Below are 65,562 nucleotides of genomic sequence, written 5' to 3'. Positions count from 1 at the left end.
CCCGGGGGTCAAGGCCCAAGCCCCTCTACACTGAGGCTGAAAGGCCCTTCCAGTTGTGTGTGTCGCTCACGAACGCTCAGGGGGGCGCATGCATTTTAGCCCAAAGGGAGGGGAGAGATGGGTCTCCCCGAAGGACAGCCATCTGCAGGGGGTCGTCCGAGAGAGGTGGCCTTCCCTCCGTCGGAAGCCAGAATTCAGGTGAGCCCGGCCGGCGCGGCTCAGTGGTTGAGCATCTACCTCTGAACCAGGAGGTCATGGTTCGATTCCTGGTCAGGGCACATGCAACCCGGGCATGTGCCCTTGGTCGGAATCGAACCTGCGACCCTTCAGTGAATGTGGGTGCAACTATTTCAAGAGTCGGAAAGCTAGGCGTCTCATGTGGAGTTGGATGATTTTAAAATGTAGGCTCCGTTTTTAAAAACGTTGTGCAAGGTAATAAAATCCAGTGGCAAGTCAGCCACCTGGTCCCCTGTGGGTGTCAGGAGGGCAGAGCCGGGAGTCCACCAGCCCCACCCACCCAGCAAGTCCTGGCTTTCCTGAAACCCCCCCTCCCCACTGCCCCCCCCTCCACCTCACAGGCACCCCCCTGCCCCCGGGGGGAGGTCAGCATTCTGGGGTCTCCCTGTGGACTCCTGGTCCCTCACTGTCTCCCCTCACGGGAGCCCTGGCTGCGGCCTCCACCTTCCCAAGGCGCCAAGGTTGCTTCTGGGGAGGGAAGAGGCTAGAAAGAAACAAGCCGTTGACTGCTGTCACCTCGGCAGCAGACACACATTAAGAGGCGACAGGCCACCGTCCTTTGCTGGCGTGCGGAGCGTTAATAATGTCATAACAGCCTTTGCTGACACCGCACACAGATCACCCGCGGGCAACCAGCGGCCCCCCACGGAGCTGCGGCGGCAGCCATGCGGGGAGCCCCAGGGGCGCGCTCTGGCCAAGGCACACCTCACGCTCTCCGTCTCACAGCGTTAGGCTAATCCTCCCCTTGGAAAGCAGCTCGGGCGTTTGTGTTATTTACGCCTGAAGGCCGTCCGCTGCACAGCGTGTGGGCGCCGGGAACGCGGCCACTGCACTTTCCTGTGCTGCAGGCCGTCAGCTGCTGTGCGTGCGTGTGTGCACGCGTGTGCATGTGTGCGTGTGTGCGGGGGTTCATGGGGTGGCCAGGGAAGCCAGGACAGACGGACGGGGGTCCCTCCCAGTGGACCCCATCCCGGCACCAGAGACACAGGCCAGCTCTTCCTTTAACAAGACCCTGAGGCGCCATTTATTGCGCACCTACTCCGGGCCAGGAAATGAGCCGGGGACTCCATGCTGCAATGTTTGCTACTTCATCAATGTGCTTTAGCAGGGCGACATTTTTTCTTTTTTTCCTCACCCGAGGATTTTTTTTCCATTGGTTTTTAGAGAGAGTGGAAAGGAGAGAGAGAAACAGAGAGAAACACCGATGTGAGAGACACATCAATTGGTGGCCTCCCGCATGCCTCTGACCAGGGCCAGGAGCCTGCAACCGAGGTACGTGCCCTTGACTAGAATCGAACCCAGGACCCTTCAGTCCGCAGGCGTCATGACGCTCTATCCACTGAGCCAAACCAGCTAGGGTGCAACTTTTTAAAAAAATGTTTGTATTGATTTAAGAGAGTAAGGGAGGGAGGGAGGGAGGGAGGGAGGGAGGGAGGGAGGGAGGGAGGGAGGGAGAGAGAGAGAGAGAGAGAGAGAGAGAGAGAGAGAGAGAGAAACATCAATGATGAGAGAGAATCATGGATCAGCTGCCTCCTGCACACCCCGCACTGGGGATGGAGCCCACAACCTGGGCATGTGCCCTTGACCGGGAATCGAACTGTGACCTCCTGGTTCATAGGTCAACGCTCAACCACTGAGCCCCGCTGGCTGGCTGACCGCATTCCTATGAAATGTCCAGGATGGGCAGTTCCATACAGACAGGAAGTGGGCTGGCGGCTGCCAGGGGCTGGGAGTGGAGTGGGAGTGGCAGCTCTCGGGGATGGGGCTTCTTTCCGGGCTGATGAAAATGTCTAGGACGGGATAATGGGGATGTTTGCACAATCCTATGAATATTCTAAAAACCGCTGGATTGGCCCTAGCCGTTTTGGCTCAGTGGATAGAGCATCAGCCTGCAGACTGAAGGGTCCCTGGTTCAAGTCCGGCCAAGGGCACATGCCGGGGTTGCGGCCTTGATCCCCCCCAGTAGGGGGCGTGCAGGAGGCAGCCAATCCATGATTCTCTCTCATCATTGATGTTTCTATCTCTCTCCCTTCCTCTCTGAAATCAATAAAAAATATTTAAAAAACAATAACAAAAAACTCGCTGGATTATACACCGGAAAGGGGCAAACTTTATCTGAATTCCGTCTCAACAATGAAGACGCTTGCCCACGGGTACTTGTCAGTACAGAGGAGAACGGGTTTGAACCCAGACCCTGCCTGCGAGCATGCCCCACCCCCTCTCCCCCCAGCGACCTCCCCCACCCGCCACCGCCGCCCTGTTGCTCTGGCTCTTACGGATTTGCACATGCAGCACGCAGGGCGCCCGTGGACCAGGCGCTGAGTAAGCGCTGCTTTGCTGACTGGCAGAGGCTTAGAGGAGAGACAGCGCTTAAGGGGCAGAGGATGGGGCACCTTATTCCAGCCTGTGGCCCGCTGCGCCCCCTGCAGGCCTCTAGCATGTCATTTCGGGCATTTAACACACACACACACACACACCCGAAGCTCGGCCAGCGTGGCTCAGTGGATGATCACCCACCTCTGCACCAGGAGGTCACTATTCGATTCCCAGTTGGGGCACAGGCCCAGATTGTGGGCTCGATCCCCAGTGTGGGGCGAGCAGGAGACAGCCGATCCATGATTCCCTCTCATCACTGATGTTTCTCCCTCTCCCTTCCATTTGAAGTCAATAAGAACACATTTAAAAAATAAAAAGTAAAACTTCTCCGCTAGGGCAGGTGCAGGCCAGAAGGGGACAGTGTGGGGAAAGGGGGATGGATGCAATACTTTCAACAATAAAGATTAAAAAAAAAACCTTCCCCATAGAACACAGTCACCAGCCCTTTCTCTCCCCATCTTCTCTCCTCCGACTGAGAAGGAGGAATCTTAAAGTGGCCCTGGCTGCTGGTCTAATTTGATAAATACACAATTGGAGCTGCTAATAAAGCCATCCGTCATCTCGGGTCTCGGCAGTGCTGAGCTGAGGCCTCTCTTTTTAAATCAATTTTTAGGAGGATAATGAATTGGGTCTCGTTCGGGAATATCAGCAAAAGCAGCGGCTCGGTGAGGTGCCACCGAGGGAAAGGGGACGCCTCCAGGGACGTGTCACCTCTGCACGAACTCTCCTACAGGAACCCGCAGGAGGTGTTGTGTGTAACTGTCCAGGAACCCAGTGGGAAGCCGGGAGAATCCTGGCCTGCTCCTCGGGCCCTGGCACCTGCAGTCTCCCCGCCATGGGCGCTGGGTGGGCCTCCCAGGGCTGCCGAGCAAAGCCCCGTGGGCTGGCGGCGCTGGAGCCGCAGAAACCCGCTTTCTCGGCCCAGAGACTGGAAGTCCGAGGCCCAGATGTGGGCAGGGCCGGTGCCTTCTGAGGCCTCGCCCCTCGGCGGGTGGGGCCTTCCCATCGCGTGGTCGTCCTCAGCGTCTGCCGGGGTCCTGGTTCCCTCCTCCTACAGGTTCACCTGGCACGGTTCGCTGGGCCGGGCCCTCCCCCGCCCCCACCCCGATGACCTGGTATCAGCGTACTTACCTCTGCAAAGACCTGTCCCCCAACGGTCACATCCGGAGTGAGGGTCGGGGGCGAAGGCTTCAACCTGTGAACCTGGGAGGCGGCACAATTCAGCCCAAACAGGTGCGCACTCAGAACTGCCCTCGAGGCCCTGGCCGGCTGCTCGGCGGTTAGAGCGTTGCCGGGATATGCCAAGGTTGCAGGTTCGGTCCCCGTCAGGGCGCATACCAGGACCAACCCACGGCCCTGACCAGTTTGGATCCCTGGTTAGAGTGTCGGCCACAGACTGAAGGGTCTCAGGTTCAATTCCCGGCCAAGATCATGAACTTCAGCCCGGCCAGCGTGGCTCCGCGGTGGAGCGTCCGCCTATGAACAGGAGGTCACGGTTTGATTCCCCGTCAGGGCACAGGCCCGGGGTGCGGGCTCGGTCCCCAGTGTGGGGTGTGCAGGAGGCAGCCGATCAGTGATTCTCCCTCATCGCTGATGTTTCTATCTTCCTCTCCCTTCCTCTCTTGACATCAATAAAATTACATTAAAAAAAAGAAAAGATCCCCTACCTCCTACCTCAGTTGCAGGGTCAATCCAGGGTCAATCTGCAGCCCCAGTCAGGGCGCACGGGGCGGGGGGGGGGGGGCAGCCAGTCCATGTCTCTCTCACATCCATGTTTCCTCCCCTCCTCCCTCCCTTCCACTCTCTCTAAAGATCGATGGAAAAAATATCCTTGGGTGAGGATTTAAAAAAGAAACAAAGGAATGCATAAATAAGTGGAACAACAAACTGATCTCTTTTTCCCTCTCATCAATCAAAAAAAATTTTTTTACAAGAAAGAAAACCTCACCCCAGCAGCAGAGAGCGAGTTAGAAGCCAGGGAGGGGGGAGTGTGTGTCTGCATTAAGCTGATTAGGGGGAAGGCCTGCTGGGGCCTCAGCTATAATTAGGGAAGCTGAAGTCGGGCTGGGAGAGGTGCTCCTGCCTGGTAATTGGGGGCTGTGCTCTGCGGGCAGGGACCTGCTCCTGCTCAGTGATGGGGGGTGGGGGGGATCTGAGGGCAAGAGAGGCTCCAGGTGGTCAGCTCCCTACAGCTGGCATCTACCTCGGCCAGGACCAGCTGCGATGGCTAAGGAGCCCGGGCCTGCCACTGACCACTCAGTGAGACGAATCCGAATCCGTGGGCCCTGAAAGCACACACCTGGAGGGCTGATGAATATTCTGCAGGAACCCTCCCCTTTCGTCTTTTGTATGTTAATCCTCACCTGAGGATATTTTTCCCATTGCTTTCCAGGGAGAGTGGACAGGAGGGAGAGGGTTGGAGGGATGGAAGGGAGGGTGCTCTAATCACTGAGCAAACCAGCCAGCACCCCTCCCATTTTTCTTTTTAATATATTTTATTGATTTTTTACAGAGAGGAAGGGAGAGGGATAGAGTTAGAAACATCGATGAGAGAGAAACATTGATCAGCTGCCTCCACACTCCCCACCGGGGACATGCCCGCAACCAAGGCACATGCCTCCGAACGGAATCGAACCTGGGACCCCTGAGTTTGCAGGCTGATGCTCTATCCACTGAGCCAAACCGGTCAGGGCCCCCCATTTTTCTTTGCATAAAATGAAATTCACTCTGCAGGCCCCGAGGTCATTTTCGTCTCTTCACCCCCGGGACACAGGCCCTTCTGCGGCAGCTCTATCCTTTCCCATTCCCTAGCTAAGGTTCCTATTTGCAGGCTCCACTGGGTTTAAATTGGCTTTACTGCGGACACCTTGCAGCTTCCAATAGCAGAGAGACAAGTGGTAAAAAAAAAAAAAAAATCTGCACAGAAGAGCGTAATTCTGGAGAGAGGGACGAAGGATGCTGAGTCAGCAGACGCGGGCCTGTGGCCACCTTGCCCGGCGCTGGGCTCCGCCCCCGGCTAAGCCCAGCAGCACTGGCCACGCCCACAGTGGCCTCCCTCCTGGATGCTTCCGAATCGCCCTCACCTGCCCCTCTTGGCTGATGAACATCCCGAAGTCTACCGGCCGGCCCTTCGGCCAAACCTCACCATGGGGAGACGCTCCCCCCGGGTGTGCCCGGCACTCACTTCTCCTGGGCCAGATCCCAGGGAAAGACTCCACGGGCTCTCCATGCGACGCCTAAAATCCTACCCAGCCCAAGAATCGAGTGAGCACCGGGGACAAGGCCGTGGCCAGACACCCGGGCCCCGTGCGTGTGGGGAAGGCTGTTCTGAGCTGGCGGAGCCGCCTCCCATTTCTCTGCTCCCGTCCTGAGCCTTAGGTGGGTGCTAATCGCTCCCCTAACTTCTGTGCTCTCTTGGGAGGCCCGAGTGAAATGCACCCGCCAGGGCTCTGCGAAGTCGGGTTATACGACCCGACCCGAGGCCTTGTCCTAGGTCGGGAGGCCTTGTCCTCTGACCCCGGAACCAGGAGGGGGCTCGCCCCAAGCTCAGTTCGCCGCCGGAGGCCTTGCTGCAGTTTCCCACCTGCTCCCAACTTGGGTGACGGTCTGTGTCTTCCCGCGGCGGCTGCTGGGTGAGGTTAGAGCGCTGCCCCGTGTGCGTCCCTCCCCTCTCCTGCCCGGACCCCAGTCTTGCTCATCTTGTCGTGTGGGTGTGAGCCCTCCTCTCTCTTTCCCCTTTTTTTTAAGTATATATATTTTTATTTATTTCAGAGAGGGAGAGGGAGAGAGAAACATCAATGACGACAGAGAATCATCGATGGGCTGCCTCCTGCACACCCCCCACGGGGGATTGAGCCCACAACCTGGGCATGGGCCCTTGATCTGAATCGAACTGGGGATCCTTCAGGCCGCCGGCCGAGGCTCTATCCACTGAGCCAAATTGGCCAGGGCCCCTCCGCTCTCTTCATCCCAACATCCATGCATCATGAGTCAGCGCTGACGCCCACAGTTCCCCAGGTTATTCTGGGTTTGGCTCGGGAATCGCTGCCTGTTTACAAGTCTGGGATTAACCTGCCAGAGAGCAGAGCAGCCCGCAGCTGTCCTCAGGGCTGGGGAGAGCGCGATAGTGAAACCAGGCCCATCTGCGTTCACAGATAAGTACTTAAGGGCCCAGCACGGAAGTCCATCAATTCCATGGACAGATGCAGTGTGTCCTCACTCCCCTCCACGGGGAATCCTCCTGGGGCCCCAAGTTCCACTGCCTGTAACATCCTAACAAACAGGGCAGAGAAGTACTTGTTTAGGACAATCTATCGGAGGCAGTCATGAAAGTATCTCTAATACAGCTCCTCCTTTTTAAAATTTTTAAGCTGATTTTGAGAGAGAGAGGAAAGGGAGAGAAACATTGATGTAAGAGCCTAACATGGATTGGCTGCCTCCTGCATGCCCCCTACCTGGCATCAAGCCCCCAGCAACCCAGGAATCGAGCCTACAGCTTTGGTGGAGCGTCCATCTATAAACCAGGAGGTCACGGTTCAATTCCTGGTCAGGGCACATGGCCGGGTTACGGGCTGCAGAAGGCAGCTGATCAATGATTCTCTCACCACTGTTTCTCTCTCCTTCTCCGAAATAAATAAACACATACATATTTTTTAAAAGGGTCGGCTGCTGCCAAGGCAATGACATCCTGTCCCAAGCAAGGGCTGGACCCAAAGCAGATGTGTCCCGCAGGCCGGCTTACAGGGAGCTGTGGGCCCGGCCGCCCCGCGGCTCCCCCACAGCATCATCCTGGCAGACGACTGACCCGCCCCCACGGGGAGCCTGTGCTCCTCACTTATTGCAATGCCTGTGAGCACACAGGAGAGAGAGACACACCTGCCTTTCCCTCTGTGCCCAGGGCTTTGCTTTCCCTTCCTGTGACAATGATCCCCAAGATCCTCTTAGAATGTAAAATGGAGAGCAATAAACCAATTAAAACATAAAGTCAAGCAGGCTTAGAATATAATAAGGAAGACTGATGAATCCACACTGAAACAATTTCAGGAAGGGAAGGGAAAAGGAGGATTATGAATTGAAGTTAAAAAAAATGCTCAAATGAGCCTTTTTTTGGATCTGAAGTCTCTGAAACTGATCAGCTTTTTCTTTCTCTTTCTTGGTTCACACAGAATTGGGGCCGTTAAAGACCAAAATTCAACCGAGTAAATTGGGAGATCTGATTGGTTTTAAGCGATTCATGCACCGGGCAGCATCATATCAGCTAAGGGGTCGAGGGGTCGAACAAATGGAAGGTCTTTATAGACAGAGGGTGGGGCAGGGGAGTAACTAGCAAAAGGAAAGAATCCTTAGAACAGGGCATCTTTGGGGGCTGCGGGGATGGCAACATGTTTGTCATGCAGCTTGCCTCTTGCCGATGGGGGTGCAGAGAGGGCCCACACGACTATCTCATTGGTGCTGAGCGGACACTCCCAGGCCATGAGATCAGCAGTGGGGCAGGTATTAAATCCAGGCTTGGGGTCACAGGCTGTTAGCTGGAGTGACCCCATTTGGGGTCTGGGGGTTTTCTCTTGAACAACGTCTCCCTTGTGGTCCTACTCTCAGCTTAACTGGGAGATGTGATCGAGCATCAGGGACCAGCGTCGCCCTCAGCTCCGTCGGCGGCTGTGGGGGCAGCGCTGCGGACCCTCGGTTTTGCTGGGTCCCTGTGCCCTTCACAGGTCACAGCTCCAGGTTCCTAATCCCCACGGCCCGTCCCGCTCCTTCCCGGTGGGGCTTCCCGGTCTCAGGAGGAGCCTCTGCGTGGCTGTCAGCAGGTGCAGACACGGACATAAGCTTTCGAGCGAATCCGGCGCCGGGGATGTTATGACGACGTGGACGGAAGGCACGTCTGACCTGCAGGGAATTTCTGAGCGTTTGGAACCAAAGTGACGACGACTGCCAGGCAGCAAAAGCTCAGCAGACGGAGCCAATGCTCCGGTCGGCAGCGCCGCGGCCTCCTTCAGACAGGGCAGTGCAGCAGCCTCCTTCAGACAGGGCAGTGCAGCAGCCTCCTTCAGACAGGGCAGTGCAGCAGCCTCCTTCAGACAGGGCAGCGCTGCGGCCTCCTTCAGACAGGGCAGTGCAGCAGCCTCCTTCAGACAGGGCAGCGCCGCGGCCTCCTTCAGACAGGGCAGCGCCGCGGCCTCCTTCAGACAGGGCAGAGCAGCGGCCTCCTTCAGACAGGGCAGCGCCGTGGCCTCCTTCAGACGGGGCAGCGCAGCGGCCTCCTTCAGACAGGGCAGTGCAGCAGCCTCCTTCAGACGGGGCAGCGCCGCGGCCTCCTTCAGACAGGGCAGCGCCGCGGCCTCCTTCAGACGGGGCAGCGCCGCGGCCTCCTTCAGACGGGGCAGTGTAGCGGCCTCCTTCAGACGGGGCAGAGCAGCGGCCTCCTTCAGACGGGGCAGCGCCGCGGCCTCCTTCAGACGGGGCAGCGCCGCGGCCTCCTTCAGACGGGGCAGAGCAGCGGCCTCCTTCAGACGGGGCAGAGCAGCGGCCTCCTTCAGACGGGGCAGAGCAGCGGCCTCCTTCAGACGGGGCAGAGCAGCGGCCTCCTTCAGACGGGGCAGTGTAGCGGCCTCCTTCAGACGGGGCAGAGCAGCGGCCTCCTTCAGACGGGGCAGCGCCGCGGCCTCCTTCAGACGGGGCAGCGCCGCGGCCTCCTTCAGACGGGGCAGCGCCGCGGCCTCCTTCAGACGGGGCAGAGCAGCGGCCTCCTTCAGACGGGGCAGAGCAGCGGCCTCCTTCAGACGGGGCAGCGCCGCGGCCTCCTTCAGACGGGGCAGCGCCGCGGCCTCCTTCAGACGGGGCAGCGCCGCGGCCTCCTTCAGACGGAGACTCAGAGGAGGGCAACACTTTAAACAATGAAGCATTTAAGTTAAGAAAGAAGCAGAGGAGGAGACATGCAATCCACTGGTGGCAGATTAAGGGGTGAGAGAGCAAAGCGGGGAAACTCTGACTTGGATAAAGAGTGAAAGGGAGCCGAAACCGGTTTGGCTCAGTGGATAGAGCGTCGGCCTGCGGACTGAAAGGTCCCAGGTTCGATTCTGGTCAAGGGCATGTACCTGGGTTTCGGGCACATCCCCAGTAGGAGATGTGCAGGAGGCGGCTGATCGATGTTTCTCTCTCATCGATGTTTCTAACTCTCTATCCCTCTCCCTTCCTCTCTGTAAAAAATCAATAAAATATATTTAAAAAAAAAAAAAAAAAGAGTGAAAGGGAGACACGTACTTCCGCCCATCGGGGCTGCGGGCGGGGAGCGCGAACACTCACGCGCACGGGACGGGCTGTGGGGTAAAGGCAGGGACATGGTGCCGGGCTCTGGTGCGGAGGGAGGCGTGCCTTCCAGGGTCTGGAAACAGAGATCACGCCTGTCACTCCCAAGGTATGTGGTCCCAGATGCCAAAGGCAACAGTTTCAAAGGTCAAGGTTGACCTTCGTCAAGGATGCTGCCGGCCGGGATGTGGTCAGGAATGTTTACGTCTCTGAGTGTGAAGGCCGCCACGCGGGCCTCCCCAGCTCTGGCCCTTTCTCATCCGCACTGATAATCCCGATGTCTGAGTGCACGTGGGAGCCACAGTCCCCGAGGCCCAACTCGGTCAGACAGACCCCGTGGGAAGAGTTGGCCTTTGAGCCCCACGGCTCCCTTCCTCGGGGCCTTCCACCCCCCAGGGTGTGGCTCCAGGCACAGCAGGCAGCGTGGCCATGGCTGCAGACACCTCCTTGCTGGGCTACAGGACAATCCAGGGCAGCCGAGGTCTCCGAGAGCTAAGGAGAGGCTCTTCCCGTGTCCAGTCACTCCTCACAGGGGAGCGGGGCCCCGCCAACGCCCACAAACCCTGAATCCTGGGAAGCCCCCCACTAGGGCTTTTCTAGAACAGCCAGGGGCACAGTTCACCTACGAGGCACCGCCCAGTGGGCGCCAGCCACCAGGCAGTCCTCGCTATCAACTGCGAGGTACGAAAACGTATCCAACAAAACGTTTAAAGAGGAAGGAAGTGCAAAATCCTTTCAAAGATGAGATCCCATTTCGGCATCTTGCCATTTATTACAATGTCGTCCCAGACACACATGGGGGGCAGCATACGCTCCCCATCACTACACAGAGGCACATCCCCCAGGCCCAGCGAGTCTCCACGTGACATGTGGCCTAGTGCTTTGCATCGAGGCAAGATCATTCCAGGAAACAGGAAGGAGAGGAAAACATGGACATTTGGTAACATGATTATAAAGAACTTGCGGTAGACGGATTGAAAAACAACATCTTTAAACAACCATCATCGACAGAACAAGCTTCCCTTATTCCGCTCGCGTTGGAGAGTGAATGTCTGTGCCCTCGGACTCCGGCACTGGCAGGCCGGGCAGGCCGGGCAGGCCCGCGTCTCTCACTTCCCCACACTGAGCACCGCCCCCGTGGGAGTGAGGGTGGCCCTGCCGCACGCTGTCCTTCGGCTGTGCCGGCTGCTGCGGAGGCTCGACCTCCCCCCTCGCACAGCCTCCCCCCCGCACGGCCTCCCCCCTCGCACGGCCTCCCCCCTCGCACGGCCTCCCGGGATCAGATACTTCGGTAGTCAGAGCCCCGGGCCACGATGGCGGCGGCTTCCCACTCCACCGCGAAGAAGGACACGGTTCCGAAAAACCCGAAGACCACCATGAGCAGGAGTTGCCAGTGGAGGAGAAGGTAGTTACTGTAGAAAAACGCCACGGCTGCACAGATGGACTAGGAAGAAGGGAGACGGGTCACAACATGCACGCGGTGGCCCGAGCTCACAGCGAGCCCCCCCCCACCCCCCGACGTGCAGGCCCCGGCTTTCCGAGACTGGCAGAGCTCTCCGTGCTCTCGACAGGGCTCCGCCCGTCACCCGCTCACAAACATGCACCAGAGACTCCTGTCCAGAGCGGGTGACCATCGAGTGAGCTACAGTCTCTGTTTTTTAAAACAGCAATTGGCGGAAAACTGGAGCAGTAATGTGCATCCCAGCCAGGACTGTCTACACTGCGCATGAATCCAGGTGTCTAAGGAAGGCTCTAACTGAACTAGAGACCAGAACATAAGCTCTCTCACATGAGTGGGGCAGGAGGGTCACACTCTGGGCATTGCTTCCTAATTCTACTCACAAACCCCGTTAGCAGATGTCCCCACTGCTCGTCAGAGACACATTATAAGAAACAAAGTTAGCCCGGCCGGCGTGGCTCCGTGGCTGAGCGTTGACCTATGAACCAGGAGGTCACGGTTTAATTCCCGGTCAAGGGCACTTGCCAGGGGTTTCCGGCTGGACCCCCAGTAGGGGGTGTGCAGGAGGCAGCCGATCAATGATTCTCCTAACTGACGTTTCTATTTCTCTCCCGCTCCCTTCCTCTTTGAAATCAATAAATACATATTAAAAAAAAAGAAAACAGTTAAAGCACTAAAACAAAGGCTGCCCGACCTGCAGCCGCGGTACCTGGACAAATTTAAAGACGGCGAAGGCGGGGGCGCTGTCCTCGGCGTAGAGGAAGCCCAGCATGCTGAGCAGCTGCGTGTTGAAGCAGCTGTCTCCCAGGCCCAGCAGGAAGCTGCAGAAGATGGCCACTTCCTTGCTGAGTAGAAGAAACATTAATTCAGAACGAGCACCCACAATATCTGCGAGAGCCATTTCAAAGGTGGAAGCAGCTCACCCACAAAAGCATTGTCCCTCCCAAGCTTCCAACACCGTGAAACGAGAGTGAGTGAATCCTGGAGTTTTCAAAGGAAGAGTTCCTGCTCCAGAGCACTCATGTCCGCAGCCCAGCGAACTCTGGCGGCCACGCGTTTGCCGCAGGACCGCCCTGAGGCTGTGGCTCTGGACAAAATGCCGGTGAAGGACCGGCGCCCTGCCCAGCTGCCCGGCCACGCCCTGCTCCTCGCTGTGCTTCCCCCGGGCCCTCACTTCCAGCGATTTCACTGCTCAGAAAGCGGAGGCACAACATTCACTTCCAGCGATTTCACTGCTCAGAAAGCGGAGGCACAACATTCACTTCCAGCGATTTCACTGCTCAGAAAGCGGAGGCACAACATTCACTTCCAGCGATTTCACTGCTCAGAAAGCGGAGGCACAACATTCACTTCCAGCGATTTCACTGCTCAGAAAGCGGAGGCACAACATTCACTTCCAGCGATTTCACTGCTCAGAAAGCGGAGGCACAACATTCACACCGATGCCCGCCCCCGTGCTTCTTCACAGATCGAGCAGACTTGGTGGGAAAAGATTAGCACGGACTACAGAAATAACTGGTTCTCTACGGATTTCCACCTAAACTCATGCTGGCTCCATAAACACATTATAGAGGAGGGTTACCTGCCCCGCTGTGAAGACCTCCCCATCTACCCCCCCCCCCCCACCCCGACTGCTGGGAAAGCAGGTGGCCTCACCTGGATTTGATGTAAGCGCTGCTGTCGGTCCCCTCCAGGGGGGCGATCGGGGCGTCCCCAGGCATGTTGAGGAATATTAAGTAAAAAGCTACAAAGTGCACCAGGGTGCCCAGCAGCACAACCGGGTTTCTCCCGAAACGATTATTCTTGCTCAGGAGGCCGAAGAGGCTCCCACCTATAAAGTCAATGAAACCGAGAACAGAATGACCCAAGATCAGGTTAAGAAATCAAAATAATGATCTGAAAAAGAAAGAAAGAAATGAAATCCAGTGAGCAGTGCGGGCAGACTGGGGACCAGGGCTTCCTCCTGGGTCTGAGGTCAGGGCCGACGCCCTTGACCCTGGGGACTATCAGAACCGGTGGGGGCGCAGGGGGGACCCCAGCTGGCGTCAGACAGAGAACAAGAAAGTCGGGGATTCCCAGACACCTCACTGAGCATCTCCAGAGACCCTGTGTTTTCCTATTTACGGGTTTGTCTCTGAATTATCTGGCAAATGTCTCGTAACTTAGTTACCTTACAACAGTGATAATAAAAAAAACAAAGACCTGCCCATTTGGGGAAAAATAAACAGGGAAATAGAAATTCAAGAACAGAGGGAGGCAAAGTACACTTAAAATTTCAACTATAACTTAACAGATTTCACGCAAAACTTTTTTCCTCACTGACCGAGGATTTCCCCGATGCCGATGAAGATGCCGGAAAGCCCGATGAGGCTCTTCTCTTCTGCTCCGAACTTATTGACGGCGCCGATGCAGGTCCCATACACCCCGGAGAAGAACGTCAGCTCCAGACCTTCCAGAACAATCGGGTTTAAGTTACACACTCACACCTGCCCCTCCCCAGCTTCCTCCGTGCCTAGGAGTGTCTGAGCCGTGCACATACCAAACACACACAAGCCACAAAAACTCGTTCAGCCTGAAACGTTCCTCCCAAGCAGAGAGCACGTTCATGATGAAATGGAATTGGCCCCATGACGGCAGATGGCACATATTTCAGATAAAAATATACAACTCAGAGGAGCAAAGACGGGCTTATGTTCAGAACGGTCACGGCGTGTGCATGGGGGCGGGGGGGTAGAGGACAGAACTCACACACTATGTAACAGCCTCCCAAGGAACAGGTGATACATTTGGAAAACTAGTAGGTGCTATTGCACAATAACCTTTTAATTACATCCTTTTCCCCAGGAAACTGTGAAAAGGGTAAAAATTAGGGCAGATCAGCCGAAGACCTGATTCCTCAAAGATACAAACCTTAACTGAATTTTAAAGATGTTTACTTTTTCTCCTAAAAAGGTATTTATACCCATGAGGCAGATTAAGGGCAAAAGTAACAATTGGTGCATTCCAGCCCTTTTAAGAGGAAATAAGTTTCCTGTCATTCTTAAGACGTAAGAGCACTCCACCCATTATCACATTACGTGACCAGCAGTTAGCCACCAGATTCATTCCTTTTCATTACAAATTCTCTTAATGCCCAGCGGGCGTGGCTCAGAGGTTGAGCACTGACCTATGAACCAGATCACAGTTAGCTTCCCAGTCAGGGCACCTGCCCGGGTTGTGGGTTTGATACCCAGTGTGGGACCTGCAGGAGGCAGCTGATCAATGATTCTCTCTCATCAATGATGTTTCTATCCCTCTCTCCCTCTCCCTGTAATCAATAAAAAATCATATTAAGAAAAAAAAAGGAATGACCTTAATCCATACAAAACCACAAAGGTTTACTCTGTTGTTTCCTATAGTGTCCACTCTGCCCTACAATCACTGCTTGGGATGACCTGTGCCCCGGATACAAGCCCGCGTGTAGAACCATCCACACTGCACGTGGCTGGCCCTGTGTGCTGTGGAGGTGACGCTGGCAGGGGCCAGGCTAGCTTCAGGGTCTGGTCCTTTCTCCTTCTGCCCCTTTTGGAGCCCGTGCCACTAAGAAACCTGGCATCCTGCATGGAGGGAAGGAGGGGGCCATGTGGGAGGTCCTGCAGCTGGCCAGGCACACCTGGAGAGGCAGAGACCCAGCCTGGATCTGACCCTTCCGAAAGCAAATGAAACCATCTGGAATGTTCTAGCCCAGCTGCCCTCTAACAGCACCCACAAGAGAGCCCCACTGGGACCATCACCAGCACCCCTCCGCTGAGCCCAGGCAGTGCGCAGAACTGTGAGAAAGCATGGCCTGGTGGTGGCTGTTATTAGTCGGCAACAGAAAACAAACCAAAACCAAGGCACTTACTCCCTGATAAGCACTCACCTGTATAGGCGGTTGTAATGCTGAGAAGGAGCATCTCCTTGGTGACACACAATTTAAGAGACTTTTCTGTAAAAAAAAAAAAAAAAAAGAAAAGAATCTGGAACTTAATTTCAACTAATCGAACAAACATTCTAAAACATCTGTTCACCGAAACACCCCTTGGTCAATAATACCAGGGAACAAATACACTGGGGCAGAGCTCCGTGATCCACATTTCAGACTGAAATGCTTAAGGGCTGGCCCTGGCCGGTTGGTTGCTCAGTGGTTAGAGCACTGGCCCTGGGACTGAAGGGTTGCCGGTTCAATTCCAGTCGAGGGCACGTACCTCTTGCAGGCTCCATCCCTGGCCCCAGTCGGGCACGTGAGGGGGAGGCAACCAATCAATGTGTCTTTTTCACATCAATGTCTCTCTCTCTCTGTCTCCCCCCCACTCTCTGAAATATCAATGCAAAAAATATCCAGTGAGGACTAACAACAACAACAAAAAGCTTAAGGGATGAACTATTTGCTCTATAAAAAAAATGCTCATTTCAACTGTCGTGTTTTCCCCAATGCATTCTCCAGCTCTAATTAAAAAAGAACATGAAATGGAGAAAATGGAATCAAACAAACAACAGAACATTCTAACAGTCGTGTTGAAAGGCCAGGCCTTTAAGGGAGTCAGCTGGCAAAGTGCTCGCTTCCCGAAGGAATTAGCGTCCGGAGCAGCTTTAAGGCTGACTCAGATGGGAATCACCGGGACCTGCTGACCACGCGGCCGCCGAACACACTTCCTGAGCTGCTCACTCAGATCTGAGGGTAAACTTCAGCTCCGCACTTGCTTACACTCGCTTTAATGTTTGTTTTCATGCTGCTCAAATTAAAATATACAATGGAAAATGCATTTCTAAAAACTGTATTTTTGTTGTTAATCCTCACCTGAGGATTTTTTTTTAAGGGACAGTGGAAGGGAGAGAGGGAGGGATACATCAATGTGAGAGAAACACATCGACTGGTTGCCTCCCACACGCCCTGACCGGGGCGGGGGATCAAAACCTGCAATCCAGGCACATGCCATTGACCAGGAATCGAACCCGAGACTCTCCGTTTTCTCTTCTATTAAACGGAGATAAGGATGGGTCACATCTCCAGGTCGTATCATACATGTTACACAAGCCTCGGGATTGTGAGAATAAAATGAAACACGAGGGTTAGCCAGGAAGAGCCAGACAGATGCGAGCGGCCGTCCTTACGAACCTCGGTCCCCGGCGCTCCGGCCCCGCTCTGAGAGGCGAGGGATGCCTGGAGAGATGGCCCGTGTCCTCACTTTCTCCCGTAAACCCCCAATTCCCGGGTTCCCTGCCGCCCCCACCCCCCGCGCCTCCCTCACACCCCCGCTCGGGCGAGGTTGTGGGATCCCCGCCATCCTTCACACACACACACACACACACACACCGTCCCAGAGGTGTTTACGGAGAAGCCTCATGCCTTCAGAGCGGCAGCCCCAGAAGCATGAAAACACCGGGTACCGTCACCCAGCTACCACGGGAGAGGGAGAGGCACGCGCTGCCGTGGTTCCTAAACAATCAGTTCTCGTACTTCAGCCACAGAAAACACTTACTGAACGCATCCACGGCCTTGGTCAGGTTGCTCCGGGAAGACCTGGGAAAACAGAAAGAAAGGAAATAAGAGTTTTATCCCCTGAAAACTGAAAAGAGAACAAAAGAGACCTTTCCACTGAAGCTGGTAAGGGCCAGGACTCAGCGCCCCAGTGCTCCCCGCTCCAGGAGGCTGGCCTTGCCCAGCAGCTGGCCTGGCGCCACCCGGTGGCGCTTTATGGTACTGACCAGGAACAGAATTCTTTCATGCCCGATGCGCTGAACACCGTCCTGAGTTTTTCAGACGTGACAGCTCAGCCTGCTATTTTCACCCCGTGAAAACCATGTGTGCTAGCTCAATTTCCCGCCACCCCCACTGTTAAAGAGTAAGTTCTTCAGCGTTAAAACGCTTCAAAAGCAACACCTCCCGCCATTTGGGTTCACGGTTGGGTGCAGTAATTGGTTGATTAAAAATGTGGGCCAAAAACAATAAAAAATGCGGGCCAGGTGTAGTACAAGAATTCTGAAATCAGCCCCAGGCCCTGTAGGCACGGGGTGCGGCAACGCCACCTCCCACCCGAGCGCTCCTCCCTCCGGTACTTGCTTTAAAACGTTCCCCTCCTGCCTGCCCGGCATCGGGTGTCAGTGGGGCTGTAAGAAGGCTGGTAGCCTCTAGACTAGATCGACTCAAAATGTGCGTTCAAGTGGAGAGGCACGTGCCCGACGTCTTACCCGCTGACTTCCAGGTCCTGGTCATCGGAAAACTCATCTTCTCCCAGGATGTTCTCGGATTCTGGCTTCCGAATGAGGAAGAAGAGAACGGTCCCCAGCAGGCTGATCACCGTCAGGGCGATGAACACTGTCCTCCGGTCACTTTCTGGGGGAAGGAGGAGAAGAAAGCAGACGTCTCGGGCCTGTTTCTAACCATCGAGACACTTCCGCATTCAACTTGTACTTTACTGCATCAGTAACACGGGCATCTCCACCTTTGCTTTTTCAGTTACAGAAATACTAATAAGCAAAAAAAAAAAAAGTACAAGAACTTAATCGGATCCTTTGAATCAAAGAAGCAGATAGACAAAACAATTAAGAATTCAAAAGTCTGACAACTGACGCATATGGTCACTCACAGCATAACCCCCTCCCACACCTGCAGATGCCACTCGCAGCCGTTAGCTCTAGTCCCAGCGTAATAACATAATCCCCGGGAAAAAGTCACCGAAAGCTAAAGTCTGAGAGGCCTCAGGTACCACGGTCCATCAGAACAATTTTGAACAAAGCAGCCCTGGGTAATTTTGTGAAACGGCCATGATGTTTTGCACATATCTGAATAAAGCAAAATGAGTAAAACCAACCTGATATTTGAGTTTTCCCTTGCCAAGCAAAATATATGTAGAGGTTTCCAAAGAACAAGCTGGGGTTAAAAAAAAAAAAGGAAGGAAAGAATGTTGGAAAATTATTTTCATATGTCTAGCCTTTTAAACCATGTTCCCATTACTTGTTAAAGAGAGAGAAAGCAGAAAGCGTCCATAATTGTAAAAGCATCTACCTGCCCTAGATCCTCTGAAAGCGTCCACCCCACCCTGACTCTGAAAAACTCAACTGACCCAGATGGACTGGGCCCCGCTCCACGGGCCGGCACCTGACTCAGCACCGCCTCCGAGAGGTCCTGACTCACACGAAGGCATGTGATTGCTTGTTGGCACTCCGGACGCGACTCAGTCTGACTTCTGAATTTAAATATGTCTTTGTTAAGAGCTACCTGCCAGTGTAGCTTGGTCGGAAGGACGTGGCCTTTGGAGTCCAGAGAATGATGGTTTCAACCAGATCAGTTACTTAACTTTGCAGCCTGTTTTCTCACCGGTGTGTTATCTCATGAGGTTTATTAAAGTTAAGTAAGATCCCCATAGTCCCTGAAGGATAGCCAACGCTAAACATGTTAGGGTTAATATCAGTTTCTATTTACTAACCAAGACTTCCAATGCATTTGGAGTAATTCTATAAACTTTTTTCACCCGTGTGCAGCTAGGAACTTAAGCCATACAACGTGGGAAAATCTGCGTTTTCGACACAACAAAGCCCTCAAACTATGTGACGAGAAATGCCAGGGAAGGCTGAGCTCGGAAGGATCGTTACCTAGACTGTAAGAGCGCCCAGAAGATGCCACTGTTCCTCCCAATAGTGTGCTCATCGGAATTGATGGTCAGGCAGTTCCCCTGGGCCGTCCACAGCACTACAATAAAGCCAAACGGTTACCGGCGTGAAACCACGCGGCTTCAATGCTACCCTCAGGTGAGCCCCGGGACACGAGGAAGACAGACACCCCAATGCTCACCCGCAGCTGCCACGCCGAGGAAAGCAGAGGCTGTGTAGAAGGACCACGTGAAAGGCTGGATAAAAACGGCAATGTACATGCTAAAATATAACAGGTCAACGGATTACGTCAAACCACACCTGACACCGGACGCCATTGTGCCTTCTAGGAGTCAGTTCTGAGGGTCCTCTTTTAAAATGCAACTGGTAGCCCGGCTGGCGTGGCTCAGTGGTTGAGCGTCAACCTATGAACCAGGAGGTCACGGGTTCGATTCCTGGTCAGGGCACAGGCCTAGGGTGACGGGCTCCATCCCCAGTGGGGGGCGTGCAGAGGGCAGCCGATCAATGATTCTTTCTCATCATTGATGTTTCTCTCTCTCACTCCCTCTCCTTTCCTCTCTAGAAATCAATAAAAACATAGTTAAAAAAATTAAATTCAACCTGTAAAGGACTCCTCCAGTGCTGAAAACAAAACAATAAAAAGGGACAGATGTGACCTACTCATTTCTTAATTTACTGGCTCAAATGTGTAAAATCAGACCCTGAATGATGGTGTGCAGTTGGTTTTTGCCAACTGCGTAGCCCATGATGGGAATGTAGCACCACAGCCCACAGGAAAGTTTGGTTCTTTCATTTAAATTCCTGTTAATCAACTTGATATCAAATAAGCTTATTTCACAGGGAATTCTTTTCCACTCTTGTGGAAAGAGATTTTTGAATGCTATTTTCATTAAGAGTAAAACAAAAGCAAGTACACACATGACCAATCACATTAAAACAATGTGGTATCCCTGGGCACAAAGAAGACAGCCAAATCCCTAAAACATCGTCTTCATCTACTCTATTCAATCCGCAGCCGCAGGTTCCTGTTACAAGTTCGCTATGTGCCTGAGGGACGCTGAAGGTGTTCTCAGTAAAATGAAAGGAAGAAAAGTGCCTGACTCACCTGTAAAACAATCCACTAGCGAACATGGAGAGTTGAGGTCCTACGATGGCAACCACGGATGGTGTGATCAAATTGGAAGCGGAGAACACGCCATAAATAATCGCCATGCTGGACACAGAACACACAAAAACAAAACAAGGCCAAGCTGTCTTAAAGTTCACTTTTCAAGTTTACTTAGTCTACAGACGTTTTGCAATAAACATTTCTATCCTATAGGCGGCGTGTACAAGTATATCCTTAAACTGAAGGCCATATTAAAGTTTGCACGTGCACAAAATACTGAAGTCTCATCCGATGTTCCTTTGAGTAAGTGTGCCCTGGACGATATGGTTTTCGATGTCCTGGTAAATTATAGCAACAGCGAACACATCACATGGAACAGGCACTAGGCCAAGTACCTTCTACATGTTTTTGCTCTCAATCCTAACAGCTCTGGGAAGAAGGTATCGCTAACGTCCTCATTTTACAGAGAAGAAAACCGAAGCATAGAAGGGCTAAGTGACCTGCCCAGCGTCCGCCTGGGTGCCTGGTGATGGGGGGCGGGGTGGGCCAGATCCCGTACCTGGTCATGTGACTCCCGAGGCCCCAGTCAACCGGTCTGCTCTGCAGACTCAGCCTACAACTCCTGGCAAGTGCGTGTGACCTCGCTGCTATAAATAACAGGCCGAGTCCTTAAGCCAGAGTCCATGTAGCTCAACCTAACGGTCTCATTGAACACTGTTCAGCTACCAGAGACCCAGCCTTACCTAGTACGCATATCTTGGGACAAAGTGTGACTAAAACCATTTCAAAGGCCCTGAATTTATTTACTACTTATAAACCCACAGTAAATTATCCTTTGGCTTTTATGAATCTCTCAACTATCAAATGTCCTTTCCCTTGTTCTGTAGAAAACGCGTGAATACAAAGCACTACAAAACGTTGTGGGAATCCTTTAGAAAAAATGGGCGGAAATATCCCTTTCCTCTCATATGTCGTATACAAGGTCAGGCTTAGGATAGGTGACAACCAAATAAGACGGGGTGGGGGTGGGGCGAGACGCCCCTCAAGACTGGTATTGGCCACAACCTGATACCTAAGGATGGAGAAATGAGGAAACCTGTGTGTGCTACATGCACATGTTACGTTCCCAGCTCCAGGCACAGTGTACTGGGGACTTATGCAGGTCTTTCCACTTCATTTTCACCGAGTGCAAAACTGGGCCTCAACGCCTTCATAAAAACCTAAAAGCTCCTGATGACAGCCTATGCGTCCTCACGAAATTGCAAAAGCAGGAAGACCAAGTGTTTCAAGAGTCCTATAAAACGGCCTCTGCTGTCAGACGGGGAAGATGTAACACGACAAGACTGGAGTGCCCATTAAATGCCAGGTCCTGCGCCAAGCACTTCGCAGGCGTTGGCTGAGCCAGGAAACCCGACTCCGCCAAGCAACTTGCCTAAGACAATGCAGCAATTCAGCCAGGAAGCCAGGAGTTCAAACCTGGTGTCTAATCCTACAGGAAACCTGAACTCATCACCTCTGTTCAAGATGTTCTCCCAAAAGTCTAGATCCAGGGAAGAAAAACGCAGTCACTACTCACTCACTCACGGTACTTAGGGCCCGTGGTTTTGATGTGGATTTAAGCAGCCCCCCGCCCCCCGGGACGTGTGACGTAAAACCCCTGGCACAGAACCATACCTGGTGTAGCCACTGCCGTGGAAGTCGGTGCTGTTTAAACTCCTGATGACAGTTTGCTGTGTGGAAGACAAAACTAATGAACAAAACGAACGTTTTTGCAACCCCGCTCTCCCCTGGAAAGTCTCCGAGTACTGGGAATAAAAGTAAAAATGGGAGATGCTCAATACTGAGCACTGAAAGTGACTGAGAGAAGAAAAAGGATTACAGAACAGCAGATAAACCAACGGCAGGGAAGCGCAGGGGCGGGGGAGGGGACCTGCGGGCACCATGCCTGAACTCTCCACGCACGATGCAGACCTGAACACAGACAAGTACAATAAACAGGTCAACAGACACACCCAAGTCAAACCAGAGAAACCAACGGCCATGCTGCCCATCCCCATATGTTCGGGAGAAATGTCTGATGCATGAAACCAATCCTAATCGTTAAGAAACAAGGAGGAAGGCCGAGAAAATGACAGGCGCGGTTTAAGCGCGCGCTCAGCTGCGATGAACGCGTATCGTCATTTCTAGGAGGCACTTGTTCAAAGGAGGGACCGCAGACCCCAACTCACCGCCACATTTCCACAAGTTTGAAAGGCGGTGAACATAAACATAAAGGCAACTCCTAAAACGACGATGTTGAAAAGCTTTTTAGATTCCGGGGACATTTTGGCTCCACCCTGCCGGAGGTCCGCCGCGGCAGCGGCCCAGGGCAGTCAGCTGTCCTCGGGGCGAACCCACTGCCACGCCTGGGGGACGGAGAGGCGGTCAGAGGAGGCAGGTCCGGAGCAAGGCAGCCAGGCGGTCCCCTTCCAGTTCGCGCATCCGAGTCCCGGGCGTAGGGTGAAGCTCTCCCCGGGCACCGTTAGGACATTCCTAGGGCGCGACGCGAGGAGGGAAGAGCCCAACACCCGGCGAAGCGCCAAGAAGGCTGTCGCCCCGGTGGAGGGGCCCGCCGGGGGATTAGGAGCCAAGGACGAGCAGCAGAGCCGGCTCGGCCCCGCCCGCCCGCCCGCCCGCCGGGCCCTGACTCAGTGGAGGTCAGGCGACCCGGTCACCTGACCGCAGCCGTGGCGCCGGCCGCTCAGCCCGCTGGGAAATGTAGTCCCGGGCCGCCCGGGACTGGCAGGCGCCTCGCGAGACCTCCCTGCCCCCAAAGGGAGCGGGGTCGGACCCGCGGTGGCCGGCTAAGGCGGGGCTGGAAGCGGAACCCAGCGGAAGGGCGGAGAATTGCGGGAGGGGATCTGGGACCACATAGCGGGGTCTGGGGCAGCTAGGGGACACAGAGACGCAAATGAGGGAAGGAGTAGGCCCTCCGACAGAGGCGGGGCTGAGGCCTAAGCCGGAAAGCGGCGTGGAACTCGGATACTGGCATGGAAAAGAAGGCGGAGCCCCGGAGGGGAGCACCTCCTCTTCCTCCTGCCCCGAAGCGCCCCGCCGGAAGAAGCGTTTCGCGGGCTTTCCAACTGCCGGCCGAAGCCACTCCCCCCTCCCAGCTGCAGTGACTCCGCGCTTTTCCGGGCTCTGCGCAGGCGCGCCGGGCAGGGCCGGCGCACGCGGCAGGGACGTTGCGGGACCAGCCAATCAGAAGGCTCATTTCTGGGTGGCGCGGGCGCCATTTTGTGAGGGGGAATATAAATGGGCACTGGGGCCAGATACTCGCCCAGTTTCTTCGGTGCTGCGGTGGGGGTCGTTCAGTCCGTCTGTCGGCGTCTCAGAAACCATTCCACGCGGAAGCCAGTTGCCGGAGGAGAGGCGCGGCGTGGAGCTGAGCTAGTCGGAGGAAGCCGCCGCCGCCCCAGCGGAACGCGCGGGCCCGCCCAGGGCGTTCGTTTCTCGGCGCGCAGTCGCAGGGCCCGGCCGACGCTCCAGGGCCATGAGTTACGGCCGCCCGCCTCCCGATGTGGAGGGCATGACCTCCCTCAAGGTGGACAACCTGACCTACCGTACCTCGCCCGACACCCTGAGGCGCGTCTTCGAGAAGTACGGGCGCGTCGGCGACGTATACATCCCGCGGGACCGCTACACTAAGGAATCCCGCGGCTTCGCCTTCGTCCGCTTCCACGACAAGCGTGACGCCGAAGACGCCATGGACGCCATGGATGGGGCCGTGCTGGACGGCCGCGAGCTGCGCGTGCAGATGGCGCGCTACGGCCGACCCCCGGACTCGCACCACAGCCGCCGGGGACCGCCACCCCGCAGATATGGGGGTGGTGGCTACGGGCGCCGGAGCCGCAGGTAAGCGGGGAGGGGCCCCGGGCTGACTCACAAAGGTCCGTGGGGGCACGTGGTGGCGGGCGGCCCCGGGCCTGGGCGACCCCGGCTCGCGACCGGGAAATGGCGGCGGCGGCGAGATAATGGCGGGCGGGCGGGGCGCGGCCGGATCGCGGGACCTGACGCGCCTCTCGCTTCCGCCCGCAGCCCCAGGCGGCGCCGCCGCAGCCGATCCCGGAGTCGGAGCCGGTCCCGGTCCCGCAGTCGATCTCGCTACAGCCGCTCCAAGTCTCGGTCTCGCACTCGCTCGCGATCGCGGTCCACGTCCAAGTCCAGGTCGGCGCGAAGATCCAAGTCCAAGTCATCGTCCGTGTCCAGATCTCGCTCACGGTCCAGGTCCCGGTCCCGGTCCAGGAGTCCCCCGCCCGTGTCCAAGAGGGAGTCCAAGTCCAGGTCGCGGTCCAAGAGCCCCCCCAAGTCTCCTGAAGAGGAGGGAGCCGTGTCCTCTTAGGCAAACGGTAATGCCCGCGGGGCCCCGGCGTACGGCCCGGCTCGGCGGGGGGAGCTGCGGTGGGGTCTGCAGGAAGGATGTGTGTGAGCAGGTGGTAATGGCTGTGTCGGAAACTGTTTGAGACCTATTGATGAAAATGACTATTTCTTGCTGTTTTTATCCAACGTCTGCATTTTCCCCTTTAAAGCTGCGGTCTCCTGTTTGATAAAAGAATATTGGCCAGTATTGCAGATTTTAACTGATTTGGCTGATCCTCCAGGGACCAGTTTCTGTGGGCGTGTGTTGGAGCAGGTTTGTCTTTAAATGTTAAAGATGCACTATCCTCCTAGAGGAGGCACTCGGCTCAACTCTTGTTGTGCCGACTGGGTCGCTGTTCTAGTGGATGTGGCAAACGCACTGCAAAAAGCAGCATGAACTTTGGAACCCAAAAAAGTGTCCAGGTACTGCGCTGGGTGGGGAAAGGATAGTGTGTCTTTAACTCAAATTGTTTGGTCCTGTTTTTTAAGGAAGGGCCCTGAGTAGCTCAGACATGAAAGCCTTATTCTTTGATTGCCAAACGTTTCGTTTAAAAACCAAATTTATCCTGAAATATAGGTTACTTTTCTGATTTCAAGTTTTGTTTGGATACAGCCCCCCTTTTTTCCCCTTTTCCTTTTCTCCCCCTCCCCCCCTTAACGATTTTTCACCTTGGTTATTTGGCCAAGAACGCACAAATTTGTAAATGCTGATGTGAAATTTTCCTAATTTGGGCCTTAAACATTTGTGAGAACGGCCGGGTGGAACCTTTCTGTAACCTCCTTGTTTCACCAGAGCCTTAGACGGCACATGCCGAGTACATGCCCGAAATTGAAACCATGTGCACTTTGGGCGGCTTCACGGTGACGGGAGGGAAGCTGAACTTAATTTCTTTTCAAACCTAGATGTGTCGACAAGCAACATAACAGAAACGAGGAGGAAAAGGACCCCATGCTCAGTCCGTCAGAGTCCTTGGAACAAGCACCTGGCTATTGAAAGGTTATTTGTGACATTTTGTCTAACTTTTTACTTTTAAGCTTTGCCTCAGGCGGCAAGCTGCATTTTATGTGCCATTTTGTTGCTGTTATTCAAATTTCTTGTAATTTAGTAAGGTGAACGACTTCAGATTTCATTATTGGCTTGGATATTTGAGGTAAAATTTCCTTTTTGTTTATATAGTGCTGACTTTTTTTGTTTGAAATTAAACAGATTGGTAACCTAATTTGTGGCCTCCTGACTTTTAAGGAAACTTAAGGAAACGTGCAGCCATTACACACACACAGCCTAAAGCTGTCAAGAGATTGACTCAGCATTGCCTTCATTCCTTAGAATTAAAAACCTACAAAAGTTGGTGTAAATTTGTGCATGTTATTTACCTTCAGATCTAAATGGTAATCTGAACCTAAACTCGTATAAAGACTTTTCAGGTGAAAAGACTTGATTTTTTTTGAAAGGATTGTTTACCAAACACAATTCTAATCTCTTCTCTTGTGTATTTTTGTGCACTAGGCGCAGTTGTGTAGCAGTTGAGTAATGCTGGTTAGCTGTTAAGGTGGCGTGTTGCAGTGCAGAGTGCTTGGCTGTTTCCTGTTTTCTCCCGATTGCTCCTGTGTAAAGATGCCTTGTCGTGCAGAAACAAATGGCTGTCCAGTTTATTAAAATGCCTGACAACTGCACTTCCAGTCACCCGGGCCTTGCATATAGATAACGGAGCATACAGTGAGCACATCTAGCTGATGAATAATACACCCTTTTTTTTTTTCTACTCCACTCCACCAAATGGTAAAAATGATCATCTTCATGTATGAACTTAAAATTTGAAAAATGTTAAGGAAGCAAATGGTCTGTAACTTTGTAAGTACTTAAAACATGGTGTATCTTTTTTGCTCATAAATATTCTGTACTATAACCATTGTTTCTATAGTTTAATTAAAAATGTTTTCTTGGTGTTAGCTTTTCTCAGAATATGTCTCGGTCTTTTTTCCTCGTTGTTTGAAAGACCTGTGCAATTTTCTTGTGAATGTTATCAATTACATAGTATGAAAGTGAAATGCTTAGTTGACTTTTTGATGGAAAATGGCAGCACGCGAAGGTGTGGCTACTCCTTTCTCATGACCTAATTGATGCCCTATTTTAATGACTTGGGAACAACGTGAGTCCTTAATAGGTGTTTTAATTTTTGTTTCCATGGCTGTATATCCCACAAGTACTGTCTAGTAGACACATCACAGTCTTAAGGCCAATAGATCTGACCATCTTGAAACCCATGGCTTGTACTCTCAGGCTGAAGTGGTCTGGATCCTAATGGGCATGCCAGGTTGCTAATCGGTGTCAACATTGTCCCAAAACAGCTTGTAGGTGTAATTCAGAGACTGTCCTTTGCTAAGGAGATAACCAGCATTTCAACAGTGTGTCTTCCTGGAAGGGCAGATTCTGCTATGTCTTCCTTGTCTGCATCAAAAGACACCAGCGGAATGTGGACACATTTCATATCCCACTTGTAGATCAAAGCTTCAAGTGACCAGTCAGCACTGAAAAATAAACTCTAAAATTATTTTCCTGCTTTGCTTCAGATGTTTTTTCATGTTATCCTTTGGTGTTGGTTACTAAGGCTTAATATAACTTAATAAAAATTGAATAAGCCAGGATTAGTTGGGCTTACCTTCTTACCTGGTAAGTAGACCACAATTGGACCTTGGGGTTCTTCTGCATCAGAAAGTATACTGTAGTTAAAATGTCTTCAAAGTCTAGGAAGGAAGGGCTTATTAATACAGACTTCCTACTTGCATTGTATCTCTGGCCAAATTGGCTATTAGGCAAAAAAAAAAAAATGTACCTTCTGGTTCAAAGAACACATCAGCTGCAAGAATAATATCTTGGGGTGGCAGAGCCAGAAGGTCCAGAGAGAGGTGACCCCATGTCAGTCCCACAACACGCACCTGCGGCAGGTGGTTCATTTGGCAGCTCTGCCGACAGATTTCCAGGCAGTGAGGCAGCTCTGAGCTGTCGGACAGTGTCACCTCAGCGCCACATTTTGCAGCTATAATTCCTGGAAGGCTCACTCCAGCTCCAATCTAGTACGTTTAAAAGATGACATTTGAAAGTTTGTCTACAACTACAAAGAATTTGGATCTTAGTTCCCATTTCATCCTTGTGAGCAGTGTGTATTTGAGCTTATGTCTATAAAACATGCCATGATTAAAGCGCTGCCTTAACCTGTAGGAACCCTGGGCTTTGAATTTGGCAAAAGCCTGTCTGATTCCTCTTAATTGGGTCAAAGTGCAGTTATAATCTCATACAGAGCCCTGTATTCTGCAATTGACCTAGTGCTTCCAAACTCCATGTGTGTCTTAGGCCGTTTCATTGCTTAACATGCCCAGAGAAGTAGTCTTGGGGAACTTGCTCTGTCATTTTCAGTTTTCAAGAGTTAATTGTAGGGCGTGCTGCCTCTAGAAGCTCCGGGGGGACTACATGCACAGCCAGCTACTGATTTTAATTGTTTTTATGTGAATAAAGCCTGACAGGTCTAGAACATGGCTTTCTACAAAAGGATTTTTCCATTTGGTTTAAAGAGACAAGGCATTTTAAACAATGAGTAATGCCAAGGAATGCTTTTGCATTCCAACTGATTGAAATAAAAGCTTCCCATTTCCAGTCTGAGGATGGGCGTGTTAGAGCCCAAATGACCCCATTGGGACACCCTCGGAAGATGGCCTTGACTGCTTCCCTGCCCAGTCAGTCCCTGGGCTTCACGCAGTCAGGGCCAGACAGTAAGGTTTTAGTCTTGGTGGCCACATTCTTTTAAACACCATCTTACAAATGTAAAACTCATCCTTAACTCGCATGCCTTAAAAGCTGGCCAAGTTACCCCCATTTTAAAATGCTGGGGCAAAAGTAGGTTGACAGTATGGAAAATAATACAAGAATAAACTTTCCATACAGCTGTAAACCTACTTTGCCACACCCTTTATTGAACAAAAGCCCAAATAACAAGCATGTAGACGTCAATCTAAACAGTGTGTGAGACCTCAAGGGCACATGTACCTCTAAGATAGCCTTGCCTGGTAGAGATCTTCGGTGAAACCACAGGTACTGGGCCAGGACTACAGCACAGGGCCAGACGTACATTCCGTACTGAAGATGCAGGACCTGGAAAGAATTTTTGTACAAAATAACTCATCTGCAACTTAATACAGCAATTACTGAGTGCCTGACTGGCATCCATTACAGAAATGACATTTCCCTGCTCTCCAATTCACATCCTACGGGGCGGAGGGGGAGTATATATAAAACTGCTATACCATGTGGTAAGCACTCTTCATTCAACAAGCATTTCATTTATAGCTTCACTATTCAAGGCTGAGAATGTCATTCTCATGGAGCATATATACCCTACTAGGGAGAGGCAGGCAGCAAGTAAGCAAAGATTCTTGGTTCGTGATAATGCTATAAGCACAATACATAAAGGGGGTGATGTGAGAGTAATGGGGGGGTGGGGGGCAATGACCACAAGGTGGCTGCACTAGATAGGGAGAGAGGGTGATTCAAAGGCCCTGATGCAGGAACTAAAGGCTCTTGCTGGACAACAGAGCAGAGACGGAGGGGTTGGAGGCAGGGTTGTGTAGTGCAAGCAGAGGCCACAGGAAGTGTAGCTGTATTTTATTTATTTTTTAATGCAAGAAGATATCAGAGGGCTTTAAGCACAGGCATAACTTGGTGTGCTAATGGGAAACAATGTAGGCCCAGGAAGACATCCTTGAAGAGGTTTGAGTGGCCATGAGTCTCTGAATAAACGCTTGTTGAATGAATAAATGTCTGCAGAGTGCTTGCCACACGGTGTAGCAGTTTTATATCCCCTCGAAGGAGCTGGGAAGGCAGGCAACTTACAAAGCCTTTGAAAAAGCAGAGAATTGCGAGAGCGTAGTATTTCGTGAGGCAAGGTAACATAGCTCACAGCTCTGCAATGAGTGCCCGAGTTCCACTCCAGATCTGCTTTACCAGCTGTGTGACCTCACTCACGTTACTACGTCTGTGCTCGGGTTCCGCAAATTACAAAATACTATCTCACTGGGTTAATAGGAAAACTCAATGCCAACTACTTAGTGCCAGGCACCAAGCACACAAAGTTAGCTACCATTAAACCTACAAAGTTAGCTATCGTTAAACCCACTGCAACACGCAGGCCTGTTTTTTAGAGCAAAGGGTGCCTCTAGGGGGGTGGTAGAAAGGGGGCTGAAGTTGTAAAAGTAACAGGTGAAGGAACTAAGGCCTGAAGCTAATCCACTCAACAAACATGAGTGCCTAAGATATGCTAGATCCTGTTCTACCTGTAAGGGTGCAGTGTGAATAAAAGAGCAAAACTGCCTGCCCTGGTAGATTCTACCCAGGAGGACAATGGGGATTTCTGACCAGAGTTGTGCAGATTTGGGTGTAAAGAAAAGGGGCTCTGCCCTGGTCAGGGTGGCTCAGTGGATAGAGCGTTGGCCTGAAGACTGAAGGGTCTTGGGTTCGATTCCGGTCAAGAGCACATGCCCAGGTTTCAGGCTCAATCCCCAGTAGGGAGCGTGCAGGAGGCAGCCGATCAATGATTCTCATCACTGATGTTTCTATCTCTCCCTTTCCCTTCCTCTCTGAAATCAATAAAAATCTATTTTAAAAGAAAAGAAAAAGGGCCTCCATTTTCACAGGGAAAATCTTCTTAATATTGTGAAGAAATCCAAGTGGGTATTTCAATGTGAAGGCATTAGCAACTGTCAGAAATGGGCTCCACGTAAGCTGTGTTTCCTCTGGAAAGTGTTACATGGCACAGGCTGCTGAGAAACCAAATGAAAGACGGCAACGTGAAAATGCTTTGAAAAACCTGACGTACAATTACTGAGCTTGGGGACATTCGAGAGCTGAAAGGAAATGATTGTCAACCCCGAAACTTTACTTGATCAGTGAGGGTTGGAGCTCCCGTTCCCAGAGGAAGCTTAATTTAAGAAGCCCTTCAACAAGATCAAAGAAAACATTAGGTGGTAAAAATGCCATTTTTTTCTGGCAGGAAACAGTCGGAGTGGATTAGCTCCCTCCCGGCAGGGTCCCCCGATTCCTTACTGAAAGACGTCACATGCCAAAGGCTTCACCCCAGGCCTTGCGCTCTCTGGTCCAACCTAAGGCAGGAGGCCGGACCCCGCTCCCCCACACCCCTCTCTGCCAGTCCTCCCGGTGGACTGAGAACCGCTAAGCCAGGGCGCAAGGGCCGGAAGGCCTTCGGGCGGGTGCCGCTGCACGCACCTGCGGGACGCGGACCTCCAGCATGGCCCCCTCCGCTCCCAGGCCCGGTTCCTCCGAGAACCGAAAGCGCTGGGCCCGGAACACATGCCCTCGGAGGTCACGGCCGCCCAGTGAAGAGCCGGTGGCTCCCGGGAGGGCCGGCAGCAGCGGGGGGCGCCGGGCCGCCAGGCTGCGCACGCGGGGCCCCGGGGCCGGCTGGGCCGCTTCCCCGAAGCCACGCGGGCCCGGCGGGCCCCTAAAACCCTAAGCAAGACGGGGCAGCACCCCTCCGGCGGCGGGGCGGCAGCACGGAGGGCAGACCCGGAACCAGGCCACCGGGACACAGACAGGAGGCCCGCGCGGCGCGCCAGCGGAAGTCGGCTGCAGACAGGCGGCGCTACCGGAAGTGACGCACCGGAAGCCGTCCGCGGGGGCGGTGCCTCGGCAGCCCCGACCTTCCCAAGATGGCAGAGACCCGGCGTCTGTGAAGGAGGGCCCTGCGGGCGCCGAGGCCAATGGCGGGCCGCGAGCGGCCGCGGGGCGGGGAAAACGGCAGCCGCACGCCCAACCCGCGGCCCGGGAGGTGGTTGGGGAGTGAATCTTCTGGAAGGCGACCTTAAAGGCGCCGGGCCGAGCGAAGGGCGTTGCAGCGCGGCCGTCGCCGGGGCCGGGAAGGGGCGCGTTGGTGGCAGGAGGCGGGCTGCGCGGCGGTCGTGGCGGAACTCGCTGGTGACCCTCGCAGGATGAACCACAAGAGCAAGAAGCGGATCCGCGAGGCCAAGCGGAGTGCACGCCCGGAGCTGAAGGACTCGCTGGACTGGACCCGGCACAATTACTACGAGAGCTTCTCGCTGAGCCCGGCGGCCGTGGCGGTGAGCGCGCGGGCATCGCGGCCGGGCCCGGGGGCTTCGAGCGGCCGCACACCTTTCCCCGGGGCCGGGAGGGCCTTCTTCCTCCCCTGCCCGGGTCGCTGCACCCTCACGGCTCTGGCGCCCGCAAAGGAAAGGCCTGTGGCTCCTCGATCCTCTTGGACGGCGGGACCCGCGGGGACCCGGCTGTCCCAGGCCCCAAGTGGGAGATGCGAAGCCGCCCTGGGTGCCGTGGCTCTGGGTGCGTCGTAGCGGCACGCGCGCAGGTCCTTCCCCCACCCCCACCCCCACCCCCACCCCCGTGGAAGCCAGAACAAAAACCTGGCTCCTTAGGAATGTCACTGCTGGTTGGCCCTGGGGGCACCTTCAGTTGCCTGGTGTTTTAAAACTGGGTAGGTCCTCTCTGCTTCCCTCAGGATAACGTGGAGCGGGCGGACGCCCTGCAGCTCTCGGTGGAAGACTTTGTGGAGCGATACGAAAGGCCTTACAAGCCCGTGGTTCTGCTGAACGCCCAGGAGGGCTGGTCCGCGCAGGAGAAATGGACGCTGGAGCGCCTGAAGAGGAAGTACCGCAACCAGAAGTTCAAGTGCGGGGAGGACAATGACGGCTACTCGGTGAAGATGAAGATGAAGTACTACATCGAGTACATGGAGAGCACGCGGGACGACAGCCCCCTGTACATCTTCGACAGCAGCTACGGCGAACATCCCAAGAGAAGGAAACTTCTGGAAGACTACAAGGTGCCCAAGTTCTTTACCGATGACCTTTTCCAGTACGCAGGGGAGAAGCGCAGGCCCCCTTACAGGTACAGCCCCCCCGCCCCCCTTTACAGAGCAGTGAGTGGTTTCCCCTTGGCTGCACCTGGGACTGGCTTTGGGGGCTCCTGACGCCCGGCGGGGTCCAGAGGCTCTGGTTGAATTGGTCTGGGTGCCGCCTGGGCCTCGGGAGTTCTGGAAGCTCCCCAGGTGACTCGCTGAGCTGTGAGGGAAGCTGTAAGTCCAGCGCTAAGCCGCGTTGGTGGTTTTCCTTTTTTCTGTTGGTGATCAGTCCACCCACAATTCACTCAGCGTTTCTAGGTTCCAAAATTTGTGTAGTCTTTGCAGCAAAGATGACACAGTGTAGTGTGTGCCTGCACGCTTGTTGTTTTGTGGGATGTGTGTGTGGGGGGGAGGGGGGGTGGTTAAATTGCTCTTCACTTCTTGGATGCTTCTGTCCTGTAGGTGGTTTGTGATGGGGCCCCCACGCTCCGGAACCGGAATTCACATCGACCCTCTGGGAACCAGCGCCTGGAACGCCTTGGTGCAGGGCCACAAGCGCTGGTGCCTGTTCCCCACCAGCACGCCCCGGGAGCTCATCAAGGTGACCCGTGACGAAGGAGGGAACCAGCAGGATGAAGCTATCACCTGGTTTAAGATCATCTACCCCCGGACACAGCTGCCAACCTGGCCACCCGAATTCAAGCCCCTGGAAATCTTGCAAAAGCCGGGAGAGACTGTCTTTGTGCCAGGTACAGATGAACTGGAGCAAGTGCTCTCTGCGCTTAGGGATCTGTCCTTTCGGAGCAGAACTGCACACAGAGTGAGTCCAGGAAACCCCTCCAGCCGACGACAGAGCTGCCTGCCCACCTCCGACGGCGAACTGCTGCTCTGTTGTCGGGTGCTGGGGGCCTGCTGTCCACTGTCACCTCCATACATGACTTGGTCACCTTTCTGTGTCCGGACCCCACTCGTTTTTACCCTTAGTTTCACTGGTGTCTTGTGTATGTTCTGTGACTTGTGCATATTTCTGTAACTTGGGGCTTGATACGGTGTCGTACTGGGTGGGCTCAGCCAGGAGGTAGTGGTTTAGAACCTAGAGGCAGGAAGCAGTTCCATACCTGATGCCTCTGACAGGTTAAGAGTTGGGAACAAAGGCATTTCAGGTGGACGTCCTCCCCCTGAGGCTGGAGAGCGTGCTGCCTTCACAGTGGGTCGCAGCTGTGAGTGAGCAGGAGAGGACACGCTTTCTCTATAAAGGCCCAGAGAGTGAGCACGTCAGCACTGGCCAGACGGCCTGTGTCGCAGTTGCTCAGCTCTGCCCTCGTAGCAGGGAAGCAGCCATCGGCAATCCAGAGTGAGTGGGCACAGCCATGGCCCAGTAAAGCTTACCGCAGGTCCTTCTGACTCTGAGCCAGGAGGAGCAGGTCCGCCCTGCACCGTCTCGGAGGCCCCGCTGGTGGGAGCAACCCGCTTCTGCAGTTCACGTTCCATGTTGTATACTGTTGATGTTCTAGAGCGATTGGGCACAGAACCTGGCCCTACGTAACCGTTTACTTGTTGGCTTTCAGGAGGCTGGTGGCACGTTGTCCTCAATCTTGACACCACCATTGCCATCACCCAGAATTTTGCCAGCAGCACCAACTTCCCTGTTGTATGGCACAAGACGGTAAGAGGGAGACCAAAGTTGTCCAGGAAATGGTATAGGTGAGAGCCATTTTTTTCTTATTTGTGCTTTATTCCAATTTCTACCGGAGAGAAATGGAAAGAGCCCGCCGTTGCGATGCCAGGGGCTGAACTTAGGCCTGGCAGAAGCTGGGGCTGATGAGTGCGCAGGTGCAGTGAGAGGGTCAAGGTCAGGGCTAACTCTCAGGATGCTCCAGCCTCCAGGTAGCAGGTAGCCCCGCACTGTTGATCAGAGCGTCAAACACTCGCGTAGTCGGGGGTTGTTTCCCCTTTTGTTGTTTTTTTTGTTTGTTTTTCCCCCAGAGCTTGGACTAGCAAAGGAAGCCATTTTGGGGGGTTTATTTTGCTTGTTTCTTTTTCTTACCCAGAAGCATTATTCCCGTTTGAACTTACTCCCTTCGGTCTTAGGAGTGAGGTCGCTGCCCTGGAGACTTAGCTCCTCTGTTTATCCACAGAACAGATACAGCACGGGCAGCGGCAGTGCACGCCACCCCCAGCCACCCCGTGCCTCTGTGTCCCAACCCTGACCTGGAGGGACCAGCTCTCGGGGTAAGAGGGATTCTGGCTTGTTCAGGGCTCAGCCCCTGCCGAGAGGGCCAGCAAGGGTGGTGGCTTCGTTCTCCCGACTCCGGGCACCTGAGGCCCGTCGCCCTCCGCAGGCTGCCGCGTGCTCCATGGGCCGCTCTGTAGGCCTTCCTCCGCAGGGCTTGTCCCTGTCACGGGAGATGTAGATGCCACGTTAGGTCCCGAGGGGGGCTGCTGCCTCCGATGGCCCAGTTCCGTTTTACCCTCGATGCTTCTCACAGACCTGATGGTTTCTACTCTCACCAATAGAATTTCATTGTCAGTGCGACTCCGATCATTGTGCTGTGCTGTGGAAAGGGAGGTTCAAACAATCAGCCAGGAAAAGCGCAGGGAAAATGAGGGAGAGAGACTTACTCCCAAGGAGAAAAAACCAAGTCAGGGGGCGTGGCCGCGAGGTGGCAGTGCGCCCGGCCCGTGGCGCTGGTGGCGGGAGCATGTGGAGCTCGGGTTCCTTCCAGAAGAGCCTGCGCGTGTGGGCTCCGGCTCCCAGCCTGTGGACCGTGTCCCCGCCACACGACAGCCCAGCTCCCAACAGGCACCTGCCGTTCGCCGGCGCCTCTCAGCCAGGTCTGGGCCGCAGCCGGGAGCTGGCCTGTGGCTGTCCGTGGCTGTCCGTGCCTGTCCCGCCACTGAGAACGCACCTCCTGTCTCCCAGGATCCTGAAGCAGGAGCACCCCGAGCTGGCGGTCCTGGCTGACTCGGTCGACCTTCAGGAATCCACAGGGATCGCCTCCGACAGCTCCAGCGACTCCTCCAGCTCCTCCAGCTCCAGCTCGTCGGACTCGGACTCGGAGGTGAGCCCCGCTGGCCGCCAGGCCTCCAGGGCAGGTCCCGCGGAAACCAGCCGTGACTCCCTCCGCCCAGGCAGGAGGGAGAAAGATGGGGAGCTTTTCGCTTTCGGGAACCACCACTGCTTCATCCTGCCACGGAGGGGCTTTGCCCAGCTCACAGCTCTGTGTGCACCAGCCTCAGGTTAGAGGAGAGCTTGCCAGTCCAGTGAGGAAAGGCCAGGACCTCACGCTGGCAGACAGCGGGCCGGAAATTCAGGCCGCAAGCATTCCGACCTCAAGGTCCAGGTTCAGATTTTCCCTCTGGGTGGTGCATTGTGAGCCTAGGAACCCAGCAAATTCAGTGACTTGCTAAAAGCTAACATAGCATTGGCTGAGAAGGTCCTGCACCCTTAGCAGGTGCGACTTCTGTCTGGTGGCTGCATGCTGTGCTGATTTCACCTTCTCGTGGTGGGAGGTGGTGTGTTTTACGAATGGCAAGTGCGGTGCTTACCTTCATGCATCAGGCTGTGTTGGTCGAGTGAAATTCCATGCTGCAACCTCCAGATGATGACTGCCTGTTCTCAGGGTGGTGTCTCCTCCTGTTAGAGAACACGGGGGACACTGCCTCCTGCGGGGAGAAGGGGGTTCTCGGGGCACCGGAAACGTCTGATGGTGCTCGGACTGCACTGTGGAGCAGTCGCATGGCTGCTTTGCTTCTGGGGGACGTGGACCATCCGAGTGCTGTCTCCTGAGGCCAGAGGTTCCGTCCGGTTGAATTCGTTTTCTCTCCTCCGTGTCCAGTGTGAGTCGGGGTCTGAAGGAGACGGGACGATGCACCGCAGGAAGAAGCGGAGGACCTGCAGCATGATGGGGAACGGGGACACCACCTCCCAGGACGACTGCGTGAGCAAGGAGCGCAGCTCCTCCAGGTGACCGGCCAGCTCATGCTGTCGGAGGACATGCCGCGGCCAGGGCAGGGCCGGGCCGGGGGGCAGCCTGTGGGCTCTGCACACGGCGAGCCGAGAACGAGGAAGAGGAGGAGGAGGACGCTCCTGCGATGAGTCCACTCAGCATTTGCTACAGTAGCTCTTTCGTCTGCTACCAGTGCAAGTTACCATGGCTTGTTTTAGGCGTAAAGGCAAGAACCTATGTGGATGGTGCCAAGGAAACCCTGTACATTATTTAATAAAAATGAAATGCATTTTATATCTTTTTTTTTTTCCTTTGAGAATACCAGAACCTCTTGTCGTGGTCCTGGGGGAAAGTAGTGACTCCACCGTGTGCCCTCAATGGGGTGCCCTGCACAGGGAAGTCCTCACAAAGGGAAATGCGAGGGGACCCCCTGGCATCTGCAGAGCCCGAGGCAGGCCGCTCTCCCACTTGGCCAGGCTGCTTTTCGGTCAGAAGCAGCAGCTCCAGCTCTGGGGGAGTCAGGTGACCGGAACACCGCAGGCTCCCTGCCCTGGTGCTGCGCTCCCCTCCCCCACCGGGCAGGGTGGCCTCTTCTGTGTGTGGAGGACAATGAATGCACACCCTGAGGCCGCAGTCTCCTATTATCTGGATGGTGTGCCTCCTCCTTTTTATATTATTTTTTTTCCTCCTTTTTAAAGAACTTTACTGCCATCCTCAGGATGCTTTGATCTTTCCCCCAATACTGCTGTCTGGCTCTCACACTCACACAGCTGCTCCTCTCCCAACGTCAATGGAAAGAAAACAAAAGCACGAGGCTGTCAGCCGCCAGAGGGCATGCTAGCCGGTCAGTGCAGGGCTGGGACAATGTGAACTTGAGAGATTAGCCACCCTGTTCCCCAGGTGCCAAAAGTGATTCCTTTTTGATAAACAACATCTGGAAATAACGGGTCAGGGATGAGGTGGGGACAAAGGAGGGGAGTGGGGCTGGGCGATCAGGACCAGGCAGGAGGTGGGCACCCAAGATCCTTCCTTTCTACCCGCCAGGCTTGAATGGGGCCAACAACAGTAAAGTGAAGGTACAACGTACAACGCCCAGCTGCTTTAGAGACTACTCTCCAGACAGTTTAAAGCCAACAAGCTGGGCCATGAGAGAAGGGATCTTGGACTGAACGAGTGGTGGGGAGGAGCAGCGGGGCATGTTCGGAGTTGGGGCCCCTGCCCTGGCTGGTTTGGCTCAGTGGACAGAGCTTCGGCCTGTGGACTGAAGGGTCCCGGGTTCAATTCTGGTCAAGGCATGTACTTTGGTTGCAAGCTCCTTCCCAGCCCGGGCCCTGGTTGGGCTCGTACAGGAGGCAACCAATCGATGTGTTTCTATCATATCAATATTTCTTTGTCTTTCCTTCTCTCTTCCACTCTCTCTAAAAATCAATGGAAAAAATAGCTTTGGGTGAGGATTAAAAAAGTAGAGAGTGGAGTCCCAGGACAGCCAAGACTTCAAGAGGACGGAATTTGGGAATGAGGCACCAACGGCTTTTCCTTCAGCTTGGAGAACCCAGGGCTGCACGCAGGTGCCTCCGCACTGCGATGCTCAGGGTGACTCCTCTGAGAGCCTCCAAAACCAGGAACATGGTTCACACTTTGCCCATTTATTAATCATTCAAGCGTTCAGCACCTGCTTGAGTGCCAGGCGCTGTCCTGGCACCGAGTGCTCCTCCGGCCCAGCACACGGGCCGCTGTGTGCTTGGTGCCCCACGGCCACTGGTCGGGGTCGGTAGCCGTGTGCAGAAGTCCTCACTGCTCACAAGTGTATGAGATCGTCGTAAAGAACATGATCACCATTCCAGCTGATGCTTAGCTTAGCAGTGGCTTCTCTGTAAATTAGCGAAAGGCATGTAAGGCTCCGCCAGCAAGTTGCTGGCATAAGTGCTTTGCTATCGTGTTGGCGGTTCCGCGCGGCGGGGGGGGGGGGGGGGGCGGGAGTTGAGCTGCTGGGCGGGAGTGGGGTGGAACCGGGGCTGTCATACGTGCTCTGAGTGCCACCTGGGAGCAGGCGTATTCGCAGCTTCGATGCCCGGAGCCGTGTGTGGCTGTTCCACAGGTACGGTGTCACGTGTGCTCGCTGCCCATGTGCCATGTGGAGTCTGTTTCTCACACTCCTGCCCCGGCCCTGAATGTCAGGGTGCAGCAGGGCCCAGCTCACCCTGCAGCGGGACCCTGTTTGCCACGCCTTCGGTTTAAAGGAAGCATCCGGCTGGCATCTTGGCTCAGTCGGATGTCCGCTCGCTTTTCCAATCGCATGAAATGCTTCCTCAGCAAAAGCCGGGACCTTGTTTTTTGCAGCTTTAGGCTTTGTGTTTGCCATGGACGCTGACAGCCTCGCCAGCGCTGGGTTTATTGGAAATAGCGACTGTGGGGAGTTGGGAGGGTAAAGAAATAATGTCTTTGGTAACAACATATTCAGAGCAAACCTACCCTGGAGAAACAGAGCAGCAGGCTTCCTCTCCCTCCCTCACCTCCCAGGCATCAGAATGACGCATTCATGAACCGGGAGCGGAGTGGACCCCAAGCCATTGGAGCCGAGTTCCAGAAGCCTGTCTGGGGGCGCGCTCTGTGCTGAAGGCGGCCGGGGCCACGGGAGGGCATTCACAGGCAGGAGCTGGGAACGGCCCTGCGAACGCGGGTGAGGCCGCCCCGGGAACGCAGTGCTGTCCACCAGCCCAGCAAGCGGCTGTGGTCTCATTGTCCCGCAGGAAGTCCAGGGCAGTTTCCAGGGGCTCCCTGGCTTTCCTCGGCCCAAACTGGCGCTTACATTTCCAAACCCTCTAGAGGGCCCGCTGGACGGGGCTCACCCCTCCTCCGGCCTCGGATGCGCTTCCCAACGAGTCTGGGCTCTGGTCCCCCGGGTCTGTCGCCCCAGGGGGCGGGGTGTCGGGGCGGGTCCGAGGCGGGGCTCCGCCCCGGGGCGGGGCGCGGGAAGCCTCCTCGGGGTCCCCGCGGGCGCGCACTCGGGCGGCCGGGCGATGGAGGCGCTGGCGGAGCTGCTGGCCGCGCTGCCCGCACTGGCCACGGCGCTGGCGCTGCTGCTCGCCTGGCTGCTGCTGCGGCGCCGGCCGGCCGCGAGCTCGGACCCCGCCCGCGCGGCCCCGGAGCCCGCGCCCCCGCCCGCGGCCAGGGCACCCTCGGCGCCGCCCGGCCCCGCAGCCACGGAGAACGCGGCCGCGCCCCAGGAGCCGGGGGAGCCCGCGGAGCCGGCGGAGGAACAGGCCGCCGCGGAGAAGCAGGTACGGCCCGGCCCCAGCGCCCCTCCCCATCCGGTCCGCTCCCTCCCGGCGCCGCGGCCCACGCGGAGCCAGGAACCGCGCCCCCGGCCTCGGGACGGGCGGTCCCCGCAGGACAGAGCGCGCGGCCGGCGGGAAAGGCGGTCGCCCGGCGAACTCACATCCCCCGGAAAGTGTCTCCCGGGGACGAGCCCGTCGGAGTTGTGTTGTCGTCGGGCTGCTTCCCTCCTCCCGCGGCCCCAGCCCCGCTCCCGGTCGCCGCTCCGCTCGGCTCCACTCCCGGGACGCACGCCCCACCCCCGGCCCCTCCCGCCCGCGGTGCCCAAATCCACGTGCAAGTGGTTTGTTTCAAGGAGCACGGGATGCTTATGGGAGAGCGTGACACTTGGAGAGAGAGAAAGGACGGGTGCCTTTCCTTCTGAGGCCATTGCGTCCCAGAGGCCGGGGTGGGTGATGTCACGCTGCAGGGGGTGGGACCGAGCGCCGAGCCGGACAATCGCGGCCGCCCTCGCTGTCGTTGTCACGCTGCACCTGCGCCTGGGCTCGGCTCCCGGTGGCAGACGTGCCGCCCGTGCAAGATCAAGCCGTAGCCAGCTGAGCGCCCGCCCGCCCTGCCTGCCAGCTCGGCCCAGACTGCTCCCGCCGGGCCTGGCTCGGGCATGCGGAGAGGTGCCTGGTGTCGCGCCTGCCCTCGCCCCCAGCACCATACCCTTTCCCAAGCTCCTTCAGATTGGAAACCTTCGTCCCCTCGTCCCTGCACGTCCCCCGCACGTCCCAGGCGTCCAGCCCCTGGGGCCCTCCAGGCTGGCCCCGAGGGCCCCTCTGATCAGATGCCCTGGTCTCACTCCAGCTCCCGGTCTTGGACGGGAGGATGGCCCGGAGGTCGAAACCGAGAGCCACGGGCTTCGGTGCTGTCAGCCTGCGCGCAGGGCCCACTCTGCAGTTCACGGGACACAATGGTTTACACCCGAGACAACCTGGGGGGCGGGGGGCGGGGAGGAGAGGCTGTCTGAGTACCCGACCTTCTCGAGCTGTGCTTTGCTTGAGGAGTGAGTGACTCAGTGTCACTAGAGTGGATTCTGCGGAGGAGGCTGCTGTGTGCCTCCCGGCTGGACAGGGTTCTGGTGATGGGAGCTGTGCTCTCCAGGGGACAGGCCTCCCATGCCGGGCAGCTGGGGTTTGCCCCGGGTTTGGGGTTTCTGCCAGCACCCAGCCCCGAGGAGCGGAGAGGTGAGCCGGCCTCAGGCTGCCCTGGCTCCCAACCAGCCTCCTCCTGCGTCACTCTACACCGTGGCCCTTCCCGCCCATTGGCAGCTCTGGGCTGAGGGTTAAAATGCCCATTAGTGGAGCCCCCCTATGTGGGTCCTCTGGGCTCCGGCCTCTGCAGATGGTACCTAACGCGGGGCTCCCGCTGTTCCCGAAGCAGCCCCAGGCACACTGCGCTCTGGGAGAGGCAGGTCCCGGGTGGGTGGCTTCGGACAGGGCCCTTTCCGGCCGGGGCAGGCGCAGACCGCGTGCTCCCGCAGCTGACGCCAGGCCTCCCTGACTCTGTCCTGATCCTCCACACTGACTGAGAATTAGGATTAGTGTGAGGTCAGCGTCCCCTCAGAGGTCGTGCCCTTCCTTTGGGGTTCAGGTCCCCAGCCTTTCTGGGTTGCCCAGCCCCCTTAACGCTAACTGGCAAACATGGAGTCATGGCACTGCGTTCGGGCCGGGTTCTGGGGCACACAGCTACTCCCCGCCGTCCAGTGTGGGGTCTCCCCCGGAAGAAGCTGCTCAGAGATTGTCTGGAAAGGGACTCACTTGTTTCAAGAGCAGGCCCAGCTCTGCCCCCCGGTTACCCCACTGCCTGAGCCCTGGGTGCGGATGGGAAGGTCTGTCGGGGAAGCAGCGAGGCCCCAGCCAGCCTCCTGGCCCTCTGGCCTCTCACTAAGTGAAGGGCAGCAGGGAGAGGGGGAGGGGACGAGCGGAAGTCCCTGCCCCAGAGCAGCACTTAACTCGTCTCTCCCCTCCCCCTGCTTTTCCATTAACCACATCCCTGCTAATCCCGCCGGCTCCCTGCCCTGCCAGCCGGAGGCCGGGGCAGCTGCTCCTCCTCTCACAAAGATGATTATTGAGAAGGATCTGGAGCCCGGAGCGGCAGCCTTCTGACCGTGCTCGGGGGCGGAGGCCTCTGGGAAGTGTCCCCGCGGTGCCAAGGGCCCTCTGTGGGCTGGGACACTGAGCATGGACGGAGGAAAGGGGGGCAGCGGGCCAGGGCGGGGGGGGGGGGGGGCAGCGGGGCAGGGAGGCCCGCGCAGGGCAGCCGGCAGAGGCAAAGGCAAAGGATCAGACCCCTTTCTTCTCCTTTCTCAGGCTCGGGGGCGCGGGGAGGGGAGCACCACAGACTCGCCCCACCCTCACCGAGAATTACCGTGAACAACACCAGAGCCGGCGGGTCCCTTTTAAGGCCAGAAACAGGGCTGTGGGGGCTGATGTGAGGGCCGGGATTTGAGGATTGCCCGGCTTCCGACCTAATGAGGTTGGGTTCCGGTGAGGCTGTACCGTTGGCTTCCCAGACAGTGGTCAAGGGTGAAGGGTCAAGTGTCATTCAGGCAGGGCCAGAGCTCAGGCATCGTGGCCCGCAGGCCCTGGCTCCACTCAGACTGAGGACGGACGTCGTGCCCGGCAGCTGGCCCGTGTCCTGTCACCAACAACACAGGCAGGGAGACCCTTCTAGATGAAAGGAGACACCAGAGACCTGGCCATGCGCTCAGCTGGAGTGTCGTCCCGTGCACTGAAGGGATGTGGGTTCCCCATCCGGCCCCCGAAGGAGGCAACCGATCGATGTCTCTCCCTCTCCCTCTCACATCAGTGTTTTTTTAAAAAAATGTTTTAAAGGAGACACCAGAGAAACCTGGCAGACAAGTGCAATGCCCGCTCTCCGACTGGATGCTGGGTCGGGGGGGGGGGGGCGCGGTGAAGGACATTCGGGAGGTAATTGGACATGTTTCAAACGAAAGGCTGATGAGATCGGTTTATTGTTTCAGTGCTCAGTTTCCTGAGTGTGATGCTGGCACTGCAGCTCTGTCGACCAATGTCCTTGTTCTGGGGAAGATGGTGCTGAAACATTGGGGCATGGCAGGCCGTGATTCACAGTCACACACACGAGTGTGGGTGTGGGGGGAGAGCGCCAAGATGGTGACGTGTGAACAGTGGGCGATTCCGGTGAAAGATGTGATGGTCACTGTATTATCCTTCCAGCTTTTCTGGAGGTTTGGAACGTTTCAAACACAGCGTGGGAAAAAGGAACCCGGGGGGAGTGTCCCCGGGCAGGGCTGGGCTGCTCGGACCCCTGTGCTCGGGTGGCCGCCTCGGCTGTCCTCGCCGCGCCGCTGGGCCCGCCGAAGCTGGGTCCCTCCTGTGCCCCCCTCCCCAGCCTTGTTGCCTCAGGTGCCCCGCCCCGCCAGGTGCAGAGCCCGCAGCCTTCGCAGCACGATGGAGGTGCTCGGCCACACCCAGCTCCCCCAGGCCCGGCACCCAGAGGCACCCAGTGGCACCAGTAAGTGCTGCCTGACCGACTAGGCGTGGACACAACAAGAAAACACAGGGGCTCCTGTCAAAGGCGGCCCCTCCTCCTGGGACGCCCAGGGCTGTGATGCCCCAGAGGCAGCTGCTCCCGGCCTGGACCTCAGGCGGCGGCTGGGAGCCGGCAGTTCACCGCAGGTTTCATCACCAGAGCTGTGGGTCGCGGCCATCAGCTCAGTGGTTTTCTAACGTTTTTTAAAGCACCAGATACTGTACCTGCTTTCCTCTTCGAGCTCGGAGAGAGCCAGTGCCCAAGCGGAGGCAGAGCTGCTCGGGGAGGGGTCTTGACATCTATTCCTGCCCTTCCTCCTTTAAAAATTTTTTTATAAATTTATTTGAGAGAGAGAGAGAGAGAGAGAGAGAGAGAAGCATCGATGTGAGAGAGACACATCGATTGGTTGCCTCCCGCACATGCCCGCCCCGGGCCGGGGATCAAGCCTGCAGCCCAGGTACGTGCCCTGGACTGGAGCTGGACCTGCCGCCCTTCAGTCTGAAGCCCGATGCTATTGGAATTGAACGTGCAGCTGCCTTTACGGGGTTTCAAGCAGGAAAAGCACCAAAAGTTGGCAGATGAACTGGAGGAGCGGGGTCGGGACGGTGCCGAACGAAGGGCTGCGTGAGGGTGGCGGGAGCGTGGACGGCGAATCCCAGAAGCGCCCACAGCAGGGAGAGGGAGTCGGAGGGAAAGGACGCCTCAGCCTTGTCAGCCTCCTGGGCCGCAGTGAAGGGTCAAGGGTGCTGGACCCAGAGAACAGCTGAGGAGCTGAGAGGGGCCAGTTTAGGACAAGAAGACCTAAGTCCCTGGTCCCCGGGAGTGCCTTCCAGTGGCAGGTTTGGATGCAGAGCTGCCCGCCCTCGCCTGGAGCGGCGTCAGGAGCCCGGTGGCTGAGCTCATGTGTTGGTCTGTGTGCAGCGACCCAGCCGCAACCTCTGCCGCCTGCCCTCCCAGCAGCCCCGCGCTGGCGCCAGCCCTTTCTCTGCAACCTCCTGCCCCCTGCCCCCCGCCGCCACCGCCCCCCCCAGCCGGGCGAGGCTCCCTCTGCGGCAGAGGAGCAGCCTGGTGGCCGGAGGGACCCAGCGGGAGGGAGGGGGCAGTCAGGCCGCAGCCTGCGTGGAGCCGGGAGCCAGGAGGCAGCCTGCCCTCTGCTCTCGGTGCCCGTGGGGAAGCCTCCAGGGTGGTGGGGGCTCCTGGACCCTCCCAGGCTGCTGGGCAGTGCGCGCAGACCCCTGAGAGCGTCCTGTGACCCCTGTCCTTGCTGCTATGGGGGCGGAGGGACAAGTGTTCCCGCAGGCGTGAGTTCACTTGCCCCCTTCCCCCTTCCCTCCCTTCCCCCCACCCCCCTCCCGCCTGGTGGAGATGTGCCTCTAGACCAGGGGTGGGCAAACTTTTTGACTGGAGGGCCACAATGGGTTCTTAAACTGGACCGGAGGGAGGGCCGGAACAAAAGCATGGGTGGAGTGTTTGTGTGAACTAATATAAATTCAAAGTAAACATCATCACATAAAAGGGTACGTAGTTTGCCCAGGGCTGCTCTAAACTCACCCCAGATTAACGGCGGAGGGGGGGGGGGGGTCAAAGCAGGAGGCAGCTCAGGTTGCCTCCAGCACAAACCCCAATCAGAGCTCGGCCAGAGAGGAGCCTGCAACCGAGGTACGTGCCCTGGACTGGAATCGAACCTGGGACCCTTTGGTCCGCAAGCCGACACTCTATCCCAGTGGTTCTCAACCTTCCTAATGCCGCGACCCTTTAATACAGTTCCTCATGTTGTGGTGACCCCCAATTTCATTGTTAAAAATTGAATATAATTAAAGCATAGTGATTAATCACAAAAACAATATGTGATTATATATGTGTTTCCCAATGGTCTTAGGCGACCCCTGTGAAAGGGTCGTTCGACCCCCAAACGAGTTGCGACCCACAGGTTGAGAACCGCTGCTCTATCCACTGAGACACACCGGCCGGGACTGTTGTTACTTTTATAGACAATGGAACCCTCTCCGTTACGATGTTCTCTAAACCCCACTGAGTAACCAACTGACTGTTGTGCCTTCCTGGAGCACGAGGTGCAAAGCAGTCCATCGCTGGAGTCTGACAAGACACACCCCCACCCCGTGCCCCCCTGGAGAACTGGAGCTGCTCTGGGCGTGCAGGATGTTGTGTGAGTGGGCAGTGCAGTGGGCAGGACTCTGGTTGTTGGGGCAGACACTTGGAGTTGAGTGGCTCACAGGCAGGGGCAGCCAGGGTGGAATGGCCTCTGCTCGGCCCCCTGTCCCCAAGGGGAAGGTGGGCCTGGGGCACAGCCACATGCTGGTGTGAGGAGGGGGTGGGGCCTGAGCCCCAACTGGCAGTTCCCAGGAGACTGAGGGCTTCAAAGGGCGTTTTCTGAAGGAAGGAGGCTTCCGTGCAGACAGAAAACAGCGAGCGGCCAATTTACAGTCTTCTAAAGCTCATGTGTCTCACAGGAAACGTAGATTTTAATTTAATTTGTGTATGTGAAGTCACAGAACCTCACCAGAAGTTTTACAAAGCTCTGTGGATCTCCCCCACTAACTCCACACTATTTGTCTTTCATCTAATTCTGGGATATAGGGGTGCCCTCCAAGTCTAAGAGCAGTTTTAAATTTTAATCACTTAAGAAGTGTAAATGCTACATACCTACAAACACATCAGGTGAATATTTTCTTAGTAAATGTATTTTACACTTGGCTTGCTGACATTTGGATGCTAAGCTTTTCATTTTAATTCTTGGGGTGGGCCAGCATCTGGCCGGGTGGGCAGGGGAGGAGGGCTCTCCCACGGCACCGCGGAGAGCTGGCCGACCTCCCTAGAGCCACCATGTCCACTCGGCCACATGTGCATCAAGACCCCGTGAGGCTGAAATGGAAGGGCAGTCCCTTCAGTCACTGACCATCAGCCCGAGCCTGTTTTCTAAGTCTGAGAACCAACTGAAGCCGCGCAGCACTAAGGGGTGTGGCCTTATGTGAAAATGAGTAAGAAACCCCAATACATCTGTCAATAACTAACCTTTCCAATGTCACTTTTTGGTATGTTTGTAGTATCTATGCTTCTGAAGTTATTAGTGTGATTTTAAACTTTAAGACTTGGATGCACCTATTTAAATATTTTTATTGATTTCAGAGAGGAAGGGAGAGAGAGAGAGAGAGAGAGAGAGAGAGAGAGAGAGAGAGAGAGAGAGAGAAACATCAGTGATGAGAGAGAATCATTGATCGGCTGCCTCCTGCACGCCCCCCATTGAGGATCGAGCCTGCAACCCGGGAATGTGCCCTGACCGGGAATCAAACCCTGACCTCCTGGTTCATAGGTCAAAGCTCAACCACTGAGCCACTCCGCCAGGCTTGCCTCTTTAATACTCGGTGTTGGGTGGTCTACATGCGCGGTAACATGTGTAACCCGGTAATATTTTGGTGAACATATTAACCAAATATACTGAACTGTAACATTTACCTCTAGGATACACCGTTAGGAGCGTGGCTTTATTTTGTTGCGCACCATCGGTCATTGCATAAAAGCCCAGGAGGATGGATGGTTTTCTAGTCCCGAGCATCCCCAGAAGTGGGTTTGCTGAGTCGAGGGCATGTGTCCTTTGGGGACCCCACAGCCACAGAGACGTTTTCGTGGAGACCCCGGCACCGACCAGCGCTCAGGGCGTCCTGGCCCCCACCTCGCTGGGGCCGCGGCTGGAGGAGCCAGCCCTGTCTGCGCCCAGCCGCGGCGGCGTGTGGTCCGGGAGAGAAGGTGCTTAGCTCTCAGGCTGGTGCAAACGCTGCGTCCCCGCTCAGCTCGCCGTTTAGTCGGGCGCCTGCCTGACGCCCAGGGCTCCTGCCGAGGCTGCAGGCTCTGGCCCCGGACCCGGAGCCCTGACGGCCTGGCCGGGGTTTGTCCGCCTTATGGGTCAGGGCAGGTTCGGAGCTCGGCTCTCCGCCGGCCGGGCGGCCAAGTCGCCCACAGTACAGACAGCCTGGGCGGCCCCAGCGCCTCGTCTGTCCCCAGGAAACCCGCTGCCAGCAGCCCCTTCCCGCAGGCCTCTCGCCGCCGGCGCGAATGCCCTCCGACTCTGCGCTTCCTCGGAGCCTGCGTCCCCAGCTCGCGGTTAGAGCCGCGGCGAGGGGAGGGTCCGCCCGCCGCAGCCACGCCTCCAGGGGTGGGGCATGCAAATTAGAAATACCGTCGTTCCCCCCACCCCCCAGTCCGCCGCCCAACCTCCCGCAAAGGACGACGGCACAAGACACATAACATTTCTCTTTAAAAATATAGAGAATTAAAAAGCCGGCACAAGAGTCTACCCTCTGGTGAGTGCCATGGTGCTGCCAAAGAAGCAAAGGAAGTGAGGGCTCGACTGCCGGCGACCCGGCTCACCGTGAGTGCAATGTGGGTGGTGGGAGGAGGGTGCCGGCCAGGGCCGGGCGGGCAGCTTCGCTTCTCGGCCTTTTGGCTAAGATTAAGTGTAGTATCTGTTCTTATCAGTTTAATATCTGGTACTCTATCCGAGAACAATATAGTAAATGGGTTTTTGAAGCTGGGAGGTGGAGTAGGAGCTTGCTCCGCGCATCCGCCCGGTATTGCAGGGCCTCGGGGAATGGTGCACCCCTCGGGGGGAATAAGTCGCGTTTTAAAGGAAGACACGGGCTCTGCCTGCGCCCTCCCTGTGGCGGGCGCTCTTGCTCGAGCTGACGGGTGTTGCCTTGTCTTTAGTTGCCTGGAACTTGAGGGGATCACCCCTGCGTAGGTGCTGGCGAGGAGACCCGTCAGGCAAAGTTCCCGACCTCGGGGCGCGCCCAGCCACAACCCAGGGTAGAGACGGGACACCTGTCCAAATGGCCGCGATGCCAGCCAGGACAGGAGTGAGCGCAGATGGGTGCACAGGCACAGGTCTGAACAGAGGTCCCGGGAGGGGAATGCCTGCAGGAGGGTCAGGTCGGGTGCAGGCGCACAGTCTATGTGGCCTCTCATTCATTCATTCATTCATTCATTCCTTCAACAAATACCTATCAAGTGCCAAGCACGTGCGGAACACTGTCCTAGCTGCGGAGGGTAGAGCAGCAAACAAAATCTCTGCCATCAGACTGAGAAGCTCATTAGCTTCTAGGTGTGCATGGCTGTCAGTGCACCTCTACACACACCCTCACACTCACACACACACCCTCACACACACACACACCCTCACACTCACACACACACCCTCACACTCACACACACCCTCACACACACACCCTCACACACACCCTCACACTCACACCCTCACACTCACACACACACCCTCACACACACCCTCACACTCACACACAACCCTCACACACACACCCTCTCACACACCCTCACACTCACACACCCTCACACACACCCTCACACACACACCCTCACACACACACCCTCACACTCACACACACACCCTCACACTCACACACACCCTCACACTCACACACACCCTCACACACACACCCTCACACACACCCTCACACTCACACCCTCACACTCACACACACACCCTCACACACAACCCTCACACACACACCCTCTCACACACCCTCACACTCACACACCCTCACACACACCCTCACACACACACCCTCACACACACACCCTCACACTCACACACCCTCACACACATACCCTCACACACACCCTCACACACACACCCTCACACACACCCTCACACTCACACCCTCACACTCACACACACACCCTCACACACATACCCTCACACACACCCTCACACTCACACACACACACACCCTCACACACATACCCTCACACACACCCTCACACTCACACACACACACACCCTCACACACATACCCTCACACACACCCTCACACTCACACACACACACACCCTCACTCACACACCCTCACACACACACCCTCACACTCACACACACACCCTCACACACATACCCTCACACACACCCTCACACTCACACACACACACACCCTCACACACATACCCTCACACACACCCTCACACTCACACCCCCTCACACACACACCCTCACCCTCACACACACACCCTCACACACACACCCTCACACCCTCACACTCACACCCTCACACTCACACACACACCCTCACACACACACACCCTCACACTCACACACACCCTCACACATACCCTCACACACACCCTCACACTCACACACACACACCCTCACACTCACACACACACCCTCACACTCACACACCCTCACACACACCCCCTCACACTCACACACACACCCTCACACACACACCCTCACACACACCCTCACACTCACACACACACACCCTCACACACACACCCTCACACACACCCTCACACTCACACCCTCACACTCACCCTCACACACATACCCTCACACACACCCTCACACTCACACACCCTCACACACACACCCTCACACTCACACACACACACCCCCTCACACACACACCCCCTCACACACACACACCCTCACACTCACACACCCTCACACACACACCCTCACACCCTCACCCTCACACACACACCCTCACACTCACACACACACCCTCACACACACCCTCACACACACACACCCTCACACACACACACACCCTCACACACACCCTCACACTCACACACACACCCTCACACACACACACACCCTCACACTCACACCCCCTCACACACACACACCCTCACACACACACACACGCTCACACACACCCTCACACACACACACGCTCACACACACCCTCACACACACACACCCTCACACACACACCCTCACACACACCCTCACACTCACACCCTCACTCACACACACACCCTCACACACATACCCTCACACACACCCTCACACTCACACACCCTCACACACACACACCCCCTCACACTCACACCCCCTCACACACACACACCCTCACACACACACCCTCACACTCACACACACACCCTCACACACACACCCTCACACTCACACACACACCCTCACACTCACACACACACCCTCACACACACACCCCCTCACACACACACTCACACTCACACACACCCTCACACTCACACACACACCCTCACACACACCCTCACACACACACCCTCACACTCACACCCCCTCACACACACACACGCTCACACACGCTCACTCACACTCACACACACCCTCACACACACACCCTCACCCTCACACACACACCCTCACACTCACACCCTCAAGGCGAGCGCCTCACTGGCCGTCCTGACCCTGCAGCAACGCCTGGTGCTGATGGTGACCGTCCACCTCACGGGCGTGTAGCGTGAACCGCATGGGGTGATGCCCACGCACAGCGCTCAGCCGGGGGCGCGGGCAACAAGGGCCTCAGGCTTTCCGCTGCGGGGAAACAGGACCGATGGGGTTTCAGCCTTGCATCGTGATGACCTTCTAGCTCTTCTGAGGTCAAAGGAAAGAACTGTAAACGCCCCAGCTAAACTGAAGCTCGGAAAGGAGGGTGGGGAAGGTGCATGCTGACGGGCAGCCTTTGCCACGGACGGGAAATGGGAGGGACGGGACCAGGCGGACGGGATCGGGGAGGGTTGCGGTGTGCGTGGGGGGCCAGCTTAACCCGCTGACAGGCCGTGCGCCGGAGCACGCCAAGCAGCCGCCGCTCTCCTCCCCGGTGCCCCGCCGGCCTGGGCCCAGTCGCCCACCTTCCCCCCGGTGCGGCTTCTCTGACTGAGGGGGGCCTGAGCCCCGGTTCTGGGCTCCGCGTTTACCGAGTGAGCACCGGCCGCACTGATGTCCGGTTTCGGTGGCGGCGGGGGGTGCACTGGACATGAACGCGGTGGGACCAACTGCCCAGGCGTGGGGGAGGCGGAGGGTGCTGACTGTGGAGCCCAGGAGGCGGTGCCCTCACCGAAGCCCCGAGAGCCGGTGCTGGAGCCGGAGAGAGGCCCTTGGAGGCCTCGGCGGGCCCTTCCCACCGGACACGCCCGTCCCCCTCCCGAAACAGCCCCTCCGGACCTCGTGCTCCCGGTGCTGCCTCCTCGCTGTGGGCAGCCGTCTTACACCTGCAGGCGTTTCCATATTTGTCCACTCGCCTCTGAGCCGCACCCCGCACCCCCAGAGCTGGAGCGAGGGCACTGACCACCCCCCCGCTTGTCTTGCAGGAAGAGGAGCAGGAGCAGGACAGCGAGGAGGAAGCACCCCCAGCAGAGCCCAAGGAAGACGATGGTGAGTGGGACCTGGCACCGAGGCCTGCTCTCCGTCCAGCTCTCGCTCTGGCCATGAACGCCCGCTGCGCCGGGGGCTCGTGGGGTCCCAGCTGAGGGTCGGAGTGGCAGCTGAGGGTCGGGGGAGAGGATGAGGGCGGAGGGCTAAGACATGGAGTCCTGTTGGCCCCAGGATGTCCAGCTCAGAGCCGCTCCCTCCACCCCACCTCCCTGCCCACCTCCTTTCTACCTGTAAACTGTGAGCTGTCTCCCAACACAGGGCCCGTCCCCTGATAAACGGAGCCCCTGACCTCGTGTCCTGAGCTGCCCCTCACCGCCTGGGGTCGCAGCCATGGGGTCATGGCCATGCCCTTCACTCTCTCCAAGCCCCGCTGCCCTGTTTCATGGAGACCAAAGCCACTCTGGCTGCTGCCGTGCGCCTGCCGAACGGACGCCCCGACCTGAGCGGCTCCAGCTAACAGGCCTCCTGCTGGCATCAGGGTCAGGCGCCAGGAGAGAAAGGGAGCGACCAGGACACGGAGGAAACAACCAATGCAAACGTGACCTAGTGGAAGGCAGTGTGTTTGTCCGGGCGCCCCTGGGGCCAGTGCCCTGGACAGACAGACAGAACCGAACGCGTGTGGAGCTGCCACCGCTGCATCTGTCATGTTTCCTTCTCTTAAAAAGAAGCTAAAGCAAAAACAGCAAAACGTCAACATTTGCTCAACCCATAGGGCAGGGAGACGGAGGACTTGCTGCTGTACTTTTGTGTATGTTTGGACTCTTTCGTAATGTTTGTTGTTAATCCTCACAGAGGGTATTTCCCATCCATTTCCAGAGAGAGTGGCAGGGAGAGGCAGACAGACAGAGACACATCCATGTGGCAGAGACACATCGCTTGGTTGCCTCCCACACACGCCCCCAACCAGATGGAGCGTGTAGCCGAGGCACGTGCCCTTGACCGGAATTGAATCCGGGACCCTTCGGTCTGCAGGCCGATGCTCTAGCCACTAAGCCCAACAGGCTAGGGCTATTTTGTAATTTTCAAAAAGCAAGGCTGTTGCTGTGACTTTAAGTCGACTGCTGGCAGGAGCCGGAAGAGGGCTGCAGGAATGCAGGAACCAAGGCCGGCTGGGCTGGCCTGGGGGCAAAGCCTCCCCCTGGAGGCCAGCAGGGCTGGGCTGTCTGCATCTGTCAACAGAGCCTCGGGGAAGAGGAAGGGCAGGGTGCTGGGGGGGGGGGGCGGCGGCGGGGCGGGGGGGGAGAGTTGGACATCAGCCCCTTGAGGGACTCTCCCTCCGAACAGCTGTCAGTCCTCCCAGATTGTCCGCAGGGACCGTGGCCCCAGAGTCTGATCCTGCCACGTGAGGGGGTGACTCGGGGACACAGAAGCAAAGCTGAGGCTGCCGGAGGCCCCTCAGCCAGGACAAGGGCCCTCCCTCCTTGTCTGACCGCTGCCCTGGACACCCCCATCCCAGGCCGCCTCCTGGGGGAGGTTGTGGGCTCCCAGGCCAGCGTGACCTGTGTCCCTAAGCACTCAGTGGGTTCACATGAGACTGCAAAAGGCTGTCCCCCTCCCGGGGGGCGGTCGCACGGAGCCCTCCTGATCCAGCAACATGGGAAGTTTGGGACATGCATGGTACATGCATGTGATCACGTGAAAACCTCTGCAAGTCTGTGGCCTGGAAAACAACCCCGGTCAGACCTGCCCGTGAACCGAAGTCTGAGCAGCGCCCACCGGCAGAGCTTTTTGTTTTATTTCCCTCAGCAGCCGCGCAGCGGCCTTGCCTGGCGGTTGACGGCTTCTTCGTTGCCTCTTTTTGAGGCCCACAGGCAGCATGGGCGGCCAGCTCCGTGGGGTTCTGCCCGGGGCAGGCTGGTCGCGCTTTCCTGGTGCCCACAGACTCCGGGGCCCCGAATCACGCAGCAGAGTTCCCAGAGCCCTGAGCCCTGCGCCCAGACCCTGCGCCGGGAGCTTTCTGGGCCTTTAGGAGCTCAGCCCGGAGGGAAGGGCCGGCTATGGGGGGGGACCCCACCGAGAAGGGAGGGAGTCGCCCTGTCTCTCATCTGGAAGAAGAGCCAGGCCCTGGCCCATCTCAGGGCTCCTTGCTGTGCGGACTCTATACAGCCCCCCTACCCCTCCTGGTGGATGCCAGGCAGCCTGCCCCCTCCCGCTCCCCCTCGCGCTCCGCTCCGCTGCTGTCTTTTTCTGCTGAGCGTTCAGGACCAGCTGTAAACTCGACACCGAGTTACTTCTCGTTGTTTGCTGTGCTTTGCTCACCGCCCTGGCCCCAGCACCCAGGACAGTCTCTCCGTCTGGGGAATGAACGCAGAACAGTAACTGCTCCCTAAGGAGAGGCCTCAGCCCCGGGTGGGTGGGTGGGGCAGCTCCTAGAGCCCCACCTCCTAAGCGGTGCTGGTGAGAGGCGGCCGACCCCACAGCATCGGGACTGGGTTCTGAATTCGCACCCAGACCTTCCTGGTTTGGCCCAGAGAGAACCTGAGAGCCGAGCCTCTCCTCCCTCGGGCCCACATGCGCCTGTGTGACTGCGAGGCACGGACAGCGGCGGGCGGGGGTCAGGGTGGCCTGCAGGGTGTGGAGGTGTCTGAGATTCCCGACCTTGGGGGGGGAGGGGAGGTGAGCCGGCCAGAGCAGAACCGAAAAGAGTACGCGTGTGGGAGGGTTTGCTGGCAGTTCCGCACTCAGGTCTGTACTCGCTCCTGGGAATTAGGTAAGACCAGCCTTCAGCCTTGTCCCCCGCGGCCCAGCGGCCATCGTGCACAGGCCTGAGGGCTGAAGCGCCCCCCCCCCCATGAGGGCGCTGCTCCCCAACAGGGCTCCCTCCGCCAGGACACTGGCCGCCTCCTCTGCCCTGCAGCCCTGGGCTGTGCCGCATCCGCGTGTCCAGCACCTGCCGTTGCTCCATGTCACGGAGTCCCCCCCAGGCCTGGAGAGCTGCCCTGGTTCTCTCATATGTGTCTCCCATGTAATGGAGATGCAGTGAGCAAATGGTCGTTACGCGTTGGTCAGGACAGGAGCAGCGATCAGCGGGGGGTGGGGCAGCGAGCTACTGGCTACAAGCAGGCAGTGGAGAGCTACAGGAGGGGGCAGGGCAGCAAGCTAGTGGGGGGGGAGCTAAGGAGGGCGGGGCAGCGGGCAGAGAGCTATAGGAGGGCGGCAGCAAGCTATCCTGAGTGCAGGTGAGGGTGAGCCGGGTCCTCTTGGGGCCAGGCTGCACCCGGCTGGCACTGTGTGCAGGGGCCTCTGCCCCTTTTTGAAGGGGGGGCGGGGCTCTGGCGCTCACCCTCTGTCCCCCTGCAGGAGGAGAGGCCTTCTTCAAGTACAGCCCCGGGAAGCTGCGCGGCAGCCAGTACAAGAGGATGATGACCAAGGAGGAGCTGGAGGAGGAGCAGAGGTAGGCGGCCTCCTGGGGCTCAGCTTTCCTGGCATCGGGCAGGGGGGCGGGGGGCGGCCGCGTCTCACCCGGACCCTTGGTTCAGGGGCCAGGCGGAGCCCGCTCCTGTGAGCTGCACCCACTCTGACCATCTCCATGGTCATGGGACGGGCACTGGGGGGAGGATGCTGAGCCCATTCCTTGCACCCACCCTCCCCCCACAGAAAAGAGAAAAGAAAGAGATGCCAGGGGAGGGCCTGGAGCAGATCGGCTGCTCACTCACCCGCAGAGTTCATGACAAAACCCATCCATCACCCGGCAGAGCCGGACTCTTCCGCTCATCCACTCGCCCGCCGCCCAGCCTCCTCCCAGCCCAGCACCCGCGGGCCTGTTTATCTGTTCTGCTCAGGGAGCCCGGGGCGGCCGCACAGGCGCAGCTCCTCGTTTTTAGAATTGCGCTCCCCTGATACACACACACACACACACACACACACACACACACACACACGGCGGCCCCACCACACACCCAGTGTCCCTGCCAGGGCCTTTCCTGTCCAGCCTGTCCTGCAGGAGGCTGAGGAGAGACAGGCTGACCCTGAGCCCAGCGTGTGGCCTGGAGTCCTTTGTCTGGCAGGAGTCTAACCGGCACCCCGCGGGGCTTGGGCCATCACCCCGCTCCCGGCACCCAGAGAGGCCGAGGGCACTCACCGTTCATTACTCTCACCAGCCACCCACATCCATCCAAGTCAGAGCCACTCCGCCCGGGGCACCCCACTTCCCCTCCGGCGGTCCCTGGCGGGGAGGAGCCCCTCCAGGGGGAAGGTGGCCTGCGAGCCTCCACCCTCCCTGCAAGGATGAGGACAAAGACGCCTCTGGTGACCCGTGTGCTGGCTTTATATTTCAGGATTGAGCTGACCTCTGACCTCACTTCCCTGTAGCAAGTTCCTTAGGTCCTGAGCCACAATATTCTTGCAAATCCTTTTGGTAAGGAGACTGACTGCTTAGACTAGGGGTGCTCCCCTCACCCTGTAATGTGTCCCCCAAACGACCGAGTGGTCTAACCCCTCCTCCGCCGCCTTCATCGCCAGGGAACAGGTGCTAGGCACCAGGCCTCCCTCTCCGTTCTCCTCCGGCAAACGGGCCTCCTGGCCCAGCCGGTGGGGGGCTGGCGCCCTCTGGTGGGGGCCGCAGGGGCAGCGGGAACCCGCAGGGCTTTGGTCGCGGGACAGGCAGGCTTTCAAGGCCAGAGCGAGGCTGGCGGCCACAGCTGTTGGCGCCAGGCCAGGGCGGTGGAGTGGCCGGAGCTACTAGAAGCAGCAGAGACCACGTGGGTTAGGGGGAGGGGCTGGCACACCTGTGGTCCCTCGAAGGTCCCGCGGACAGAGCTGTGGCAGGACCTGACCTCAGGCGTGTGCACTGCAGATGGGAGGGACCGTCAGGCCAGGCCTGGGGGGAGGTGTCAGGCTGCACTGTCGCCGGTCCGAGCTGGGGCCTGGGGAAGGGGAGGGAGGTCCCTCCGTTACTTTCAGGCAGCGGACTGCGTTGCCCAGGAGGGCCTCCCCCTATCTGTGGAGTCTGGATTGCCGACTCACACCTCGTACCGTGGGGTGGGGTGCCCACGGGGGCAGTCTGAGTTGAGGAGGGTCAGGTGGACCTCGCGGTCCTTGAACAGGGTTCCTCGCAGGGTGGGGGGAGTCATGCTCATCTCATCCTGCCCGCCCAGCACGCTCCCTGCGGCTGTCCCATGAGTCTGCCTGTGGCGTCTGCTTGCTCCTGCCCCTGCATGTGGGCAGCTCCTGCACCCCGTGTGGGGCCCCGGGTGCCCACCCCTCTCGCACCTGCGTCTGTTCCGGGCATGGCGATGCTTGGGTTGCAGAGGCTGGCACGTCTGGCTTTGCCTTTTCATCTACAGCAAGATAGTTCTGGTGGGGACTGAACTGATGGGCGTGAGGCAGCTCTGGCCCCAGCTGAGCCCATAAAACTGCCCCAGGAGCCTCGGTATGAACAACACATGCACGTGACTGTCGGTCCGCTGGAACCACGGCCAGGGAAAACATGCTCTCGTCTTTGCTGGCCGAATTCCTACGACCAGACTCTGCCCGTCTCTAATTCCTCCCGACACTCAGGGTCCCAGTCAAGTTGCAGGCTAGTGAACAGTAAGTACTGCAACCCCCTCCCCTGGCTTTAAGGTATCAACTCAGCCAAAATACAGTATCTAGAGCCGGACTCGTTCGTGGCCACATGACCTAGCAAGCCCTGGAAGCCTGTTTACAGTGGGGCCTTGACTTAGGAGTTTAATTCGTTTGGAGACCGAGCTCGTTAAGGAGCTCGTTAACTCAAATTACTCTGTCAACTCAATGCAAAAAATCGGCCGAGAGACAGCTGGTATCTCAAAAAACTCGTTAGTCGGGACACTCGTAAGTCAAGGCCCCACTGTACAAGTTTTCAAGGAATGGCCCTTACGAAGCAGGACGGAGAAAGCAAGGGACCCAGACCTGCTCCTCCCTTGGGATTCCTCTGCCCCAGGGGCAGGAAGTGTGAGGTTTCGCACACCCAGAGGCAGCTGCTGCTTAAGACCTGCTTTGTCTGTCTGCCCTCCTCCTCCTCCCTGTCCTCTGGGGCCCGGGGCTCAGGCTCACAGGGTCCAGCATTGCCCAGCCTGGCTGGCTCCCAGGCAGCTTCTCTGGGAGGTGCCGCATCCCCGAGTGTGGCCTGGACGGTGGGTGTGCAGGCTGGTGACTGTGCCCCCCAGCAAGACGTCCCCCTCACCCCAGAGCTAGCGAAGCTGGTGGGCTTGGCTGGCTCCCAATTTGGCAGGAAAAAGACGAAGCACCACCATCCACTCCCCTCCTTGCACGCCACCCGCTCTTCCCATCTCTGGGCCAGAGGAAACGTGGGCCTGGGCTGCGGGCCAGGCTGGCTGATAGCCGAGGACCGGGACCCAGCGCCGCTCCATTCCGAAGGTCCGCAGGACGGCCGGACGGCGCTGGAGTGGACGCGACTCCAGTGGAAGAGTTGGCAGCACAGTGGCCGGGGGAGGAGGCGGAGGGGCCCAGCGGTGGGATATTCTAGTCTCTGCGGCCTGCCCTGCCCATGGGTGTGAATTTCTAGAAACTGCAGACTCTGACCTGAAGAGGGCACCAGAGGACAAAAATCAGACCCCTGCTTCCCCCACTGTGTCCCTGTGTCCTTTAGAAAATGGGGACACTGTTGGCCTCAGCTGGGGGAGCAGGAGTCCTAAGCTGCCAGTGTCCCCAGAGGGGACAACACCCAGCCGGCGGGACTAGGAAGCACCCAGCATCACAGGACATCCCAGGGCAGCCCCAGGCCGGGATCGAAAGTGCCGGGTGCCCAGCCTGCCTCCCTCCCTCAACCACCAAATGCCTCGCAGACTCGCTAGGGGGCCGGCGGGCTGTTGGGCTCCGTGCGGGGTCCCGCCGGCTGGGGACAGACTATCTTGCTGAAGGTGCGGAGAGGTGAACTGCCCTCCCGTGTCTGAGAAGCCAGTGGCCTCTGCAATTCCAAACATCCTTCCTCACCCCTCCCCTCCTCGCCACGGTATTCACTCGGACGGTGCAACGGGTGACATCAATGATCTTCTCTCCGTTTCTCTTCACAGAACCGAAGAATGAAGCTGCCCTTAGTGCCCTCCTAAAGGCTTTTCCTTTGGCAGCTTAAAAGCTGGAGAGAAAATGACCCCAGAGAGCAGCCGTGGCTCCCAGTGCACCCTGCCTGCCCCGCGGGGACCAGACCCCCAGCGGGCCTCCCCCGGCTGCGGCTGCGGCCCCTGGGCCGCCTTTGCTCTGGGTGTGAGGCCTCCTCCGGGCTCGGGTGGCTTGCTTGGTCACGCTAAGGGGCTTCGGAGTTGTTCTCACTCCCTAAACATTGATTTTGCTTTTCGCTCAGCCCTGCCTGCGCCACACACCTGCACCCCTGAGACAGTCACAAGGCCATCCCTGCACAATCTGTCCTTTTCCTGCAGGCCTCCCGCGTCCTCCCGCACTGAGGCCTCTCGGGTGTGACCGAGGACAACAGGGCGAGCTGCCATGCTCCCTGCAGGGTCGGCATGGCCCGCTGCCTTCCTCTGCCTTGGGGCCACTTCCCTCTTGCTCTCCATCTGGCGCAGTCGCTGGGGGTGACAGACGCTGTATGGATGACCAGGCAGCAAAGCAAGGGCTGGCTGTTGGCTTACCGTCCCCCTTGTGCCCTCTGAGGAGGCTTCCATCAGCCCTCTTGTTGCTCGAGGCCTTTTCACTGATGTTCTTACCAGCTCAGCCGCGTCGCCTCCTTTGCTTTGGCTGAAGCAGTAATAAGTGTTCGCTTCAAATATTTCTCCTCAATTTTGCCTTTTCCTAGAAAGTTTCCGAGATGCGTTAGCGCTTCACCAGGTAATCAGGTTGGTCCCAGGTTGGTTTCCTGGAGTTTTCTATGTGACAGTATTTATACCAGGCCAGACTAGTCTACAGTCTTTAGATGTGTAGGTTAAAACATTTTCTTAAAGCAATAAGTTAATAGGAAAACCTTTTCCATTGAATGGAAGGCTGGGAAATAAATGTCCAGTGTCGGCCCCCGGGCATGTCCCGTTCCCAGGGCCCTTCTGCTCGGGCCTGATGCTTTAGGTTCAGGGCCGAGGGCAGAGCAGGCAGCGACCACAGCCACACAGAACCACAGGACGACAGATGTCCTCTTGTGGGCACACGTGGCCCACACAGCCATAGCAGTGTCCTTGTCCAGGCTGGGAGCTGCTGATACAATAAACAGGCAACTCCTCCAGGTCAGTTACCTCAGTCTGTCTGCAAACTCCGAACGTAGGCACCAGGCCTCGCGTCCGGCTGACGGCGTGGATCTGCGTTTCAGCCTCTGTTCAGTCCAATAAACTCGGAGCAGATGATCTTGATTACTGTGTGTTTTTTCAGTTTTGCTTGTTTTAAAAGATAATCTCCTCTGAACCCCTTAAAACTTGAGCTTTCTCTCATGTTGATGCCTGGCACTCACCCTGTTAACAGGATGCAAGTGTCACGGCCCTCGAAACACGGGCGCGTTTGCGTTCACTGGTGGGGGTGCCCACACGTACATCTGATGAGTCCGTCCAAGGAGCTCAGTACACACCCTTCCAATGCCCACTGCTGCCCTTTCTTCAGGCAGCAGGCGCAGGGCCCCTGGCAGAGGCTCCCTCTCCTCCACAGGAAACACTGGAAATTACTTTCCCGGGTGGCACAGAGGCTGGCACTGGGGACAGGGTGGCACAGAGGCTGGCACTGGGGACTGCAGTACTCCAGCCTCCAGGTGCCACTCCAGTCAGAACTGCTGGGTGGGGAGACATGGTCCTTGCAGAAGGGATGTGTTGGGACAAGTGTAAGACAAGCCATCGCACCCCTGCCCAGCAGCACAGGGTGCCGGCCCTGCAGGCGGTGCTGCGTCTGCAGGCCACGGTGCCGGAGGCTGTGCCCAAGCTGTGCCTGGCCGGACCTGCAGTGACGACAGCAGCCCGGCTGCAGGGAGGTGCTGCGGTCCCACCCTGACACTTGGCTGACATTCTCAAGGGGACCGACGCCAAGCTGGTGGTGTGGTGTGCAGGGAGGAATTACAGAGGCCCGAAGCCAGAGCAGCGAGCCGGTGCCAGCACACAGCACCCGGTCATGCCAAGAGCACAGCAAACCAGGCAGAAGAAACAACCAAGCTGTTCCCTGGGTTTGGTGTCTAAAGACAAGAGAGCAGCCCGAGTGTCATCAACAAAGCTGATCTCCAGCCACACCTGAGGGACAGGGACCCGCAGGCCATAAGGTGTCTATGCAAATCAGAGAGAGGCGCCCCTTCCTCTGAGCAGCGGAACCCCACCCCCACCCCTCGCCCTTGGCCATGCACATCTGTACGTCCCCCATTCCCCAGCCCACAATGTGCTTTCTCCTCGCTTCTGGCTCCTCTACACGAAGGCTGCTTCTAACACATTTCCGCACAGAGCCTCCAGCCCTTCATGGGACCCACCTTCCTCCTCCTCGCCTCACTGAGATCGTGGTCAGGAGCCAAAGGTGGTTCCAGGGGAATCGAGCACCGTTCGCGCAGCACTCCCTGCCCCCGGAGGGCTCCCCTGCCCCCGAGGCTCACTGCTCTCCCCGCCGTGTCCTTTCTCCGGCAGAGTTCAGAAAGAGCAGCTGGCGGCCATCTTCAAGCTCATGGAGGACAACAAGGAGACGTTCGGCGAGATGTCCCACGGCGACGTGCAGGAGCAGCTCCGGCTCTACGACATGTAGGCTGCCACCTCCGCCCGGTGACGCTGTGCCATGACGCGGCCTGACCCAACCCCAGCCCTTGTCACGTCGACTTTGTAGGCGTCCCTTGATCTTCTATCCACAGACGGAGAAGTTCATCACATACAGATCTGCTCAGTCCTCGCAGCCTCTGTGTTGTTACAGGAATCAGGACTGTGGTGTTCAGGGGAGAAAGGCCCGGCTCCTCTGGCTTCTGCCCATGGGGGAGGCCCCAGCTGTTCCATAGGTAACCCTCCCCGGCCCCGGCTGTTCCATAGGTAACCCTCCCAGGCCCCAGCTGTTCCATAGGTAACCCTCCCAGGCCCCGGCTGTTCCATAGGCAACCCTTCCAGGCCCCAGCTGTTCCATAGGCAACCCTCCCAGGCCCCGGCTGTTCCATAGGTAACCCTCCCAGGCCCCGGCTGTTCCATAGGTAACCCTCCCCGGCCCCAGCTGTTCCATAGGCAACCCTCCCCGGCCCCAACTGTTCCATAGGTAACCCTCCCCGGCCCCGGCTGTTCCATAGGTAACCCTCCCAGGCCCCGGCTGTTCCATAGGTAACCCTCCCAGGCCCCGGCTGTTCCATAGGTAACCCTCCCAGGCCCCGGCTGTTCCATAGGTAACCCTCCCAGGCCCCAGCTGTTCCATAGGCAACCCTTCAGGCTCCAGCTGTTCCATAGGTAACCCTTCAGGTTCCAGAGGCTCCAGCTGTTACACAGGTAACTCTCCCAGACTGTCTTCCACTCCCGACTGAACCCTCCACGCAGCCCCAGGGCAGGGGTGGCCCGGGAGGGTTGACCTGAAGGCTCAGGCCCCAGCACTCATGTGGAAGGATCCCTGGTGCCGGGGGAAGATGTGTATCAGGGCCTGTGGCCTGCATGTCCAGTCTGGTAACACTACACTCTTACCCTGCCTTAGAAGGACTTCTGGAAGCTTCTGTGACTGTAGGGAAGCAAGCAGTGGGGGAGCACTCTTTCAGCAGAGAGGCTAATTCAACCCCACCGTCCATCCTGGAACAAAGCATCCGTCTCAGGGTTAAGGCCCTCCCAGCATTTCCCTCACGTAAGCATGAGCCTGACTTTACGTATAACTAAGCACCTAGCACTATGCCAGACACAACAGACAGAAGACACAAACCCTGGGCACGCGCCTGCCTTCAGAGAGGTGAAAGCGCTTTAGAGAAGACAGGCCGGCGCAGGGGAGGAACCTCCCCAGGCAGCATTCAAGAAAATGCTAAAACATAAAGTCAATAAAACCTCAGAACAGTCGGGGCCCCTCACGAGAGCCGGGTGTTTCTGTGGGGCGCAGGCTGTGTCTGATCTCCCCGCCGGCGGAACATTTCAGAGCCAAGTGAGTTAGGAAGAAGCCATGATGTTCTTATATTTTTTATTTGCTGGAATAAAACGAAATCAATACACAGAATTAAAAGAGGCCGGGGCATTTTGAGGCCCTGAAGTCAGCAACGCTGGGACAGGCACCTCCTCTCCTCTCCCGTCGCTAGACCCGTTCTCGGCCTCTTCCACCTGCTGCTGGAATCCCTTTGGCTTCTTTGCTGACAGTCGGCATGGCAGGCGGGCTGCTCTCTTGCCCAGGGTTATACTCAAATGTCTGCTTTTTACTCTTAAAAATTATTTTTATCTTTTTTGCCAAGCTTTTAAAAATTTCATGATTTGAGAATTGTTTGTCCCCTTTCTGGGGTCTCAAGGACCCATGTACCTGGTTTTATCTCGCTATTCCCTGAACGCACACAGCGGGCAGGTCTCCGGGGCTGCACTACAGGGTGGCACTGCCCTGGTGGCACTGTACTTCCTTTTCCTCACCTCCTGCCCCGTCCTTCCTTTGCTGCCTCACTGGGACACCATCAAGTCCATTTGTGGCCAGAAGAGTCCTCTTAAAAACAAAACCCATCTCTTTTTAAAAATATATTTTTATTGATTTCAGAGAGGGAGGGAGAGGGAGAGATGGAAACATCAATGATGAGAGAAAACCACTGATCTACTGGGGATGGAGTCTGCAACCTAGGCATGTGCCCAGACCAAAAATTGAACCGGTGACCTCCTGGCTCATGGGTCGATGCTCAACCACTGAGCCACATCAGCTTGGCTAAAACCCATTTCAAACTGACACCCCCATGTCCCCCCAGATATCAGTATTGCTACAGGTCAAGAAAATCAAAGTACCTTCCAAATAACGTACCTGCTGATTCGAGCCCATTCTTAGAGGTTTCCTGGTAAAAACTTTAACACAACCATGAGGTAGCATCCCACCCTGCAATTTGCAACCAAGAGGAAACACCCGTTCGTTCACAAGTGTGGAGGGGAAGACAAATTCACCCCATTAGGGCCACAAAACAGCAGAAGGTAGGGAGAAAAATCAGAGGGTGGCTTCCACAAGCCAGGCCACGGCAGGCCACCGCCAGTGCGTCACCGCCAGGCGGGGCCCAGGAGCCAGCGGAAGGGAACTCTCCAGGTCTGGAGGTTCAGAGACTTCCAGGGCACAGTCTCCTCCAGCAAGAGCAGCCTCGCCGAAACCGGTTTGGCTCAGTGGATAGAGCGTCGGCCTGTGGACTGAGGGGTCCCGGGTTCGATTCCGGTCAAGGGCATGTACCTGGGTTGCGGGCACTTCCCCATTGGGGGATGTGCAGGAGGCAGCTGATCGATGTTTCTCTCTCATTGATGTTTCTGACTCTCTATCCCTCTCCCTTCCTCTCTGTAAAAAATCAATAAAATACATTTAAAAAAAAAAAAAAAAAAGAGCAGCCTCTCCGAGCTGATGAGGTCCTTCCGCCCCGCTTCACCCCGGCACCGCCCCACTTCACCCCGGCACCGCCCTCCTTCACTCCGGCTCCGCCCCTCACTCTGGCTCCGCCCCCTTCACCCTGGCACCGCCCCCTTCACCCCGGCACCGCCCCCCATCACCCAGGCACCGCCCCCTTCACCCCGGCACCGCCCCCCTTCACTCCGGCACCGCCCCACTCTGGATCCCCGCTCCGGAGGCGCTCACACACACAGCTGTGGCTCGTCACCCCTCACACACCTGCCGTGGGTTAAAACCATGTCCACAGACAGTCCGTGTCTGTGCACCAAACTGTCTTCGCTGGAGACTTTTCAGGCCTCCTCCTTCCCTCTAAGTGTCTAGTACCTGCCAGCATCGGACAGAATGAAGTGTCTCCTCGCTTCCTGCCCTTAAAGTCGCTGCCTTTCCCAGGGGCTGTACTGAAGGAAACGTGCACTCTGAGCAGCCTGAAGAGCTGCCTAAGGCCAAGGGCAAGCTTGCTGCGAGCTGCACACACACAGCTCCCCTCCAGCCGCCCCCCTCCACTCCCACCACCCTTTAGATAATTTATACTTGTTTTCAGTGCTTTAAAACCTGAAAATGTAACTAGTTTTCCTAAGAACAGATCACTTGAAAGTTGTTTTGTTCTTCCCAATTTGATGATAAGAAATACACTTGTCCAAAGGACGGCCCTGTACTCACAGTTTGAAAAAGTTTACCTTCTGGGCAGCTGTCTAGGCCTGGAAGACGGCAAGTGGACGCCAGGCTGGGCCGACAGACGGGGCCTCCTGCGCCATCTGGACGCACCACCACCCTCACTGTCTGGGATCCATGTCCAGGCTCCACTTCTCACTGTAGAAGGAGAGGTTACATGAACGTGAAGCAGGGGAAGTCATTTCCTTTCTCCGCTCCTCGCCTCCCTTAACAAAAGGCCCCAGGATGGATAACCTGGGCACACACCCCCCCCCCCCCCCCCGCCCGCCCACCGTCCTGCCAAGCTTTAGTCCTGGGTCCCTGGAGAACGACGGCCAAGCTGAGCACTTTCCCAAGTTTTGTTGTTTTGCGTCGTGGTCTTTTGTTTTCTTCCCCCATTACCATCACTCTCACTTTATTTTTACTCTATTTCCCGCTCCTGAGTCTTCCACCAGGTACTCCACCACTTCTATCTACTCCTTATGAGTAAACCATTTTTAGTTTTGGTTTGGGCCTTTCAGCCCTTATTTTTGCTAAAATAGCAGCCCGCACGCACGATCTCTGGAGATCACCCCATGGGAAACGCCGCTGGCTTCCTCATTCTTTTTAATGCTGCAAAGTCTGCTGAATAACAATACTATAGTGCGGATGGCTGCCGTCTATTCTGCCATTGGCCTACTAGTGGGCATTTGTATCGCTGCCATTCTTGCTAATTCAAATACCACTGCGCGCCTCCCTGTGGAAGTGTCTCAGGGCAGATTCCTGGGAATGGACTGGCGGTCAAAGCTAAGTTCACAGGTTCCTTTGTCAGGTGTCACTTCCCCACTCCCCACCCCATCCAATTTGCAGCACATGACAGAGCGTTTCTGCGCTGACCTTCCCGACGGACCTTGTCAAATTTTGGATTTTTACCAACCTGATAGGTCAAGATGTTAGCTCAGTGAAGTTTTAATTTGCACTTTTTTAATGAAAGAGGTTGAGCATCCATTCAAGTGTTTAAGGGCTCCTTACATCCCACCCCCCACCCCATAAAGAAGGGGTTCTCAAACTTTTTAAACAGGGAGCCCGTTCACTGTCCCTCAGACCGTTGGAGGGCCGGACTATAGTTCTAA

General features: G+C 56.8%; 5 protein-coding genes across 13 annotated transcripts; 3 read left to right on the top strand and 2 right to left on the bottom strand.

Annotated features, from left to right (window-relative positions):
• Window positions 1-7,597: 7,597 nt before the first annotated feature.
• Window positions 7,598-22,809, bottom strand: MFSD11 (major facilitator superfamily domain containing 11). 2 transcript variants are annotated; one of them, XM_081110333.1, is made up of 14 exons: window positions 22,349-22,809; window positions 21,795-21,850; window positions 20,118-20,225; window positions 19,194-19,273; window positions 18,995-19,091; window positions 18,214-18,272; window positions 17,591-17,735; window positions 16,882-16,922; window positions 15,282-15,347; window positions 13,704-13,829; window positions 13,037-13,211; window positions 12,090-12,225; window positions 11,209-11,365; window positions 7,598-9,500 (listed from the first exon to the last, which is right to left on the bottom strand). In XM_081110333.1, exons 1-14 carry the CDS (start codon window positions 22,442-22,444, stop codon window positions 8,563-8,565), a joined length of 2,280 nt encoding a protein of 759 aa, XP_080966459.1. In that variant the 5' UTR covers window positions 22,445-22,809; the 3' UTR covers window positions 7,598-8,562. The 2 variants fall into 2 exon arrangements, with proteins under 2 accessions (XP_080966459.1, XP_080966460.1); XM_081110334.1 differs by lacking the exon at window positions 7,598-9,500 and having other exon boundaries at window positions 10,896-11,365; window positions 22,349-22,803.
• A 116-nt stretch (window positions 22,810-22,925) lies between these two features.
• Window positions 22,926-26,468, top strand: SRSF2 (serine and arginine rich splicing factor 2). 4 transcript variants are annotated; one of them, XR_013997001.1, is made up of 5 exons: window positions 23,399-24,014; window positions 24,198-24,508; window positions 24,689-24,792; window positions 25,422-25,515; window positions 26,026-26,468. XR_013997001.1 is itself a non-coding variant. In XM_081110331.1 (3 exons), exons 1-2 carry the CDS (start codon window positions 23,653-23,655, stop codon window positions 24,499-24,501), a joined length of 666 nt encoding a protein of 221 aa, XP_080966457.1. In that variant the 5' UTR covers window positions 22,926-23,652; the 3' UTR covers window positions 24,502-24,508; window positions 25,422-26,468. The 4 variants fall into 4 exon arrangements, 1 of the variants encoding a protein (XP_080966457.1); XR_013997000.1 differs by lacking the exon at window positions 24,689-24,792 and having other exon boundaries at window positions 22,955-24,014; XR_013997002.1 differs by having other exon boundaries at window positions 23,401-24,014; window positions 25,422-26,468.
• Window positions 26,469-26,672: 204 nt separating this feature from the next.
• METTL23 (methyltransferase 23, arginine) lies at window positions 26,673-30,903 on the bottom strand. Its single transcript, XM_081110332.1, has 5 exons — window positions 30,793-30,903; window positions 28,561-28,665; window positions 27,353-27,590; window positions 27,179-27,263; window positions 26,673-27,047 (listed from the first exon to the last, which is right to left on the bottom strand). The coding sequence occupies exons 1-5, from the start codon at window positions 30,814-30,816 to the stop codon at window positions 26,882-26,884; spliced, it is 618 nt and encodes a 205-aa protein (XP_080966458.1). The 5' UTR covers window positions 30,817-30,903; the 3' UTR covers window positions 26,673-26,881.
• A 291-nt stretch (window positions 30,904-31,194) lies between these two features.
• On the top strand, window positions 31,195-36,641 carry JMJD6 (jumonji domain containing 6, arginine demethylase and lysine hydroxylase). Of its 3 annotated transcripts, none has more exons than XR_013996974.1 (7): window positions 31,421-31,643; window positions 32,057-32,445; window positions 32,861-33,147; window positions 33,967-34,064; window positions 34,537-34,630; window positions 35,322-35,460; window positions 36,238-36,641. XR_013996974.1 is itself a non-coding variant. In XM_081109739.1 (7 exons), exons 1-7 carry the CDS (start codon window positions 31,515-31,517, stop codon window positions 36,367-36,369), a joined length of 1,263 nt encoding a protein of 420 aa, XP_080965865.1. In that variant the 5' UTR covers window positions 31,424-31,514; the 3' UTR covers window positions 36,370-36,641. The 3 variants fall into 3 exon arrangements, 2 of the variants coding, with proteins under 2 accessions (XP_080965864.1, XP_080965865.1); XM_081109739.1 differs by having other exon boundaries at window positions 31,424-31,643; window positions 34,542-34,630; XM_081109738.1 differs by lacking the exon at window positions 34,537-34,630 and having other exon boundaries at window positions 31,195-31,643; window positions 33,967-34,102.
• Window positions 36,642-39,328: 2,687 nt separating this feature from the next.
• MXRA7 (matrix remodeling associated 7) lies at window positions 39,329-62,400 on the top strand. 3 transcript variants are annotated; one of them, XM_081110704.1, is made up of 5 exons: window positions 39,329-39,629; window positions 51,298-51,361; window positions 54,662-54,755; window positions 55,639-55,718; window positions 58,354-59,628. In XM_081110704.1, the coding sequence occupies exons 1-4, from the start codon at window positions 39,369-39,371 to the stop codon at window positions 55,670-55,672; spliced, it is 453 nt and encodes a 150-aa protein (XP_080966830.1). In that variant the 5' UTR covers window positions 39,329-39,368; the 3' UTR covers window positions 55,673-55,718; window positions 58,354-59,628. The 3 variants fall into 3 exon arrangements, with proteins under 3 accessions (XP_080966830.1, XP_080966831.1, XP_080966829.1); XM_081110705.1 differs by lacking the exon at window positions 55,639-55,718 and having other exon boundaries at window positions 58,354-59,624; XM_081110703.1 differs by lacking the exons at window positions 55,639-55,718; window positions 58,354-59,628 and adding an exon at window positions 60,871-62,400 and having other exon boundaries at window positions 39,336-39,629.
• Window positions 62,401-65,562: the final 3,162 nt, after the last annotated feature.

The sequence above is a fragment of the Myotis nattereri genome (genome assembly GCF_964212035.1).
Source record: "Myotis nattereri genome assembly, chromosome: 16".
Classification (NCBI taxonomy): domain Eukaryota; kingdom Metazoa; phylum Chordata; class Mammalia; order Chiroptera; family Vespertilionidae; genus Myotis; species Myotis nattereri.
Note: the sequence above shows the minus strand (reverse complement) of the source record. Positions and strands in the feature narration are given on the sequence as shown.

Excerpts from the sequence above, each read along its gene's own strand:
- MFSD11 (XM_081110333.1), bottom strand. The coding sequence starts at position 22,444 with ATGTCCCCGGAATCTAAAAAGCTTTTCAACATCGTCGTTTTAGGAGTT. Across the intron at positions 21,851-22,348 it reads AAACTTGTGGAAATGTGGCG|CAAACTGTCATCAGGAGTTT; the intron begins GTGAGTTGGGGT and ends TCTTCCACACAG. Across the intron at positions 15,348-16,881 it reads CAAGGCCGTGGATGCGTTCA|AAAAGTCTCTTAAATTGTGT; the intron begins GTAAGTGTTTTC and ends TTTTTTTTACAG.
- SRSF2 (XM_081110331.1), top strand. The coding sequence starts at position 23,653 with ATGAGTTACGGCCGCCCGCCTCCCGATGTGGAGGGCATGACCTCCCTC. Across the intron at positions 24,015-24,197 it reads TACGGGCGCCGGAGCCGCAG|CCCCAGGCGGCGCCGCCGCA; the intron begins GTAAGCGGGGAG and ends TTCCGCCCGCAG.
- METTL23 (XM_081110332.1), bottom strand. The coding sequence starts at position 30,816 with ATGCTGGAGGTCCGCGTCCCGCAG. Across the intron at positions 27,591-28,560 it reads CAGGCAAGGCTATCTTAGAG|ATTGGAGCTGGAGTGAGCCT; the intron begins GTACATGTGCCC and ends TAAACGTACTAG. Across the intron at positions 27,264-27,352 it reads TGTGTTCTTTGAACCAGAAG|ACTTTGAAGACATTTTAACT; the intron begins GTACATTTTTTT and ends CTTCCTTCCTAG.
- JMJD6 (XM_081109739.1), top strand. The coding sequence starts at position 31,515 with ATGAACCACAAGAGCAAGAAGCGGATCCGCGAGGCCAAGCGGAGTGCA. Across the intron at positions 31,644-32,056 it reads TGAGCCCGGCGGCCGTGGCG|GATAACGTGGAGCGGGCGGA; the intron begins GTGAGCGCGCGG and ends TGCTTCCCTCAG. Across the intron at positions 34,631-35,321 it reads TGGAGGGACCAGCTCTCGGG|GATCCTGAAGCAGGAGCACC; the intron begins GTAAGAGGGATT and ends CCTGTCTCCCAG.
- MXRA7 (XM_081110703.1), top strand. The coding sequence starts at position 39,369 with ATGGAGGCGCTGGCGGAGCTGCTGGCCGCGCTGCCCGCACTGGCCACG. Across the intron at positions 39,630-51,297 it reads AGGCCGCCGCGGAGAAGCAG|GAAGAGGAGCAGGAGCAGGA; the intron begins GTACGGCCCGGC and ends CTTGTCTTGCAG. Across the intron at positions 51,362-54,661 it reads AGAGCCCAAGGAAGACGATG|GAGGAGAGGCCTTCTTCAAG; the intron begins GTGAGTGGGACC and ends GTCCCCCTGCAG.